At 41.8% G+C, this 71,382-nt stretch overlaps 3 protein-coding genes across 6 annotated transcripts; 2 read left to right on the top strand and 1 right to left on the bottom strand.

The window, feature by feature from the left end:
• Positions 1-11,041: 11,041 nt before the first annotated feature.
• Positions 11,042-34,002, top strand: LOC311214146 (hepatocyte nuclear factor 4-beta-like; the record flags this gene model as incomplete). 3 transcript variants are annotated; one of them, XM_084294607.1, is made up of 10 exons in its annotated part: positions 11,042-11,156; positions 17,290-17,449; positions 19,348-19,442; positions 26,775-26,881; positions 27,977-28,132; positions 28,694-28,781; positions 29,429-29,581; positions 31,745-31,981; positions 32,612-32,725; positions 33,866-34,002. In XM_084294607.1, the coding sequence occupies 10 exons, from the start codon at positions 11,042-11,044 to the stop codon at positions 34,000-34,002; spliced, it is 1,362 nt and encodes a 453-aa protein (XP_084150733.1). The 3 variants fall into 3 exon arrangements, with proteins under 3 accessions (XP_084150733.1, XP_084150732.1, XP_084150731.1); XM_084294606.1 differs by having other exon boundaries at positions 17,278-17,449; XM_084294605.1 differs by having other exon boundaries at positions 17,245-17,449.
• A 2,738-nt stretch (positions 34,003-36,740) lies between these two features.
• Positions 36,741-56,513, bottom strand: ZDHHC7 (zDHHC palmitoyltransferase 7). 2 transcript variants are annotated; one of them, XM_084294647.1, is made up of 8 exons: positions 56,390-56,513; positions 50,815-50,900; positions 48,659-48,981; positions 45,710-45,834; positions 40,976-41,072; positions 40,421-40,502; positions 40,017-40,147; positions 36,741-38,966 (listed from the first exon to the last, which is right to left on the bottom strand). In XM_084294647.1, the coding sequence occupies exons 3-8, from the start codon at positions 48,962-48,964 to the stop codon at positions 38,790-38,792; spliced, it is 918 nt and encodes a 305-aa protein (XP_084150773.1). In that variant the 5' UTR covers positions 48,965-48,981; positions 50,815-50,900; positions 56,390-56,513; the 3' UTR covers positions 36,741-38,789. The 2 variants fall into 2 exon arrangements, with proteins under 2 accessions (XP_084150773.1, XP_084150772.1); XM_084294646.1 differs by having other exon boundaries at positions 56,370-56,508.
• Positions 56,514-61,397: 4,884 nt separating this feature from the next.
• On the top strand, positions 61,398-70,400 carry LOC311214091 (uncharacterized protein). The gene is made up of 12 exons (XM_084294507.1): positions 61,398-61,625; positions 62,970-63,104; positions 63,672-63,796; positions 64,101-64,169; positions 65,058-65,171; positions 65,452-65,567; positions 66,107-66,162; positions 67,605-67,657; positions 68,282-68,409; positions 68,603-68,759; positions 69,854-69,932; positions 70,165-70,400. The coding sequence occupies exons 1-12, from the start codon at positions 61,422-61,424 to the stop codon at positions 70,210-70,212; spliced, it is 1,284 nt and encodes a 427-aa protein (XP_084150633.1). The 5' UTR covers positions 61,398-61,421; the 3' UTR covers positions 70,213-70,400.
• Positions 70,401-71,382: the final 982 nt, after the last annotated feature.

The following is a 71,382-nucleotide window of genomic DNA, read 5'->3' as shown; positions in this document are numbered from 1 at the left end:
AAAACAAACAAACAGGAAAAGGTCAGAAGTCAGGTTCTTCCACAAGACAGTGGAAAAATAGCTGTGGTACTAGGAGCCTGAGTGCATTATTTGGCATTGCACTTTAGCTGTGCCCCCACAGATCATTGTGTTAACACGAATCCTGCCTCTCCTTCCCCCTGCGTGCAGGCTCCTGAAGGAAATTATTATTAGAGATGCTGAAGACTTTCCATTTATCTTTCATTACTTTTTCCTCTGTTAATTTTTCCTTTCCTCTTTCAAAACTTTGTGATGTGAGGAGGCAGGATCAAAACAGGTTAGACAGAAAACATCAGACGTGGCCAGGTTGTCACTGGGTTTGGCAGACCAGCACCTGCAGGGGAAGCCACAGACTTCCCTGTCACTTTTGCTCCGGGCCATGACACAAGGTAAGAGGCAAAGCAAGGGTGGGAAAGACAACTTTTACATCCCATGTGTGTACTTATACATATTCTAGACACTTTCTCCTTTCTTTCTGTAAATATGTTGTAAATGTCACTTTTTTTCTTTGAATGCATTTCTAATTTACAGCAGGTAATCCAGTGACACTGAGCCTGAGAGTGTGATGGGACTTTTACCCCTTTCACTGTTGCATAAACACAACTGCCAACCTCTAAGGGATAACTGCCCTGACTGTCAAGGTAAGCAAATGCAGAGCTTTCTAGGAACTGTTCATTAAAGTGAACAAATGCATGAGCACACCTAGTAGGGGAGAAGGAAAAAAAAAACAGACAAATTGCTTTTTTTGTTTCCTGGTCTTCACAGATTAGCAGCACAGATTGCAGGATTGACAGAATCATTTTCTGAAATGCTGATGGTGTTCAGAATTTGAAGTTTGGTGTGAAATACAGTTCCTCCCCTTCTCCCCCCCCCCCCCCCCCCCCCACCTTACTCTTAGGAAAAGGCAGATGATCATGATACAGTTCAGGCTGAAAATGACTTCAGCATCCGGAGGTTGAAAATGGTCATTTTTGAGTCAGAGAACTGGCAGAAGGATGCTGTGGGGTGTTCCATATTTGGCTCAACCTAAACCATCATGGTCATAGTCATCATAATAAAAAGAAATCCCTTTCCTAGTACAGCCATGAAGAATGGAGATGGGCTTCCTCTTTTGCACTTTCCCCAAACTATAGCTATTGGACACATTGGGTGAAAACTTCTATTAAAATTGATAGCTATGCTCCCATTGTTGTCTGCACTGTGAGATAACGGTCACCAGCTTCTTTTGACAAGTGGGTACTGCTCCAAATTAGGAAGGACTTTTCTTGTTAGAGATGGAAGTAGATGATGGAAAAACTTGCCCCAGGTCCATGAGATAATTTTAATAAAATGAAGACTTTTGTGCAACTTGCCTCCTAACAAGCACATCTGTTTAGACTAGATTTAGGTTAGATCCGAGTGCTTTTTGAATCCATGCAGTCTTACAGGGCTAAGTGGATCAGATTATGACATGCAAAAACCTACCAATTTCCATATTTTTCCCTTATGAAATACGTGGTTCAGCATGACCCACAGTTACATAAACTGATTGATGGCATAAAATGCTTGTAAGGTCTGTCCCTGATGTGACGTTTGCTATGCATTTGGGTTCAGAGGATTTGTTAAAAACTCTGCTATGAGCTTATTTTGACCCTCTCTTTTGATGGTTAATTCCAGTTTCTAAATAATTTGTTTGATGTCACATACTCTTTAAGATATGAAATTGGTCTAATTAAAGACATGTGCAAAATATAGCCTGTATGACAGATATAAGGAAAACATACTTCTCTGTGTGAGTGGTAAAGCCCACAGCCACAAACACCTCTCCAGTTTGGTAGCCTCAAAAATGCATCCACAAATATTATTCATCTCTGCGGTCTGCAAAGAGTTATCAGGGGTTATAACTTCCTGAAAATACATGAAAAACTAGGAGTTTTGTATATGGATGTATTTGTCACTCAGTAAAGAGTCACTTTCTTTTACTATTCCCACTAGTCTAAGAGAACAGCAATTATGAATAAAGTAGTCTGGAAGAGACTGAAATATTCAAAAATGAATATTATGGGGAAAATATAGCTTGATGTTTACAATAATTTCTCCAATTTAAACTCAAAAAGCATCTTTCCAACACGTCACTGTGTTTACTTACCACATTTTTTTTTGGTGTGAGAATCTTTAAGAAAGAAAATATGTCTGAATTTGTCCCAAATAGTTTTAAAATAGCTTCTCAGTTTGGATGAGGAAGGCAGAACATATCTGCCTGTAGGTGAATGCAATAATCCTGAAACTTCAAGTTGAGCAAGATGTATCTTGTACACAGTAATTTTTATGAACAACCACTTCTTGGTTTACGGGTATTGTTGAATCACTACGTTATATCATATTTCTTCATAGTCAATAAAGCATTTTTTTTTTTTTTAAAGCTATGCCTATTAGAAATAAGAAAACATCCTCGTGGGATGTAGGACTGATGGTTTAGTAGAGCTCATAGGTGCACTGGACTATGCTAAAGACTATAAGGTTAGAAATATGCACCCCAACCAATGCCAGTATTTCTTTCCAGCATTCACAGAGTTTGGAACACTGTTACTCAGAGCTTTGGATCGTGAAGGAACCACAGGATAAACTACTGAATGACACTGCTGGATTAAATATTTGCTGATGATACTTTTTCCTATCTTTCAATGTCTAGCTGAGACGAATGGTTTATAACGACTACTTCTGGACGTACTTCTGTAGAGGGAGAGAGGTACTGATTCCTAAGGACTGTGTTTCCTCGTTTCCTGTTTTAAAAGCAGATAAAACGGGGGATGCTCCCATTGTCCAGTTCCCTAGGTTAAGCTTTTTTTTTTTCTTTCCATTTTTCTTATTGGCTTCTCTTTAATGTTATCCATTAAGACTCTCAGATATTGACCCCCAAGCTGCATTAATTTTGGTACAATAACCAGTTAAAATAATCCATAATTACTGGCAGAGCCCAATCAAATTAGGTCTTGTAATGTCCCAGAGAAAGGGACAATCCCAGTGGGAAAGGCTCACTGTTAGAAGGATGAGAGAAAAAAATATAGAGAGAAGGGAAACTAGAGAAACAATCACAAAAAATGATATTGCTAAGTGTTTTCTTAGGAAACAACATTGAAACAAGTGATTTGGAGGAATTCCGTATTTGTTCTGATCTATTAATTTGTCTGCACAATGGCAAAGCTAGGAAGTATAGGGGTCAAGAAGAGAAACCAAAACCACTCTCCAAAAATGCTGCATGATTTTCCAGGTAAGAAACTTGCTTTCAACTCCCCTATTTACTGGAACACAGACAATGATTGACTGGATCTCAATCAAAGGTCAGTTCATATTCTTAACAATTCTCTGGAACCAAGCCAAAAATCTTTTGATCTTTATCACATGTAATGAAAATACAATGTGAAGATGCAGAGTGAGGGTGGAATCAACAGCTTACAACCAGAAAACGTGGATTTGAGAGAAATTGGAGTACTCATGGTGTAAAGCTGAATCAGATTTCACCACAGAAATCTTAAAATACATTAAAAAACAAAACAAACAAACAAACAAACAAAAAACAGCAAGAAGGTTAGATACCTTTAAAACCAGAAGTAGAAATTTATACAGTACAATCAAAAATCTAAGAACTGCCAGACTAATTCTTAGCAATGTGAAAGATCTAATTTTAAGTTATATGAGCATGATTTCAGTAGATTACCTTTAAAAAAGTGCTTTATATGACAGCAAGGGGCTTATAAAATAATAAAGGCATCCCCTAAAATAGAAAGAACAACAGTGACATAAAACATTCATCGTGCTTTCAGTGTGAAGTGAGAATTTGCACTCCTAACCTCCCACATCGGATCTGGGTCTTGAATAGTGTTTCTGTTTTCTCTTCAGCTAAGCTAATGACAGATCTGAAGAAGTGTCAACACTGCAACCAAAAAAGCTTGAAGCAGCAGGAATGTCGTTCACAGGGGAGATGGGAGTCATAGCAAATACACTTTTCAAGGTTGGTTACTCCTGACTAATGGCATGTCGTTTTCAGTAAGAAAAGCCAAAATCTTGCCCACAGGCAGCGGTGCTCTCCAGATGAGTCGCATGCCTACTCTGAGCAGCATCAGGTGAGGTAATGTTGCTCCCATCTCCTTGGCTCCTCTTCTGCTGCCAGCTCTTGTTCAGGCTCAGGTATTTGCTTTAGTCAGACTTTATTGTCTTCATAGAAAGCAGGTGGAAACAAATCATCTCCCTGTCAAACAGGGGACTTTGTGACGAGTCATATCCAAACAGGACATACTGTAAATTCATTAAAATGTTACATGGTGAGTGAGCTAGAGTTTCACAAACATTTTAATATCATTCAAAAACTGATGGTATCAGATACAATCTATTCTGAAACCCTTATAATTTCAGACATAACATGCTGTACCCCAATACTTATGGGGTTTGCTACATGGGACATAACTTTCCACTTATAGAAAGCAACTTACCATCAGCCTCAAATGTTAATCAGAAGCTGTACCATGGTTGACAGTTCCAAACAGTAATAACTGTTTTTTTTCCATCCTTTTAGTACATTTCATTTGGTTCACTACCAAATATTTAAACTTCACTCCCTTCTTCTGTGACTTTTAAACTTCAATAAACTTTCATTTCAATTTGAAATGAACAGTCATTTTGAAATCAACAAACATTCTTTGCCCCAAAAGGTATTTAACAAAGAAGCTTGTTCCCTTTCCTTTATAATTGATTTCAAGTGTTGACCAATTGACCTTTTTCAAGTAAAGAGAAGAAACAAGAAGTTCTCTGTAATATTTCCAAAGAATTCCCTCAATAGAAGCATTTTTCAATGAGAGGAAAAAGTTGCAGTTTGAAAAATATTGGAAGTGTTTCCTTTTTCTGAGAAATTATTGCTGCTTCTGGAGAAAAAATAAATGCAAACTGGTGTATGCAGGCATCAGGTGTTTGCTATGAAGCATTTGCCAAAAAGGGACAAGTCTGCAAAGGGCATCAAACTAAAGAAGACCCCATGTAGACCAGGAAATGAGATTTTATTCAGGTGTCCAAAACAGGGGACACAGTTGTATGAATGGCCTGTGGCTACATGAAGATATCTACAAATCCAGTTATTATTCCCAGTGGGAGCTCCTATTTCTCGACAGATGTGAAATTCAGGCTGTTTCATATTTAGAAACCTAAATGAGCACTTAGCGCTTCTGAAGACCTGGCCTTGGCCAAACGCACCATTTCCAAGAACAAAAATCACATGAACTCAGACAGAACAAACCTTCAGGTTAACCCTTGGTCACTGCAAGAATGTAAAACACTTCAGATTTATTCCCCAAATCCAGTACAGGTTTCAGCTGTGTTGAACAGTCAATACATCACTGAAATAAAAAAAATAATTGAGAGTTTCACAAGTTCACTGACCTGAAGCCATTGGTCAGTATGGGTTCTGTGATTTATGTTTGATGATTTGTAAGGACAAGAATCCATCATTCATGCCTGGTGGAAAAAGCACCCAGACCCCAGAAAGGTCTTTGCATTTTTTGTTGTTTGATCGTTAAATTATCCTAAGGGAATTGTTTCAGCATACGTATTGAAGCTTGCTTAACTTTCTCTTTTCCCTAAAGGGTTACTATAGAAGATTGAATTTAATTAATCTAAAAGCAAAATAAGTAATTGCTAAATGAATGTGTTTGGCAGCAGCAAGCCAAAATAAGTTCATTTGAAGAGAAAGGGAGGTGAAAGTTCAGATCCTTACATCTAGATTTTCTGCTCCTGGTCGTGTGCTAAGGAGATGTGGTACCTATGGAAAAATTACTGCCAGAGATTGGCTCATGTAACCAGCATTCCAGGGAGCCTGGCTCAAGTCCTTGAGCTTCTGTGTTGGCTATGCTGCTCCTGTGTAAACTAGTGATGGCATCTGAGACCTGTAGGCTCTCCCCCCCAACACACACACACACCAGAGAAGCGTCTGTCCTTTCCAAACACCTGGAAGTATGAACATGGGAAGGTGCTGGAGGGCTGGGATACTGGTTTGTGGTAGCAGCTGCACAAGGCTCACTTCAGCACATACAAGTTGCTGGTGATACAGATTATATTCTCAAAATATCCCAAACTGTGCATTTTTATCTTCACTGCTTGCTAGAGCAGAGAAGTACCCATCCTGGGTCACCTCCAGCCACAGGAGCAGAGCAACCAGTTATCCGATGTCATCACATCATCTATCCTGTCCAGATCCATCATGTGGGCTTCAGGAAGGCTGGATGGTTAAAGCCATTCCAGCTTCAGATGCTGTCAAGGCACTGTGGAGAAAAAGCGTATGTCCTTACTCAGGTTTTTTTCACTGCTGCAGGATGTGACTCATTGGCTGACCATTGTCCAGCTCCAGAAATTTGGTCTGTCTCTAAACAGCCCCAGATTTGGTGGGCTTAAACTCTGAAGGATCCCGAGGTCTTTGAAACACAGCAAATGAAGCATGGATTTCCAGCAGGGGAATCAATGGAGCTCTAATGCAAAACCATCACCAAGCCAAACCAAAGATTCATTGATGACTTTGGCTAACTTTTTTTTTTTGAGGGGGAATGGGTTGTTAGTTGGCTGGTTGCCATTAGTTTCAATGAGACTTATATTAGTTGGGTGTGGAATAGCTTTTTTGGGGGCTGTAGTATTCAGAGACTATCTTGAAAAGTGATTGACCTGCCCATCATGCTGTGCAAAACCCAACATCCCCAAATGAAGGGTGAAAGTAAACCATGGGGAAACTCTGCAGCACTCCCCTCTCCAAATGTCATCAAGAACAAGACAAAACCCACCTCAGTAATTGTCAACTGTAAACCCTGTGAGCCTCCCCCATAGATAATTCAACTTTGCAACCTTCAGTTTAGGCTGTGGTGACACAGACATTCCTAATGGGCATCTGCTGTCCTGGTTTTTAAACATGCAATGAGTTTACAGCACAGTAAATGAATTGGTCTGATGCTGTTTGGAAAAACAAAGATGCTAGCCAAGAAGTGTATTAAACTGTTTTTAACTTTGCAAACAATTTAGGCAATACAACTGAAAGAACAGTCAGCCCTTCACCATGCAGTAAGGTCACAGTACCAAATGTTTGATCATAAGAAATACCTGATAACATGAAGAGATTCTGCTGCTAGTGCAATGCAGTCTTATACACCAAAAGAATTTGCTTTAAAGAAAAGAGGAAACTGATCTAGCAGACATCTGGTCTGGGTAAATTTGTCATGTCTGCAGTTGTAATTATACACTAATTATATGATTTCACACTGCTTACAATCCCAGCAGCATGCTGTTTCTAATTATACATTACCCATAAAAAGAAAGGCCTTACTGACTTCTGCCATTCGATTGTTTTTATCCAATTCTATGGGCTACTGATGCTTCCGATATCTGAGAACCACCTGAGCACTGTTGAGCATATACTCACAAAGACTTGCAAATTCAGGAAATAATATAATTATTGCCACTTTTCATGTGAAGAAAGTCTATAAATTAGTGATAGGGCTTTTCACTGTACTTCTAGGAATGAAGGAAGAATACTCTTATACTTCCATGCCAAAAGAATCAGTTAGGGTCTGAAGTCTGCCTCACCATTTTGCATAGCAAGTGTCTGTCCTCAGTTTTAGTGTCTTTGACACCTCCCCCCATATGCAGCAGTTTCACTTTCCCTGAAAAAAAAAAGCATCTACAAATCACCATGAAACTGCCATAGCTTACAGACTTCTCCCACCACTTACCTTGCCAAAGAAGTGTTGCTTCTGACAGCATGTGCTTGGTGTTTTGTATTCTTACTTAATTAAGAAGAGAGTTCTTATCTATTCTGCACTTCATCTTGTCTAATAACAACTCCCAAAGGCATCTGATTTTATTTCTAGGAATAAGCTTGTTGTTTTATAGGGACCATGTGCTTGTCAGAGCTTGCCCTTTGTCCTTGCCACAACACATAAGAAACCACATAGATTAATTCCCAGAGCACTACCTTTGAACATACGTATGACTTTTATTAAACAGAACTCCGCATTTCTTTTCCTCCATTTTCTCTACACTCTCTAGCTATCTCCAGTCTCAGAGTTAAAAAAAGGGAAAAAAAGACAAATCATCATTATCTCCATATAGAGATAAAACACCAACAATATGTTTTGGAAAAAAAATGCAGATATTACAACACACAATTCGTTGTAGTAAATTTACCTAAGCAGGTATCAGTTCTAAAGCCCTGAGGGACAGCCCTTATGTAGAAACCCTTCCCCACCTCATAAAGCAACTTGCTAGGACCCATGTGTGGGACATAGGGGCCCTACCTGGGAAACATTTGCTGCTCAAACACCCTCCCTCCCCAACACTTCCCTCCTATTTCCCACCAGCCCCTTTCCTGGGCATATTTATATGTCTAACACTAGCTTGAGATCAGCTGGAGAGAGATCCCTCCCTAGCTCCCCAACTGGTCTGCTCTTAATTAAAGGTTAAAACATTTTAAGTAAAGGAAGAAATCAGAGGTTTGCTGGGACAGGTGTCTGCTTTGTTGTGATAATGAATGGTGCTGAGTAGATGTGAGGACACCTCAAAGTGAGCTAGATTTCTCCCAAGGTTAATAAAACTCCATCCCATCCTTGAATACATCATAGTGAAGGTGTATCTGTGACTGAGAAATGGATGCAAGAAAACAAAGAGAGGAAAAAGAAGAAACTGTTCAGCCCTCAGCAAAGTTTCAGTAATCTTCAGGGCTGATTTTGTGCTAGCAAAGTTTGGAACAGGGTGCTGACTTCTTTTTGAAATGGATAGAATTGCTGCGTTGTATCACTCCAACACCACCTGCAATCAATCCTGAAAGTCAATCCTGATATCAATATGTATGTGATGTTGAAAGTTGAGTCCTGAACTGTAAAATTTACTCAACAACCTTTTCTTGTTCCCAATACTCTTTCCTCGTTCCCAGAAGAAGTGTTCAAGCATGTCCTCACTGCCCAGATTTTTTTTTGAAAAAGAGCCTTAACCCTCACTTTGTACTGAGAAATTGAGAACAGCAGGAGCCCCAGCATCTTTTATCTGGGCCACAACTGGCTGAAAGCATGGTGACTACATAGATGGCTGTTTCAGTGGTGATTAACCCATACAAAACCCACTCAAAATGGAGAAATCTAAGTCTCTTTACCTGGCTGTGATAGTATCAGAGTGCTGAGAATCAGGCAGGATCGTGTCCATAGCTCAGTTCAAAAAAATGTGCCAGATTAATAGGCATAATCAAGGCTGACATTGAGTAAGAGGCAAGAACGACTAATCAGATGCTAACTTAGCTGATGCTGGCATTACTGAAAGCCTGGGGGCATAGTCCAAGGATAAAAACATAATGTCTTATCTAACCAAGGAGTCATTTGTGCACCACTAGTTACAACATGTACTTAAAAAAGGAAAGAAGGAAAAAAATATCTATGGCACATGAAATTATTTTATGCCCCAGAAATGATAAGAAATTAAAGGTAAGTGTTCCTTTACCCAATCTTTATAGGGGAAAAGCCCATCTAAAGTTAACCCATTGCAAAGCCTACTGTAAGTCCCCAGGATATGGACAGATCCTGACAGCTTGCATGTAAAATGGGGACTGCATAGATGAAATAAAAATGAGTATATCTAAGATATTTCAAAACTCAGTTTTGGCACATTTCTTGCTGTTTGGAGTTTGCTAGGATACATGGGCTGCCCTGCTCTTTGGTTCAGTGAAAGTTCAGGCCGTCTGGCAACCCCCTTCTTTTGGCCAAAGCTCTTTTTTTCTGGCAACACATTTCCCTGTTTCTCAAGACTTCTTTTCTCCAGATTCAACAGGATGTTGAACTGGATCTCACAGAACAGCTTATGGAAAGGAAAGGCTCTCTGACACACAACAACGTCACTGGAGGGTGAACTTTAATGTCAGGGAAGGCATCTGGAGGACAAAACCAGGAGTAAACCAACCACTTCCAGGTGTAATGCTTTGGGGAAATTCATGGCTGTGTCTTACTTCCAGTCTTTTGCAGTACAACTCATGAGTCCTAACAGTGAAAGAACTGTGCAAAATTCAGTAAATTAAAAAAAACACACACGGTCCTTGGGGAAAACCTGGAATTGTACTTCCATAATACAGGCCTTTCCCAGAAAAGCCAGGCATGGGTCATCATGAAATGCAACACCACACATCTGTGAAGGAGTCTGCCTGGTTCCTTCCAGCCTTTCCCATTTCCATCATTTGCCATTACTTGAAACCTTCTGCCCTAGCAACTTGAAACCACAGCCAAGCTCTTGCTGGGTGGGAGCTCTGGGAAACTGGGGCTGCCTAGAGGGAGGAGGAGGAAGGCACAAGTAATGCATCATGTCCTGAAGGCCCAGTGGGAGAAGTTACCTCACCTCTGCTCGTGGGGAAGGGTGAAAGCATGAAACTGGCTGTAATGAAACCTCATTTTTCCCTTCCATTTGTTCCAAGAGGCAAAACTAGTGCCTCTTGGCAGTGCCTCAGGCTCTAAACACTGACCTGTCTTCATGGTCTTTAGCCAGCGGTGACACTGACTCATTGTCTTCACCAGCTTCAAGTGACATCACTTGATCTTCTTCCCAAGGGCTGGTAGCCAAGCAAGGTGACACCTTTGTGGCACGGGCATGATTTGACGTGACCACTGCTTCACCCTGGAAGAGTGAAGCAGTGCATGTGTGAACGCCTCTCTGCAGCCCTTTTCAAAATGTTTGTGCAGGAACAGCCATAAACCAGGCTGTATTGACCCAAAGATGCAATCCAAGTTGTTTGAGTCTAGGCCTTATCTACATCATATTATCAGGACCGAGAGCACAGATGCACCCCGGGAAGGGAGGGGACTGAGCGCGAGAGAAGGAAAGGCTTCGTCCCTTCTCTCCTGGCACAGGGAGGGGACTGCGGGCAGAGCTGGGTAATGATTTGTCAGTGCAAAGGCTGGGGTGTCTCTTTGCGGAGGAAAAACTTGGCCGTGATTGACAGCAGGGCTGTTTTTGCCGCTTCCCTTGCAGTTGACAAGTAATAATGAAGCTTTGTCAGTCCATCATGGACATGGATATGCCAGATTACGTCGACTCCTTGGACTCCTCTTATACCATGCTAGAATTTGAAAACCTTCGGGTGCTTCCGAACAACACTGGTGAGATTTCTGTTTGCTTCCTCTTGAATAACCTCTATTACCTTTGTTAAAAAGCTGTACACCTAGGAAAGACAGGTAGGAAGTGTGGGGCAAAGGGTGGAAGGGGTAATATTTAAGCAGCTGATCTGCCAACCTCTGTTACATCTGCAGTTAGATTTGGGCTGAAATGGGTCCCCTTCACTTCCTGGTCCTTTTTAGGTTATTCCTTTCCTTGGTGTGCGGAGCATCATGTCCTGAAGAGCCAACAAGGTATTGCAAATGTTGGCGGAGCTCTCGATGGCACACCACGCATTTGTCTCCCTGTATGAGTTATGTGAGGAGCTATTATTAATATTTCTGTCTTAAAATTTATATTTTTTTCCCCTATATAACTTAGGTTCATATTTAATCCTTGGAAAAAAACGCCTCCTGCATTGTTACTCACACAATGCACCGTGTGTCTAATGTAAGTTCTTCCTAGGTACATAGATAGAGAAGTGATATACAAGTGATCACTTGCCTTTTTATTATTATTATTATTATTATTCCTTGCTACCAAGATTGTTCATAAGCCCTTAGGCCATATAAAGAACTTGGCTAGGAGTCATGAAGTTTTATATAGAAAGACTTCCGCTTGTTCACAGAAATAAAGCATGTTGTGTGATATTCGGAATTTGAATAGTCAAAGGTATTCTAACTTAAAGCAAACACTTTTATGGGACATTAACTGTTCACTGCCTGAAATATAAAGGACACTTTAGCCATATAACATAGAACCAATCATATAACTGAACGAAATCCCAATGTTAGCAATGCCTCTGAAGAGTTTTGGAAACATTTCATTTAATTTGTTAAGAAGCTTAGTGAAATTGAGATGGGATTTTCAGTTTCACATTTTCTGATTAGATGTCTCATCAAAACAAATCGGAGTTTCAGAAGGGCTATAGCCTGTAACATAAAATGTTTAGACTTATTATTGTTGGATATGGACTATGTCAGGAGACAAGTAAAGTTATAAAAGGCCTGAGGAAATTAAAATTTAAAGTTGACTTCAGGAAAAGCTCTCTCTGCCCTTAAATAAAGGATTTTTTTTATTATTTTTTTTTTCTCCAGATCCAGATAGACTTGATCTTATTTCTTATTTTTGAAGAAAGTTTTCCATCCACCACTCTACTCCAGAAATGTTATTTAACACAAATATTTCACTCACTGCTGAAAAACTAGATACTTTTTACTTTTTACAGATTTTCTCCAAATTCAATACAATTTTTCAAATTCAGTACCAAAACCTGTTTGGAGCTCTTTATGTATTTTTTTTTTTCATTCAGTGGGACTGACAGGTTGAGTTTTTCTGAAGTTTATCTAGATCAGTCTTGGGTTATTTGTCTAACTGTTAATGAGTAACTGGTTCTCTCAGGAACTAGCTGTTTTGAAATTAGCTTGTTTGTCTTGGGTAAGTGTCCTACAGTTTGTAAAAATAACTTTAAAAAAGACCTCAAATGTCCATGCATTGAAATACATTTCTAACCAGCCAAGTCATCTCCTGTAGGTAACCCTAAATAGCAGTTCACAGAAACTCTGTAGTTTCAGAAATATTTTTAAATTGTTTGAAAACAATTTTAGTTATATTTTTAAAAAATATATTGGTTTGTTTTAACCCATATCTTTCCTCTGAAAGATATCTTTATTTGTGAGAGATTATTCTATATTTCCCTGTTTAAATCTAGTGGTAGTTTTGCTGTGTACGTAAAAACGAACAGGATGTATTTTAATAGTATTGAAACTGTTTCTTACATGCTAAGCAATGTTAAAGTGAACATATTTTCAAATAAGGAAATACTTCATTAAAAACAACTCTTTCCTTCTTTGGAACATTATTTCATCAAAATTTTGAGGTTGATTAATGATGTGGAACAATTCTGGTGCTAAATTTTCTGCTTCAGGAAGCTGCTATAGTTTTGAGATTTGCCTAGGTATATATTTTGTATTTTCCACCTCTAATGTACTCATAATTTGCCAAACATTTTGAGCCTAACTAATTCAAAATGAAGAATAGAGTCTTTTGTGAGAGCAGAGGGGGAGTTTAAAAAGCTGTTTTATATAGAAAGAAGGCAAAAGGAAATGAATGAAAATCAATGCTAATCTTTTTTTTTTTTTTTTTTCTTTTATAAAATATGTGTTGTAACTGCAGAAATTTTCCCATTTTGTACAAAGTTGTTTCCTTTACCTTGGCTGGCATTACAAGCTGTATTCTCACTTGGTTTTTATGTGCTGTTAATACACATTTCCTTGCGCTCTTGTCAGAGTTGTCATCTTGCTTAAAATATGAAGCAATATTAAAATATTGCACTAATTCTTTAGTCAAGTGTCAGCGAACACTTTCTCCCATGGTTGTGCACGTTTTCCTTTCTCAGCACTCAAGCACCATGCTAATCCCTGAGAATTTGGCACAAAGTTGGCAAAAAAAACATTCCCAACTCCACTGCAACCTGGCTCAGCTCAAACTGTGAAAAAAAAAAAAAAAGTCAAAGGTATTTTGCCCATTGGAGTGTGCAAATTATGTGCATCCAAGACATGAGCCAAGACTCGCTTGGATTTCTGTGTGCATATAAGCAAAATCTGGAAAGTACAGCAAGGTAATTCTCCTTCACAATGTGCATTCAGAAGAGATAGGCATTTCCTTGAAGAGCTTAATAGCCAGTAACGTAACTGAAAGGAAAAGCAGCAAAGAGCTCTGAGGAGTCAGGTATCATGCAGAGCTCCAACTCTGAATTAAAGCCATATATCATTCCCCAGCAGCATGAGACCATCCTCACTGTTATTTCTTATCATTCTGAACCTTGGCATCATCATTTCAACCCTGGTTTGGTAATGACCTACATACTGAGGCAGTATGTAACAAAAAATTTTATATATTCTGTTTGCAAGCTTGGTTGCCCCCGAAGGTGATGAAGCCACTGGGATACTCTCATCATGTCTAGAATGATAGGTAGAATCACAGAATGGTTTAGGTTGGAAAGGACCCTTAAGATCATCAAGTCTAACCATCCAGGCAGGCTGTGGTTCCTGCACTGCACATTGTTTATATGTAGCTCACAAAAGACATGTACTTGAAACCCCAAGTTTTAATGCCAGCAAACATCAGGGAAATTCCAAGTGAGGAGTCTGGCCACAACCACAGGTCTTTATCTCAGCTCAGGATTCAAACCATGTTGAGATGAGCATCTGCTGGGGGAACATCATCAGTTGCGCCTCTCCAGCAGAAATTTCAGAGATACTGTGTTGGCGTGGATTAGTTGTTGTTCTGTAATGCCACGGTGATGAACAGCTGTAACTGATATGTCTCTGAGCATCTCTCTCCTGGGTGGCAAGGACAGTCATGAGCTTGTTTCAGTTGTGAGCCAGCTGTACTCTGACCAGATTCATCTGAATATCTCAGTGTGATGCTGAGCTCCAGGCAGCAACCCCTCTAGAGAGGCACAATGTGTTAAATAACATTGAGCAGGTTATTGGCTTGTGTCAGGCAGGGCTGAAATAAATGGTCTGCAGTTTTCAGCTGATTTCACAGGTACACAACAGTGCCAGCAGGGGTCTTGGCTTTCCTCTGCCTTTCTTAGTAGTGATCAGTCCAGGAAAAAGCCAGACATTCCCCAAATACTGGGTAGGTTTGAAAGCCCCACCAAAAATCAACTGATGCATACAATCTTGTTTGTGCCTTTTCTTCAGAGCTAATTCTCATTTGGAACTCATCATTAGCTGGTGACAGGATTTTGTAATTAACATTAATCATCATAAATAACATGTGCATGCTGGCTTAAGGCTTTCCTTTATCTTTAAAAATTTTTATTCTTGTCCAATTCAGCTGAACAGCACATGTGGCTACCTAACACAGACTGAACTATTACTATGGGCCTGTTTGTTATTTCATGGGTAAAAGTGAGGGCAAAATCTGGTTTGATAACTTCCATGGGCCCTCATGTGCTCAGAGCCGATGGTCTTGCCTCCTGTAATACTTGGTTTAAAGCTAGAGTATGAATGTCTTACTTGCATTAACAAATAGTTCCTCTCATGTCTTACGTAAGGGGGAAAAAAACAAAACAAAACAAAAAAACTCTTCTCTGCTGAGTAAATGCTTTCCAGCATCAGGGAACATTTTGCAATCTGGACCCAGCTGAAGAATGAAGAGTCCATTGGAGACCCAAATTGTGTGACCTTGGCTTGATTCTGAAGTCAGAAGAGAAAGCATGGGTGGAGCAAGGATACAATTGGCTTTCTTATCATCATTTTTGTTGTGCAATTTTTTAATGGAATCCAGCACATTCAGTGCATTTGTTTGTGTTCGTATGTTCCTTCAAAAAAATAGATGGAGCAACAGATGCAAAAATGTTTAGCAGCACAGTTACCCTTGAAGGAGTATCCTAGTACAGTCTATTTAATAAAAAGTTATCAAATCGACATAAAAATTAAAATCAATAAAAAAAATCAATTTGAATTGCCAATAAGCATCTCTGACACAGACTATTTTTGCAAAGGACCCAAGTGCCACTTACCTACTGACAAAAGTCAGAGCTGGAGCATCTTACAAGGATTTTGGGAGCAGGTGAATCACAACTTCTGTCATTACAACCTAAGAATTATTTCGGTACCGTCATTTTTTATTCTCATGATGCTCCCATCGCACTACAACCTACTTACTTACTCATCCCTATGTTAGAAGGTGAAATATAGATGAGAAGTGTCTTTTTGAGGGAGCAAAAGGAGACTTGACCTTCACATTTGTCAAGTCTTAGCTAAAAATATCTCCATCTTAGCCATAGCTGACAAACTTTCCAGTTTTTAAAAAGCTAAAGCTTTATTGGCTTTCTTTTTTTTTTGGCTTTTGATTACAATTTTCATTGCATAGCAAATATTTTCCCTATAAATTGTTTGATGTGTGTTCACATACAAAAATAACGTTCTCTCTGTGTGTATATAGAAGTGTTGTGTGAGGATGACCCAAAGCTATTTTTATGCATTATGCAGTAGAAAACCTTCTTGAGACTACCCAGATTAGGTGCCAGTTCCTCCCGTTTGAGCAATTTTCTCATTTTCTCATTGCTCAATACAACACCAGCTGAGCTGTTCCCATTTCTACCCAGCTCTCCTGTGAGACGGGACATGTCTCATCCTTTGCCTAGGTCACTGTAGCACAAGATTGGCCCCTCCGGAGTGAAGAACATGCTCCCAGAGGAGCGATAAATTCATAAATCATCCTGCAGCGAATGCCCAGGTCAGGACAGACTCCACAAACATTCCTTCTCTCAGCAAGATGTAAACACTGTCATCTGTGCCTTCTCATGTGTCCTTTTTTTTTTTTTTTTCCCCAAGCTGTGCCTCAAATTAGGAGGATTAAGAGAGCAGCAAGGCTGGTGGTTAAGGCCAAGGGAGAAGTTTAAAGGGGAGTTTTCAGCGGTGTATACACGTGGCCCAGGCAGAGCTATTCCTGCCCCAAATGAGTTGCTGCAAACAGGGGACATGACAGTGGGCATTCATGCGACCTAATTTTAGGTGCCTAATTTAGAAGGCAGATCTTCCTGCACCCCTCTGTAACCAGGGAAAAGCAATGGCACCCTTCAGAGGGCAAATCAGAGAAGGAACCAAACTCAGGAGAACCCAAGTGCCCCTTGTAGGAGCTGCTGTCTCTCTTGAGGTGGTCTCAAGAGGAGGTTTCAAGGTGTTTTTCATCTCTGTCACTTGTGTGTATGAAGTCGTTCATCCTTTCTGTCTCTTCTCTGCTTTCTATTTATTCAAGTTAATGATTTTTTTTTTCCACTGTATTTTATGATACTCTGCACTTGTCAAGAAAAAAGTAGTAGTAATCGTTCAGTTCTTGTGAGTGAGCTGGGTTAGGTGCATTAAAATCTCTCTGTTCACAGAGGTGAAGGAAAACACTAGTGTAAGAAGCAAAGCCAAGGGAGCTGTGCTCAGTTGAGGCAGAGAACAGCAGGGCTGTGATCTGGAGGCTTTACCAGCAGCACAACATGTGCACATATGTGGGGAGGGCAGGCTCAGTGCATGATCTGCTTGAAAAAAACAACCTGCTATCACCTCCTTCTGGTCTCCACCACAGAGACGTCTAATGGGCCCTGTTCTCTGCCCGCAGAGACCATCCCAGCCGAATCAGCAAACACCAACGTGCTCGCCAATGGCATTGGCTCCCTCTGCTCCATCTGCGGGGACCGGGCGACCGGCAAACACTACGGGGCGTCCAGCTGCGATGGCTGCAAAGGCTTCTTCAGGAGGAGCGTCCGCAAGAACCACGTCTATTCCTGCAGGTACCTGCCCCTTCTGTGATAAATAACTGCAATTTATTGACACCGTAAAGAAATTGGGGTGAAGATCAGGTTGTACAATGGGGCTCCTGTCTCAGAAGCTGAATCACCATGGCATGAATGCAAACAGTAATACTGCAGCTTAGCCTTTGGCCAGAAGACAGGGAGCTAAGCCCGGTCACATTGTGAATGCTGACACCTTTTGTGACTCTGTACAATATATTTTGTGAGCTCACATTCACTGCTTTTCTCGTGCTATGAATCAGCGGAAACATAGTCCTGAGGTTTAACTGGTGTGTGTAAAACCCAGATACAGCTTCCAGGTGTGGAGTGACACCGCAACCTCGTCACAGCCCAGCAAGGGAAAGACATCCTGGCAAAGGACCAAAACTTGGGAGATTTCTTCTCAAAATGGTCTTGATTTTCCTAGTGATGCTCAACAAGAAAGCAAGAAATATCTTAGAACGTGTCACTCCCAGAGCCGCTACCTCCCCCACAGCTTCTCCATTTTTTATTTCAAACACATTAAACTATGTACACCGACATATCACTGATTAATTTACAATCATTCTGAGAATGTAGCAGGGACCAGAGACGATACACAGCCACTTTGGCACACAGGTATACATTTGAGTGACTTCTTTTTTTATATGGAGGACATGATAAATTATAATTTTTTAAATCTAAAATTTTATCTTGGTTGACCTTAGAAAAATGATGTTTATTTTAACAGAGGATAAGGGAAAAAAAAAATCCACCCTCAACCTTTTCATCTCTAATTAAAACCTGGAAGTTTTCTTTCTGTTCCAGAGTTCTTCCTCCCAGGCATTCCAAATTTTTGCAATGCGAGTCACCCTCCTTGTTCTAAATGCTCCTGGGGTACTTATCACTCTTGGACACACCAGCCACAAAAGACACCCAGTCTGATATCAGTGTCCACCTGCACAGTGCCCATCCCAGGCTCTGTGGGATCCCAGCAGGAGGAGGCAACAGCTACTACCTATTTCTTTGAAATTTTGGCTCTTATTCTCCTGGGAGCAGAGTTGTTGTCCCTCCCCAGGAATTGATGAATCACTGCGATATTTGGCAGTTTCGGGAGGATATGCAGGGTCGAAGCCAAGCGAACGGTAAATGCTTGCCTGTCTGTAAATCCTTATTTGGTGAGCTGCGCTCTATTTAGCGCAGCTCAGAGCTCTGTTGTTTATCGCAGACATGAATTCCTTGGAAAGTCTTCGGGCCTTTCTACCTTTGGCTTTTTACCAGCCTGGGGAAGTGCCTCAGCTTTTACAGCCTACCAATGGTCCCAGAGCAACCTGCATTGTCTCCTCTCTGCCTAGGAGATTCCTCTTTTATCCTTTCACCCGCTGTCATGAGAGCTGCCCAATCTACATGGGCCAGCCCTTGAACAGCAAGTAGGTTCCTAAATTTCCTGTTGAAATTAATAGGAATTGGGAAGCCGCTTGCTTCAAAATTAGGCTATAGACATAAAAGGGCTTGTGGGCCATAGTGCAGTTATTCTACACAAAGTAAGACTGTTAACAAGAGGGACTGACCAGCCTCAACAGAAAACACCCCAAAATCATCTGAAAGTAGGAGATGGCGTCCCTGCACCACCAGGCTCCAGCACAACTTGAGTCACAGTCACGCTTTCACAGCCAAGATCCTCACAGTCCTCGCGGGGTGGGTGGTCTGAGATCGCTGCTCTCCCAGATGGAGGTGGGGAGGATGAGGAAGTGGGCCAAGCCAACGCTGATTCAATTCATTCTTTGCAAACCCTTTGGCTCTGCCCTGGGATTGAGCATTGTATAGCCTAGTGAGGACTGGGACGGTATTTGGGGCTGCTCGGGGGGAGCACGGTACAAGCCAGCCTGATTGCTCCATCTTTTCTCATCTCTTCCCAGGTTCAGCCGACAGTGTGTGATAGACAAAGACAAGAGGAACCAGTGCAGGTACTGCAGGCTGAAGAAGTGCTTCAGAGCTGGGATGAAGAAGGAAGGTAGGTGCAAAGAGGCCATTCAAAACTGCCTGCTGCTGTTTCTGGCCCTACGCCCACTGCGGAGGATAGCAGCAGCAGCCCTGGCCCACAGTGGTGCTTGTGTGTCTTAGTGAGAGATATCTTCGTGTTGCAGCTGAAAACCCCATTTCCCATCTCTTCAGATTGGAATTTCAGCTACGGCTCTGTGCCAATATTCACACATCCTGGGAGGCTTCAGGATATTTTAATTCTGGGAAAGGGATTGTCTTCTTCAGGGAATACTTCAGGGCACCTAAAAACAGATTCTGGCTCTGAACTCCCTGTAGGAGGCATTTCTCAACTAGATGAATCTAGAGATCTAGCTTGATGCAACCACTAGAATGAGGTTTAGCCCAAACATGATGCTTTGCAGCTCCAGAGCTGCTCCTCCATGGCACAGGGCACGCAGGCAGCACTCCTGGAGGCAGCTGACTCCTGTGTCCACCTGAGATGGGACCTGAGCCAGAGTCAACCCCTTCGGTAGCTCTGTCCTCATGGTGTCTATGGCATGACTACAGGGCCAAGTAGTGCCGGTACAGATGGTCCAGCCCAGTATTGTCTGGTGCCTTTTGGTGAAATTCACACTGGCTGTAGTAAGAGTTAGGTGGAGTGTTGTTGAACATCTGGGTATACCAGTGACCATCAGGAAATGTCTTTCCAATGCACTAAAGGAAATACTAGATGTTATAGTGCCTAATGCTTCAGTGAGGGGAAAAACCTTTCAGTTAACCTATTCCTTAGCTCTCTGCAGCCAACTTTCCTGGAAAAGTTTGGGACATGTCATAGCACTTCTTATTTCTGGTCATATGGTGTTTGCACAGAGGGAGAGAATGGGTGATACTATTTTATTTACTCCAAGCTTCATGGGCAGAGACTCACCTACAATGGCAGATGGGATATCCCCCCACCAACATGCAGGTAGTTGGGTGATGATTACAATTCACTCTTCACTTGGGCAGTTTTCCAGCCCATCAACAGTGTAAGAATTAGGGAGCTAGGAAGAAACTAGGCAGTAAAAATCCATACCACCTAGTTAAATAACCCTCGCCTAAGGGGTGAAATCACAATTCCACTGAAATCAGGGAGAAATTTGTCACTTATTTCTGGTAATTCAGAAGATTTCATGAATGATGAAAAGAATCTCTTTCCAAACCTCTGAACATATGTTTTTCCGGAGAACAGGGTGTCTTGCAGTTTGGCATAGGTCACAAATGTAGCAAAAATGTCTGTTGGTTTAATTTAGGAGAAATGGAGTAAATTCAATATCAGGGAAAAAACATAACCGTCATAGTAAAATTAACAAACCAAAGCCGATCTGTTCAGTTCCAGGTGGAGACAAAACCAATTGCCAATGCGGTAAGCTTGGAAAAGCTGAAATCTGGTTATCAGCTCCTTTCTTTCAGCTGAAGCATGATTTTTATTGGTTTTATGGTAAAAGTTATAAAACCTTGGCTCGTTCCTTCATTATTGATTGCAGCTTGATGGAAGATGACTCATTTCAAGTTCCACATAGCCACATTCTTTGCAACGTTTTTATGAGTGCATGGTCAGGTTGTGTGCTCGCAAACTGCTCATGTGTTTGGTACAGAAGATTTTAAGGCACCTTGAGCAACTGCTTTGCAGAAATTAGCTTAGCTGACCGGATCTGTATCCAAAACATGTGTGCAGAACTGTGAAAAAAAAATATTTCTTGCACAATTGTGTGCACAAAAAGAACACAGTTATTTGCTTTAGGGTGGTTCTAGATTAATATTAAACAGTATTGCAAAGCATTGGGGGAAAAAAGAGAAGCCACGTCTTAGGATAGAGCAGAATAAGGATGATACAAATGTTTGTACATAATCTTTTTTCAGTGCTATTCACCGATTTATGTCAAAGTTGTGACATCCACACTCAGGTTGTTATGTCAGGTTGTCCCAGCACTGGCACACAGCACCTTGAAACTTTTTCTCTGTCGCATCATTTTTCAACCAGCCCGTGTAATAGCAATCACACTTTCCAGGGTGTGGTAACAACAGTGTTTATTCACTGTAGAGGGGAAGAAGCTGGAAATGATCATTTTCCTGGCCTATGCGTGACAATACACCTGGGGTGGGGCCAGTGGGGTTGTGTCACCCTCACCCCTTCCCACCACCAGCACCCTGCTGACCCACTGTTCAATGGTTTTATGTGCAATGTTGGAAAACTTGCTGCTCCCCAGATGTTCTCATCCTGGAAAAAATAACTGATAAGATGGAGATCTGGATTCAGAGATTTTTATTTTTTATTTTTTCCCAATTTTCCTGTGTTGTAAGACATGATGTGACACATTTGGATCTTTCTTTCTCTTTGTTCCCCTGCTGGAAACTTCTCTTCTGGATATGAGAAGGAGAGGGACTATATTAACCAGCCTGGCAGAATGGAAATTTCTGCCTAAAGAAAAAGCTGTGTGATGCAAAAACATGAACTAGCTTTAGACTGGCTGTCTGTAGGGGCAATTGTGTAGGTGCACGGCTAAGGGTATCACTGTGGGCCGGTACTGGCAGCATGGTATTTCCAGGCTGTATGTTCAGCATAAGTTTGGGGCAGCTGGGCAGAGTTCACTGAGAAAAGCATCAGTAGAGTTCTTTAGATTGTCTTGGTTGTATGCTCTGGATTTGATTCTGCTTTTGGAAAGGACCAGGAATGTCCCACATGAACCCTATGCCTCCAGAGAGAAATCTTGGAGAAGGAATGTCCAAAGCATCCAGCTACTGCTTGGGCCAGAAGGGATCCAGGTCCCATCGGAGCCAGCAGGAACAAAAAGGGCCAAAATTTGAGACTTGTGGAAAATCCCGTCTCCAGATTTCCTAGAAATTATGTTATTCAGAAACACTCCTATCGCAATTACATTTTTGATATCAATAATTCAGTTTAATAAATAACCAATCATTAAAATTGAAACAAATGAGGAGGAAAAGACTTATGACTATGACTACGGTTAAGGGTTTCTGCAGGAGATTCATTCCCTTCGTCTCATTTTGTGATTAGGGCTGGGACAGTTCCACAGGATGGTCCATGTGTAACAATGGCATCGCTGTTTTTGTTTGTTTGTTTGTTTGTTTTTCTTTTTTTTTTTTTTCTTCTTTTTTTCTTTTTTCCTTTTCTGCCTGTTCTCTCTACTTTTCTCTCTTTGCACAGGAGAGAGTTTGATTTCTGTTGATTTGCACAATGATACTGGACAGGTTTCTGGTCACTACAGTGTCAGTGAATGAGGAGTGCATCTGATATCTAACCACTCCTCAAAAAAAAAAAAAAAATACAGTAAGAGACTATTTTTAACATCTTATTGAGATCATGTTTAACCTTGAATAAATTAGCAGGGTGTGAGTTTTCCAATGATCCAGGCTACCAGCTCACATGGAGCTGGACACCTAATAACCTTGAAACCTTTTGAAATGTCCAACACTGTACTGTCAGGACTCAGTTTACTGGTGAAGAAAGACAGGTTAATATTTAAGCTCTCAGCCCTTTAAAGTAATTTATGAATGTACATGAAATCCTTTAGATTTATGCAGAAGTCAAAAGAATTATTGTATCACTGCCACATCACAGTAGGAGGACTCGAGGCTATTATTCATTTATTCTTGTTAAATTGGATAGGTTTATAGAATGGTTTTATTAGTGTTTCACTGGGCCTCTATCTTGTTTCATCCCTTTTGTTTGCGAATCTCTTCTGTCAGCTTGCAGCAGTGTGGGACCACAGTTTATTGCAAAGGGAGATGGACGAGTTGAAGGATCTTCCCCACTTTGCGATAGTCATAAATCAGCCCACTGCACGTGAAAGGATTAAATGTGCATGTACCATTGGGTTTTATGTGCAAATAAAATGTACCACACCGACAAAATCAAAGATAGCCTAGGGAAAGAAAATACACTTGTGCATATAAATTAACTCAGCAGCAAGAAGGAGTAAATCTGTCAGTGGAGATGGAAGCACTGTGAGTGCCAGCACCACACTGGGGCACTGCACCTTCCTCCTCCTGCTCTCCATTTGTGCACACACACATCCACATCTCATTTAATACACTTCCAATCCCATCAACATTGAATGAGGATTTTTTTTTAGTGGATTAATAATAGAAATGGTACCTCCCATGTAGGCAGGTGGCAAAGGAGGGTTTTAACCTCAGCAGTTACCATGGAAAGTTACTGGTTTGGTGCTGTTCCCATCAAATCAATGCCTCTGTTCGTATTTATTGGATTCCCCGGAGGTTCCTTGTCACATGCTCTGCACCGATGTGCCAAGGTAACAAGGACAAAATGTTTGGGAAACGCGGGCTTGTTGCAATCCCACAAACACACTGCTGTTTGCTCAAGAGCTGCAGCGAGCTCCACGGCCCACCCGCTGTCACCCTTGATGCGCTCATGGCAAAAGGGCCTGGACTTGATCTGAATATTAAAATGTCAGATGGAGGAGATGTTTGTTTTCCCGTTTGCTTCCCACAGCCGAGATGTGTCAAATTCCCTGGAGGGAGATGTGGGCATCGTCCTGCCTTCCCTACAAATTCCCTGGGGGAAAAGTCTGGGCTGGGGACATGCTGTCTCTGGCCAGCAGTATCACAAAGACATTTTTCTGCTGATGTCCCCTTGCATGGGGCTGCAGTGGCCCTTCCCATCCCTGGCACCCATCTGCATGGCTCTGGGCTCCTTGCAGGGCCTCCGAGCTATTTTGGGTTGGGGCCCAGAGCCACACACACCGCAGACATCACTGCCCCTCCGCTGGGAGCCTGACCGTGACCCTCGGATGTGCTGGCTTTGGAAACCAGGGCACTGGGCAAAGGATGGGAAGAGAGAAAAAAGATGAGGGAGCAAAGCTTCTTCTGGAAACAGTGGGAGACAGCACTGGGATTTTAGTCCTTCCTGCATGTTTGCTTAAAGTTATTCACTGAACAGCCACGATCACATCTGAGCCTGAGCGCCCTCAGCACCAGTGATGCCTCACCACGGGTGACCTACCCCTTCCTTTTTACAAGCACAATAAATATAGCAATATAATTACCCCACAGCAACAGATTAATTTTTGTGGCAGGTAAAATATTAACTCCCTCTTGTATCTAATTCCACAGCACCTTGGGTACTTTCAGTGATAACACCCAAATCACCTTGAGAAAGTCGGCCGGTGCCATCCACTTACACTTGAAGATTGGGCTTATCAGGGCATGAGGGAAGCACTCAAATACATGCCATAAAAGCACCCAGGAGAAAAACAGGCTGCAGGCTCTTAAAGGAGTCTGCCATCAGGGCCCAGGGCTGGTTTGGGGGACCCATGTAATGTGCGTTGCTTGATTAGAAAGGCAGAATTGGTAACTTTTCTTGGAATTACATAAAAGAGCCCATTTGCCCCAGAGAGCATCTGCTACTAAGCCAGCTGTGAAAGGCTGGGCCTTTCCAAGGATGAAAGTGAAAGGGACTTTCCAAGGATGGCAGCGATGCCATATGTGCGGGCGGGCCGGCTTCTGGTCAAGGCTGGATGCTTTCTGGTGGACAGAGAAAAGCAGTGAAGGATTAATCTGTGCTGAAGATTAATCATAGGTAACGTGTGTATTTCCTATAACCACCCTCAGACTTGGGGGGAGCCTTGCCCGAATGCCTTCTTCCACCACCCCCATGCACAGGGTAACACATGCTGATATCTCAGGTCAGTTAGTGGAGTCTCCTACCTTAACCTACATTTTTTTTTTGTTTGTTTAAATCAATATTTCATTGCCTCCAGAAAGTATCTTTAGACTGAAAAGGCTCCATTGCTACACAATTGTGCATCGCACCTCTTCCAAATCGATGTACCGATCATTCAGGCTTTCATGGAGGGGGTGAAAAACCCAAAAGTGGCTTTGGTTTTTGATCCCTGCAGCCCCGTGCCCAGCACGCTCTGTTCAGCTGCCAGAAGGCCCTGGCTGCCAGCAAGGCTGTGTCCCAAATCCTGGAAAACAAACACCACACTTCTGCCAATAATGGGAAATATTGATCTCGTCGCTGTTGCCTGTTTTCTGCCCTTTCACTTTGTTGGCCTCTCATCAGAGGCCAGTTGGGAAAAGAGATAAGAGGTTTGACCTGAGCTGGCAAAAGAAGCCCATAAAACCAGCCACTTTCCCACCCTGTGTGAGAAATGGTGCCCACGTCTCCTTTGGGAACTCCGAGAAATGAAGGGTTCTCGCTCTGCAGCAAGGCCCAGCATTGAGACAAATTCTTGAAAAAAGAGTGGGCAAACGGGACAGATTTTGCTGAATCTGAAAACAAATAAACAAAACAAAATCTTTGCTGGAAAAATCTGCAGCGATGTTGAGACAAATGTTGCACTGGTTAGTTTCCGAGGAGTTAAAGCCCTGTAAGGAGTGCTGTGACAGCTCAGCCTGAGTCATTCCCCCAGGAAAAAAAAAAAAAAAAAGCAGCCTGGAACTGCTGGAGGAAGAAGGAGGGCTGTGCTCTATTAGCACCACATGCTCAATCTTCCTGCTCCCTCTGCCCTGATGGCAGTTGCCTTTTGGAGCTGTACGTGGCTGAGATGGAGGAGCTGTCAGGAAAACACCAAGCCCAGGTCCTGGCTCCATTCTCCAGCCCCTGGGGGCTTGTTTGCTGCTGGATGGAGGCAATAGGGCTCAGGAGAGAAACTAACACTGAAGCCACGGCTGCTTTAAGTCTAAACTCTGCATTTTCCCTTGCTGCTGCTTTACTCGGTGGCTGCAGCCGAGGTGAAGCAGTTGCATGGTGCAAAAAGAAGCTGCTGACGTGCAGTGCATCCCTGATATCCCCCATGTAGGGCTGAGAGCAAGACTCTGGATGTAGCTTGTGTTTCTGGGAAAGGGTGGTTTAAAGGGTAGAACAATCCTAAACCCCAAATCAGCCTATTTTCTAATTCAGCATGGCACAGCCCTACCTTTCTGTTTGCAAAACCCTGGGGCTGATCTTTGCTCTGCAGGGTCACTGTAAAGTGTCCAAAACCTCGCTGCATCACTGTCAGTAAGGCACAGGCTGCTTGGGGAGCTCAGGAACAAGGGATGGTGCTAAGGGGGGATCAGTGGACTGAAACTTCCTTTCTTTTAAGCTGCTTTAACGACGTGACTCCATGTGAGCAGCGGCAACGTCCCCTAAGGACCCCCACCTGTGAAGCCTCAGGGATGGGGGACATGCAGGCTGTGAGGCGGGATCAGAGAACAGCTTTTCCAATGCCGTGAGACGAGATGAAGCTTGGGAGCAGATATCCCAAAGCCCCAGCTTGCCCTGAGCCCCATGAACCCTGCGGTCAGTCGTGTGCGGTCTCCCAGCTAACAGCGGTGTTGTGCGCTCTCGTTTCAGCTGTGCAGAACGAGCGGGACAGGATCAGCATCCGCCGGAGCAGCTACGAGGACAACGGCTCACTGTCCATCAACGTGCTCACCCAGGCCGAGGCCATGGCACAGCAGGTATGAAACGTGGGTGCAGCCCCTTAGATAAGTATATGGCCTTCAGCTACTCCTCCCGGGTTAGGGACTCGCTGAACCCACCAGGTTTTCCTCCTTTGGCTCTCTCAGAGCCAGACGGAAGAAAATGCTTTAAAGATACCCAAAAGCAAGCAGTAAAAATCCTCAGTGCTTTCTCAAGACAGCATATCCTGCAAGAAGCAGGTGGAGCCTTTGGGGTGTGAGATGCAGAACTGAAATTCCAAGGGCTGAGGGGTGCTGTAGAGCCCAGGTCCCCCCTGCCCCCCACCTAAATTATTACCACCCCCCTTAAAACTCCCCATATCCTGTGCAGAAGTTTAACCCGCCTCACGTGCCCTGGTCTGAACACAACATTCCCATCATGGTCCGTTATATCTTTCATTTTTTTATTTTTTATTTTTTTTTTCCAGGACAACAATTTTAGGGGAGAAAAACAAAGCTAATAAAACCGCTGGGCTTAAACTAACACCGATAGCTTTCTTATTTCACGTTCCACAATGAATCTCACCCTGCGTGTCCTTTAAATTCCTATGCAAATAGCCTTTCTCCACAGAGACATATGGTCCAGATGTTGCATATTACATGCAACAATGCGTCCGCTTCCTTTGCAAAAATTATTATATTTTAACCCTGTCCCCTCCTTGCAGCTCTTTAGAGAGCAAAATGGGCATTTTGTGTCCCAGACAGCCACCTGGGGGGGGAAAGCTGGATGCATTTCATGCATTTTGCTGGCTTGCAGTGAAGCTCAGCCCCATTTTTGCTGGCTGCTGTGGGAACATGAAGCAAATTTTGTCCTGAGGCTGCCAGGGGGAAGGAAGCGGAGGAGGGCGGGTGTCTGCTGGGACCGAGCACCACCTCGTGGAGGCTTCGCCCTGGGCTGGGGAATAAGTGATTAGCCCCAGCTGCAAGCCTTTGGTCAAAGGCCTGATGAGATTTTTGTCCAGGAATGTTCAGCACGTTACCCGTGGATGGCTGCTGTTGAGGAAGGATGTGGTTAAGAGCATGGGAATGGATGCTCGGTTGGGAAAATCACACTGATCTTGGTCCCAGTGCTAAGCGGGGTCGCTTCTCTTTCAGTACGCATCGCTGAGCCCGGTGCACAGCGCAGACATTGCCATGAAGAAGGTTGCGACAATCAACGACGTGTGCGAGTCCATGAAACAGCAGCTCCTGGTGCTAGTGGAGTGGGCAAAATACATCCCGGCGTTTTGTGAGCTGCCGCTGGACGACCAGGTGAGGTGCAAATGCCTTGCCCCCGCACATCTACTGCCTCCCACACACATTCTCAGCCCTACCTTCCAACAGGGACATTAATATAGAGATCACCCTGCAGAGAGCAATAAAATTGCAAGAGAATAATAATAATAATGGACAAGGGAGTGATTAACAATGAACCCAATAGCCAAAATGCCCCAGAATAAGGAGCTGATCACTCCAGGATGCACAAGGACCCAAGCAAAAAGGTGTTCCTTTTATTGAAACCTGGTGGATGGATATAAAAACCATTTATTTCAGAATAACTCCAATAAACCAAAGCCTTATTTGCCCTTTCAGATGAAAACTTTTATTTGTTGTGAACATAGCACTTCTGAAAAGTGAAAATATCCTAGTAAATTATAGCACTTCTGGACAGTGAAGATTTCCTAATAATTTCTAGCTCTTAATAGTACTTAATCTGTAGATCTGACAGATCTAAACAAACACTGAATTTGGCTGAATCTAACCAGCAACAGCTCACCATTCTGCTCTGCTTTGAAAACTTAATGCCATTTCTGTCTTCTGTGCCACCTCCAGGTTGCCTTGCTCAGAGCCCACGCAGGGGAACACCTGCTCCTGGGGGTAGCCAAGCGATCCATACCGTACACTGATTTTCTATTACTAGGTAAAGTAGTGAAAGCATTCCTGCTTTTATAATTTGCACACATGAAATTGTGGCAGAGAGAACCCCAATATTAAGTGGGATCTCAAACTGTTTTGCCTTTTTTTTTTTTTTTTTTAACTAATTGCCAGATCCAGGCAGTGAGATATTTGGGTATTGGTGCTGAAAAATTTAGCACACAGGCCTATTAAAAATGATAGTGTGAATAAGTAGCCTTTTCATGTAACTCTCTGCCACCAAAAATACAGATGGGATTATTCTTGGGAAAAGGAGAATACTGCCCTTGACAGCAACGTGTTAACGCAAGAGTGGGAGGGAGAATATTGTTTAAAAAAATGCACCAAAAATAAAGATACAACACCATTTCCAAACAGATGCTAGGTATAACAGAGGGTAAATCAGAGCAGAAGATGGAGCAGGCTTTATGTATGGTGTGACTGCACCAACATGTGCAAAATAGATAATTAAGGACCAAAGAATCACATCCATGGCTTGCTTCTCCATCAATCTGAGCATGAAGCTGCATACTGGAAATCTGCTGTGCGTGGGCAGTGGGACTACCTGGCAATAGGGGTCTGGATGGCTTCTGGGTGAGGCCGTGTCTGCAAAGCTGGAGCAAGTGTCCACATCTGGATTTCTCATCTCCCCAGGGAATGACTTCATCATCCCCATGCACTGCCCGGAGCTGGAAATTGCTCGTGTGGCCACCAGGATCTTGGACGAGCTGGTGAAGCCCTTGCGGGACATCCAGATTGATGACAATGAGTACGCTTGCCTTAAAGCCATAATCTTCTTTGACCCAGGTGAGCTTCATCCTGCTTGCTGGGGCAAGCTTGGGGCTCGAGAAAGGGTTGGTGTGTTACAAAAGGCTATGGGAAATGGGGCAACAGGTGGGGAAATGCAGCTCTTCCTCCTGCTTTTGCAATTCTAAATGTAATGTCTAACTTCAGAGTCACATCAAGGTTAGTGAGCTGTTCAGCAGAGTAAAGAAAAATTTCTGGACTGCTTTCTTGCCTCATGGGTGAAGCAGGAGCTCTACAGAGCTTCACCCCATGGGTATGAGCGTGATGGGTGCCACAGACACAGTGCAGGGAGTTACTGTTGCACCCGTCAGTGTGGAGCATATCTGGGCAGGGAAACATCTTTCAGGACATCTCTGGAAAACGCTGATGTTGATTCTGAGCTACTTTCCTTTCTCCCTCAGAGTGTCCTGAAAAGCACACTTGCAAAGAAAGTGATATTAGGAGGCAGCAGAAGTAGTGGGGAAAGCAGCCAGAGATGCAGGCTGTGAAGCCCAGCGAGGCTGAGGACACTAACCAGGAAAACCCCTTGGCAGCAGCTCTCTGTATTTCACTCTGTCTCTGCTGTGATGAGCAATATTTAGCAGTGCAGCGAGGACATGTTGGAAATGGCCTCTTCGCGAACACTTTGCTATTTGGGAAGTAGTAACACCAGCCAGACCGATGTGCAAGTCTCAGCAGACCTTAGAGGAGTTTTTCTGCTACTGCAGGGTGGCTTCAGGAAAGCCCATCAGTCTGAAATGAAAGAGATGCCTACTGAGGATATATGTGCTTATACTGAATTATGCATAAGCTAAGTGAATCAATTGAGCAGCAGCTTGAAGCATCCATGAGTTCAGAAAGGAGTTTTAAAAACCACAGGCAGCTGGACTGTTTGGGGTATTGAGTACGCAGAAATATCAAGGATGTTTGTTAATGGAGCTTGCTGGCAGCCAGTCCTGGCTGAGGGCAGCTCAGGGTGGAGAGGAGAGCAGGGAAACACACAGAGGAAAATAAAAGTTTGTTTTGAACCTTTGCTACATTCTTGTTCCTCAAACATGGGGGTTTTCATTCCAGCTCAGGTACGATGCCCTTGGTACTGCATTTGAACCACTTTATTGTGTATTGCCTTGTAGCTTGGAGAAGAGATGGGAAACAATACCAAGTTGAGAACAACGCCCTTTTGTCGTTGGCATCTATTAGCATGGAAAATTAGCATATCATCTCCCATTAATCATTTTTTTTTGCTGCGTTCTCTGATTTAAAATCGAGATACAGGAGTTTTACAAACATCATGAACTTTGGCTTGCCAAAGAGCCTGCCGCAAACCTGTGTAAGGATGGTGTAATCAAAAGCAGTCTGACAAATTACCTTCTCAGCTGATTGGTATCTCAATGAAGCTTTAGATCATTGCAACAATGAGCTGTGATTTCATCTGAAAGGAAAAAGTGCAAAGTTCCACAGAAGTGAAATTCATTCATGCTAACAAGTAGGCTTGTCCATGGAGTTACACATTGACATACAATAACGTGATAACTACTCTATTTAATCTCTTGGCATGATGATCCCTAAAATGTATTGCTTGGCAGTTCTTTGTAGACTGAAGGAAACAGTCCAGCGAGCCAGAAATCTCAATTTTAGATAGCAGGAAAAGCAGGAGTGGAGAGCTGTAAATCCTGACACTTCAGCCTACCCTTGAAAATTTACTTGATTAAGCAAAACTGGACCAGTAGTGCATGGAAAATGGATCGACCGCAGGTCAAAGACAGGAAATCCAGACAAGAATCTGATGCTAGAGCTCATGTGTTTACAACAGATAAACTCTAAACCTGCGTGTATTTAGCGGCAGTAGTTGGGACTCAAAACTTTCAGGCGAAAATCCCAGGCTGTGTACTTAGAAGGACAAACACAGTTCAGCTTTTAAATCCTTCCTCTTCGCTTACGGCTGTAGCCAGATATATCCATCTGAATCAAGCTCTTACTATTTCCCCTCAAATGTCTTACTCCATCTAAGATATGAAGTAGTGACAACCTGATGTAAATCTATCAGATAAACTTGTACACTCAGAGAGAGCCAGTGGAGTCACTTGGGTCTCAGCCTTTTTCCTCCACAGAGCCTGACTGCCAGAGTAACACTTTTTGGCTGCAAAGGCCATCAATTAATTTATTTCTTCCTCCCCTCCCCAGACTGCAAAGGCCTGAGTGAGCCCGGGAAGGTGAAGAACATGCGATTCCAGGTCCAAGTCAACCTGGAAGACTACATCAACGACCGCCAGTATGACTCCCGGGGCCGGTTCAGTGACATCCTCCTCCTGCTGCCCCCGCTGCAGAGCATCACCTGGCAGATGATAGAGCAGGTCCAGTTCGTGAAGCTTTTTGGCGTGGCGAGGATTGACAGCTTGCTGCAGGAGATGCTGCTGGGAGGTACGAACCCTGCTGAGGAAGGATGGCAGAGCTGTTCTATTTCAAAGCCATTATGGGGCTTCTTGCCAGGGTTTTTGTCCTCTGGCAGATGTATGGTAGGGAGAACCTGGTCCTGGGAGGAGGGGAAGTGAAGGCTCAGTTTGAATTTTAGCTCAAACATGGGGTCTTCTCACTCGAGTCCAATCCCTGAGCTGTTCTTTCCCAGTCTATCTCTGAAAATCTGATCTTTGGACAATTTAGAAGCGGGTACATCCTGTGTGCTTCACGCCACTGGGAGCTTGACTTTTTGTCAACCTACGAAACTGATGCAGTTTGCAGGGAGATAACACATCTTTGCTAGCACTATGCAAAAGTCATAACTTTATGGGAAACCCTGATATGAGCGGTAATTGCAAAGCACACACAGAGATGAACAGCACGGTTGGTTATTAGCTGAAACCCCAGCCATCCGGGAGGGCTGTCTCTGGACAGTGAAAGGGCTGAGAGCAGGAAGGAAGCAAAGAGGAGCCAAGATATTAACCCCCACCCACAGAGGTCTCCCACATTCCCTGAAAAAAGATGCTTGTGCCAGAGCATCTGGCTTCTCGGTGACTATGCAAAGAACAACGTCCTTATCCAATTCCTCTGCAGGATCCACCATCGACCTCCAATACCAGTCCGGACCTCCCAACCTCAACCTGGAACAGCTGCCAGGACACGTCCTCCCAAGCAACATGAGCTCTGTGATTCACACCGTCCCAGACCGTATGTGTCCATTTTTGTGCTACTAGTGTCAGGTTATTGAAGGGACTGGATAGGAGAATTGGTTAAGAAAATCAAGTTTAAGTTTATTTTTTAATTTTTATTTTTTTTTTTATTTATATATTTAAGCATTACACTTAGATCTGAGTTCACATCTCCCCCCTTGCTGACTTCCTTTAGCATGAAGTCTGGAAACACGCTCCACAGAGAAGCTGAGATTTTCAGTTAATAGCATGAGCCAAAGGGATTTTGAGATGCTACTAAACATCCCAAGAATGAATGAATGAATGAATGAATGAATGAATAAATAAATAAATAAATAAATAAATAAAATCAAGAGTGGTGACGGTGAGTGTCTATTAATGTAGACAGCACTGGGGAATACCACAATGGTGCACAGACAGTTAGTGGCAAGAGTTTCCTTAAGTAAAGCATCCTGGTTGCTGTCAGCCAGAACACCATCCAATCTGAACAACTGACCATCTTCAACCACTCCAGACACTGCTGCCAGGCAATTGCTATTTGTTAAGGTATTTATCCACTGTCGTAGCAAACAGATTATGCTATTTAGAAAAAAAAAAAAAAAGAAAAGAAAAAAAAAAAAAGCAGAGCATGATTTGCAATTTCACAATTACTGCCGCCTCGTAATCACAATGCCTTACACAGCTTCCTCTTGCAAGTTTTGCTCATACACCTCTAATAGTGTGTTTTCCTGTTTCTTGACCATATTAATGTAGGTATCTTGTTTTAGGTTTCTGTCTCTTTTTTCTTTTAAAGCCACCTTGCAGCAAGGGAAATTAAGAGAGATGCTGATGTAGACACTGAGTTCTGTAAATGAAGTCTAGTTGCCAGCAGGTTGAGCTTTCTTCTGATTAAGAGAGTAAGGAATAAAAAGCAACTGGGCACAAGCATTTCCCAAGGGCAAAATACTGGGAAGAGCTGGTGTGTACCTATCAGCCCCTCCTAGGCCTCATTACAACCCAGGAAGGAAGAACATGCCTGAACTGGGGCTGGATTCCCCCCACCACCACTCCAAAGCTCCTGCTCCTTGGTTCGTAGGATGGTTTGCTGATTTTATTTGGACACTGCTCTATTGACCAGCAGCAAAGGCCATTCTAATTCTGTTTCTTTTCTCTCCCACAGCATCTCCTGAACCATCCCTTCCATCTCCTTCTACAAGCACAGGCAGTGAAGACTATAAACTAGGCCCTAGCGCAGGCCCCAGCGCTGTAGCGCAGCTCTTGCCTCAGACAGTTATACCCAAGCAGGAGATTTTATAGGGAGAGTGGAAGGAGAAGCTGGGAGCAATGTGGAAACCGTGCTGAAAGTGAATCGGGCCCTTTCTTTTTGCAGAGGCAAAGCACGGCAATCCCCTGCCTGTCACCGGACCTGTCGGTCACACACTTTCCTGTCCGTGAGTAAAGCACCAGACACCAGACTGCAGCAGGAGCCTCGCCATGGGTCATCCCGCCGCCGTCACCCTCATTTGTCACCCCCAGTTCACAAGGGATTGCGGTTAATGCTCTTTTCAGTAAGACCAAGACTGTAAGCTCTTTGGAGCAGGGCTTTTGACTGCACATATTGTCATCTAACTCAGTGTGATCACCACCCTTTTGAAGCCTTTTGCGCCTTTTTGAAGCCTTTTGCTATTTTATGGAAACAAACACCTTACACAGCTCCTGTTAATTGTTAATGAACACATTCTGTCTTGAATTGGCAGTATAGAAAGGTCTATCCCCATTAAAAAATTAATTACATTCCCATTTCTCTTGCTGCAAGTTAAGCTTTAGGATGACTACCTTCATAATCCTTACAGGCTTTCTTATGTCACACAGCTGTAATACTTCTTCCACGTAGACCAGCCAACTTTAATGCTGGTTGTTATGTTGTTGTATTCCATGATTTCCAATGTGTATGGAGTCCATTTGTTGCATCTAACACTGCTGCAAGATGGCAGCAAGACCTCTGCATTGGTCTATGGCTGCCTGGTCTGGAAAAACCCATAACTGGCAGCAAGCTCAAGAAGCTGTTGACTTACCAAATCATTTCTTTGCCTTTCCTGCAACCATATTTGGAAGAAGCAACAGTCCTGGCGAAAATGCAAAAAAGAAAAAGCTTTTCCCGCTACATAGGTGTGATTTTGCTGCAGTTTTTCTAAATCTTTGTAATGTCTGTAACCTAAACGTTATAGCTCTGAATTTGTCAGATAAGGAGGAGGCAGGTCTTTTGTGATCCATGTATTTAATAATGTTTGTATTTAAAACATACGGTCTTTCTGAATTTAGTGTACATCTCAGTCAGCAGTGACCAGTTATTAACGATGCTACAGCTACTGAAAATAATCTCTATAAAATCTCTAAAGTTCCTCAGGCGCTCTCACTATGGTACAGCATTTATTCACATGAATTAACCGTCATTAGAAAGCCAACTGCTGGATTTCTACATTTGTGCAAAAGTCCAATGACCTCCATTGGGCAGCTCTCAAGGCATTAAGGATGGTCTCACACTGAATCTAGGACACAACGGAGAATTCTTTGTTCTGTCACGTTGCACGTATCTGCCACCCCACAAGCACCATCCCTGCTCACCACAAAGATGAAATGACGGTGCCCAGCCATAGCTTATTTCACTGACGCTTGTGAAGCACTTTGAGATCCTCAGACAGAGGACACTATGACAATGCAATCTGACTGAGTGAAAGAGGAGCTGGGAAGAGCATCCAAACCCACATCAAAAGGGGAACACTTTGTACTCAGGTCATTTCAGTGGCTGGGGAAGATATTTTAAAGTTGCCATTCTACAGTGTAAAGAGTTGAAAACCATTGAGGACTGGGTTGAATTTCACCTAACATCACAATGTTTTATTTTTCTACTGTCTATGATGAATTTGATCTGATATAAATGCTGATAACTTTGATTTGAAACAGCTATACCAGGAAAACAAGTCCCACTGCAAGCATTCCTGCTGCATCTGTACTTGTGTAACACTGCTTCCAGTTCCTCCATCATGTAGATTACTTTTCTAGAAATTAAATGTACATTTATACTCATCAATGGTAAGAAAATAAATCTAGTGGAAATAAATTCCATATGGTCCACAGTTCTCAGAAAGAAAGCTTGATTTTTTTTTTTTAATTCAAAACAAAGTTTTCAAGTTCCTGTGTTGATTTCTCCATCGCAAATATCCTAGGGATTTTCACCTGTTTCATAAAAAAAGAGGATAATATGTGGTTGCAAAGCCCTGATTTTACTTGATATTTTATAACTCACTCACAACAGGCCTACATTTAGGGCCAGAATTGATTCATAGCAAAAATCTCTTCCTGGCTTTCCTGTCAAATCCCACTCTAAATTAAATCAATGTTCTTGGAAGTCAGTACTTCATTAGTTTCTGCTTTATTGGACTAATAATTTTTTGTAATGAAAAGTTCAAAACCATAATTTAAAAATATTTTAGTAGTGGGGTAAGATGCCAACTGTTTGTCAGAAAACATGCACCATGCATCTCAGGTAATGAAGTCTAACCTATTGCTCTGTAAGTGATGCATTTCCTTGCCAGCTGTAACATTGGGCTCTGTTTGTATCTCAAACCATAGAACTAGGGGAAAAAGTCAGCATTTGGGTAGAGAAACCAGAGCCCAAACCTGTTTTACATAAATACCTGGAAGTATGAAAGCTGTTTGTCCTGTAAAGTGCCTTCAAACAGAAAGCATTCACTGCATGTTTATCACACTTCCCTTAGACAAGCAGGTACTAGTAAGATAAGGAGTTACTCCAGAGGATGCAGCTAAGTAGTTAACATAGCTTAAAATCCTTACTAAGCAGAGTAGCATCCTTAATTTGTAAATAGTATCTACTGTTAGTCTGTAGATTACAAGCCAAAGAACATGAGACCATAACCTGCAGGTGCTGACATGTAAATATATGTGAATATGGATGTATATGTGCAAAAACGCAACATATACAGAACATAAGTTAATCGACTAAGTCTTCATTACTTTATTTTTTTTTACATTAAAAAATTACAACGTAACAAGTGTTTGAAAAGCCAAGTAAACCTGATTTCACACACGCACACACTTGCTAAGTCACAGAGTTCATTCACTTGAAGTGATATTTTCTGATTTTCATCAGGATATTTTATTAAACAATATACACATTAAGAGCCTCATGACAAAGCCAGACACATTTTTTTTTCCCAGTCTTTAAGATGTGCAACTGAATATGCAAAGATTCTCGTGGAAGTTCCAACATTCCCCTGACTTAGATGAGAGATACTTTTGTTCATTCGGCTGCAATTCCATTGGACGTGTCCACCTCCAAATTCTCCAGCCTTACACACACCATCCCCCCCAGGCAAAGTGAACCTACTACGTAGTATTGCACGGTTCTGTTTGCAGGGTCATCGATAATAAATGGACCCCTTAGTAAGTTCACCCACCTAATGGTGTAAAACCTGATGAAGCAGGGACCAAGATGCCACAAACAGTTACAAAGAAATGGAGAAGCAGGTAAGTGAAAAAAAGAAGGTATAACTTCTGTAGTAAGTAAACTTACTAAATGCAAGGTTCTTCAGCACATTGAACTGCTTGAGGTGGGACAGATCATCAGTGCAACTCGCAAAGCAAAAGCAAGAACAGGACAATTTTAAGGCAAGTCCCAGAACAGGGAGCTATTTACTTTCTAGGCACGATTTCAAGCTATGCATCAAGGCTCCTGTTTTATCCTTTATATTGTCAGTAATTTATAGAACAAATTAACAATACAAAAAAATAGTCTAAATGTAATTTTTCAAGAATCCACTGTTAGTTGAATTTCATTACTTGCAGTTTGCATTTAATTACTTGCAGATTTACAAACATTTAAACATTTCTTAGCACTACTGTTGTTTGTCAGGCCCACATAAAGCAGTTCTAGATCTTTTCTTGAAAGTAGTTTTGGTTGGAAAATGATGAAATTAAAAATAATTCATTTTATTGCAGATTCTTCTATGTTTGAGAAAGAGGCAAGTTCTGTCAGTACTAGAGGAACTTTCCTTGTTCTTCCAATCTCTTTGTTCATGGGATCACTGAGTCAATAGCTTTCCATCTATGAAAAGCCCCTGCAGTGAAAAAAAAAAAAAAAGGCAGAACAAGATCTTATAGACAAGTGTTTTCAGTTGATTAACTCTAATCTCCAGTAATTTCATTTTAATATTTCATTTTAATCCCACATAGGGGGATATAGCCACTGGTCCCACTTAGCCCTGCTCAGAGGACAAGATACAATCCTCAAACACGTACACTTAAGTTCCTCTAGAATCAATGCATTAAGAATTGGAGATGCATATCTGAAGGCAGAACTTGGCCTGCAGTTGTTAGTTAAAAGTGTTGTTTACCGAGGATTTAGAACTTACCTAAATGCCACATGAGATTAAAACTGCCAAACACAGGACATGCTTTTGTGAGCCTGGGAAGACATTTGGCAGGGGTGTAATAGTGCCTCTGACGTGTTATGCTGTCGTGTGCACAAGTCCCTTGAATCACTTGCATATGAGGAATGTGTGTCTGAAGTGGGACACAAGTACAGCTCTGTTTATTAGGACAAGCTGAAATAGAAATCAAAACTGAACAAACCACTATTCCCTGAAAACTGGATTTAGAAGGCTAGGTCTCATTTGAGATCAACTTTCACCATAATGCTCCTCCTTGATTGACAACTGCACCTAAGTACATAATTTTTTATAAAAACACACCAGTAATTACCCAAACATTTGTCAAATAAGAAGGGTTTAACAAAAATGCATAATTAATCTCATAAAATAAATTACAGTAGCATGACAACATTTGGCTTCTTTAGTGTGACCACGTGCTTTTCCTTTGTTATCTTGCTGTTAAGACCATTACAGATCCAGTTTGTGTCTCTGAAAGTTAATGAGATGTCTGTGACGATAAACGTATAAAACTCTGCTTGCTACAAGCAAATGTCTGATATCAGTTTCACCTGGTCACAGATTATATGTAGACAGCCTTTTCTGGCCCCAAATAAATATTATATAGTATTCTTGCAAGTTCCAGCATAACTAGACTCAAACAGAAAACTCAGGTCCTCCTTTCTTTGTTCTCAGTAGAATTCGCCTGATTCGAAATCCTGCAAAAGGATTGATCCACAGGAGTGAAGGCTGACCCCCAAAAACAGATTTCATTCCTTCCCAGCGTAGTCTCCGCTCCCATGTTGGCTTTTCACTCTTCAGTCTTTCAATCTCCTGTATGTAAACAGACACACAGTGAAACACTGAAGTCAAAAGTTTAATGACATCTAATAGGAATTATCAAAATTGATGACAATTTCACATTTTAATTTATGACTATGAGCCGACTAGTTTCTTACTGTTATTTATTCAGTAAGGAAGAAATAAGAATGGGGCTGATTTAACCTTGAGGGTACGAGGCAGACGACTTAGAACATACAGTGTATACAGGACAGCTTGGTCTACCCCTACCTGTTCCCCCAGCCTCCCAAACTGAAAGACAAAATGAGCAGAAAATCTGATATGGAAACCAGAACATCTGCACACAAGACATGTACACTAAAAGTTGTTTACTCATTTAATGAAACCATGTAATAAGGCTTCCAAGACAACTTTGTACTCTAATTACTGAAGCTAGGCTTACTTTCCCAAATGCATTATTTTAATTATTATTATTTTTTTTAATCTTTCCCCTAATGAAGGCTGGATATTTACCAATTGTTTTTCACTTCTGTAACACACAAAGCTCTTCTGTACAGAGTACACTTTTAAACAGCCCCAGATGAGAAAATTCTGAACAGCCACAATATTCAAATTTCTTACGTTTCCAGTCAATTATCTCACGCAAAACATCCTCTCAAGGCTTAACACTGCAGATCTCAGGGCAAGGGAGCCAAATGTCCTAACTATGGTTATATTCTAATAAAATATATCAAAGTAGGAAAGGGTGAAGAGTTGAAACAAGATAGCTAGTTTAGGCAAACAGCTGAAGAAAACAGTCATTTCTCATGACATTTTAGGAGTTTGTGATTATTGAGAAGTGGAAGTCCAAACTGAAGTTGTGCAACACGTGTAACTGAAAACCTAACTACAGAATTTGTCAGAAGAGCAAACAATACGAGAATGTCTGTTACAAAGCAAATACCGAAGACGTCTCACCATTTTACAACTGTAGAAAATAAAATCTATATTTCAAATTATTTTTCCCTACAAAATAAGAATTTTCCCTCATGTAAATAAATCTCTATATAATCATATTTTCTTTATAGAAGTAGAGGTCTTTACCGTTTCATCATTGCATATTGAGTGGATTTGGGTGCCAAACATGACTGCAGTGAAAGTGAGAAACAGAAAACCCTCAAGGCACAAGAAGATCATCAGGATCACAGTTACAGGTGGGGAGAAGTCACTGCATTCTGTGAAAACAACATATGTACTTATAAAAAAAATAGATCTATAGATTACGTTCATGCTAAGACATCTCTTCAACAAACAGGAATAAAAGCTAGCTATTTGACACTTGAAGCAACATGTCACAATTTTAAGAAACTTAAAAGGTATCAAAATGTTTTTAGAACCTCACTTGAAGTACCATAATACATCATATGTGGGACTGAAATAAGTGGAAAATGATGACTTTTACTTAGTATCTGCTAGATTAAGATAGTGAAAATTAAGTAATTGCTTACCAGTCCACTGCCCTCGGACACAGGAGAAAAACTGAAACCCACACAGTATGAGTGCATGAGCTGAAATTAGGGCTATATACATCTGGAAATGAGAGAGAGAGAGATTAATTTTTTACTGCTGCCAGGAAACAAACTGGACATTCTTTTCAGCCAGCCTTCACCACTGCACAACGAACATACTTCCCCACTTCAATTTTTTAACCCAATCATTTTACAATGATGTAAAAGTAATTTTTAATTAAGTCTGAATCTAAAAACACAGGCAATGATCAAAGTGTATAAAAATCAGCTCCCTAAATCACACTATAAATTCACTGATTTTTACTATACAACTGCAAAATCATGACGACTTAAAACAGTACTTTACAAAACATACTAAAATGAATATGGGTAGAAATATCTTCCCACCTGGAGGATATCTTGGGTAGAAGGAGAAAAGCAAACAACATAACGCAGTTGTGCCCTTAAGCCATTGCTCTCTAATAAGCATAGTCAAAATAGTTATAAACAAGGCAGGTTCAAACCGAGATCATGCTGCTGTTGACTTTCACTTACCGTAAACAGAACAAAAAATCTCTGATTTTTCTCCCCCACACAATTATTCACCCATGGGCAGTGGTGATCCATCTTTCGAATACATCGTTTGCAAATACTAAGGGGAAAGAAAAGAGACATTTGTTGAGAAACGATTTAGATTTTGAAATAGAAATCCAGTTGCCAAAAGACAACAAGCTGAATTATATTTTCCTGACAAACTGAAAACAGTGATTCCATTACCAGTTTCTTTAAAGTAATGCAAATAAAATATTTGGTCACTTTTACCTGTTTTAAAACTGACCATATAGGTTAAGACTGACCATATAGGTTGTCTCTTCACTTGAGATAAATAGTATATGTGCTCTTACTTTAGAGAATCATTGCAGACAAACACACAACCGAGTGAATCCAGTACTTTGTTTTAGACACTTGTGGCACTGAATGAACAAACCCTCAGTATATTCTAGATTCAAGATTATATATATATTTTTAAGACGAAATCATTATTTCCAGTCTATAGGGTTACAAGCTGTAAGAGTAGTTTCTGAATCTGGAAAATGATTTTACACAAAAATTGTTGCTCAAGGTATCAACTGGCCATACAACTCCAAACACATACAACCAAAATCGCAAACAAACAATGGCTTACCATGTCTCCCTTCACTTCTTCAACATAAAACAAGAATTGAAACTATACACAGCACACATTCTTTGCCTACTTATTAATGGATACTTAAACACTAATGTTCTTTGTTAGATCTGTAACTAATTGCTTAGTTTCTGCTCAGTTCTGAGTCATGGCTAATTCCAGAAAAAGTCAAATATTTCAATAACTCCATTTTACATCTGCTAGGCCATAAGGCACTGGAGGGCTCATTTCTCTTACATTCAGGCCTGTCTATGACCAAATGTGAACAGTTATGCAAGAAAAACAGAACAGCTGCAATGTGTTGAACTTCTTCTTTGTATCATCAATAGCTTAAATAACGCTAATATTTCATTTGCCTAGCTTTGTACTTCAGATAGGCACAGACTCAAAGCATTTCATATTTCCCTGCAAGGCATCCAAAACTGTTACGCATTTTCATTTCAGGAAACAGAGCCAAATAAGCCTCACAAATCCAGACACTGTTATTCAAAACCCTTTGTTTTTATTGTTTATTTATGTATAATATCTATGAGTGCTGCACCAACAAGCCACAAAGCAAGGCTAGATGATCGTCACTAGAGTGAGGAAAGGTGGAAAAAAATAAATCAGTGTTCTCACACATAAAATCATCTTTAAGTCATTGCATGTGCATGACTACAAAGTAATTCAGCAAGAAGCAGAACGTGCTCCTGTGCAGGTAATAGCAGGGAAACCCAAATCTCACACTGCTCTTCCAAAGCTCCCTTCACTCTGGGCTATCATGACCCAGTCCCTGTGTTCCTGCTGCCTCTTGGTTTATCGACACTGAAGACGGTAACTCCACTGATGCAATTTGCTTTTCAAATGATGCCAGTCACACATGGAAAACCAACACCACAAGCAAACACCGCAACCATTCTCTAGTGTGGAAGAAGCAGGTATCATTCAAGAGGAGGCATTCAGAAGGCTCTCCAGAAGATTCTCCTTTCACAGTATGAGCCTGTAAGTCAGCCTCTCATTACCACCCGCGAGGGTGGGGAAGGTGAGCTAACGCCAGCAGAGCCATGCAAGCCTTCTGATGTAACACAGAAGATAAACTGTCACCCTACAGAGACTATTAAGGTAAAGTACTGAATAAAATCATACCCGGATTCAAATCAAGCCAAATATGAAGGATGCGAAGTGGGCCGGACTCACTTTTGCTCATTCAGTATTTCTCACAAGCCTACTCAGCTCTTCCAAGACATCAGATGTCTGGAACCCTGCCTTCATTTCTCATTTAACACCACGATTCAGCCAACGCTTCCAGCCAACAAACAAACTGGCAGTGATGCTGCAGACGTTGGGCAGCTTGTTTCCTACCCCAGTATCCTGCTCCTTCCCTTCTCCCAGCACAGATTCTCCGTGCAGCAGAGAATTTGGGGAATTCGCTCCCTTAGCTGCAAGCTGGGTCATTTCACTGAGCAGCTGCATGAACACTCACGCCTATTCAGGAGGAAGGAGCAGTATGGCAGTGAGAAAACGCAGCTGTGGATAAAGGAAGGTCTCCACCAGCTCGGTGCTGCTGCTGAACGCATTCAGGCAACTGCAAGTGCAACTATACTTGAATGCAGAAGATACCTCTCAGAAAGACACAGCAAGTGGCTGCAGAGGACCTGGTTTGGGTGACAGAAATTCACAGAAAAACTCATGCAAACATCTCAGTGACCTGATTCTGAACAGCTCCCCGTACACACACACAGGCTAGAGATAATGACAGCTGTGCTCCTTCGGTGAAACTGATAAAACATTCACATTGGCTAAGCCTCCTCCTTATGCTGAAAATATTAACTACGCAGCGCAATCTTAGTTTCAAGTATTTCATGGAGGCTACTTAGCTGTAAAGAAAGGTTTCTTTCTTGTTTTCCCATCACTAATGTGCATTATGAAACTATTTTTCTTCCTCAAAAGAACTTCTGCAGCATTGCACAACAGTTTTGATAACAACAGCATAAGAGCCTCTTCTGTTAATAATTTACTACTCAAAACCTGCGCTGTGGCTTTGAGTGTAACTATTTCCCAACAGGAACCAACTTCAATTTCCATTTTCAACTCTCTTCTAACAGCAAATTGCCACTTTGACTATTTGGGACTAGACCGTCTTTTTAATATCCTTGGAATGGGTTTGTAAGCCAATAAAAAGCTGGCAGTGTAATCAAGCAAACCTTTTTTGCTATCTGGGACACTTCTGCAGTGCTAAATATACAGCAAAGAAGCAGATTCCGGTAAGTGATTTCCAGCTAGTTTGTCCTTGCATCACGTATCCAACCTTCAAGAAACTACACGAAAAATCCTTTGTTTTACTTTAGAGGAGTTAACTGACATTACTAGCAGCATGCTACGGGTAACAAATAAGTAGAGTTAACCCAGATATCCAGCTCCTGAGGAAAACGCGACAGGCTTACAAAGGATCACATGTGCACTTCCAGGCACAAGCCTTCCCAAGGAAATGTTGCTTGAATTCTTGCTATCTATAATGTATAAGAAGTCCTTCCTTAGCGTTTTATTCTTTTTCCATGAAGAAATACTAATGTTTAAATCAACGTTGCCTTCTCTGGGATCACAGGCAACACCCAACAAAATAGCACCTGAGAATGACAGACCAGATGTAGCCCAGGGATTCTGCAGCACTCTCCTGAAGCCTCTGTAGCTGTTAGCTGCACATCCACCACACAAGCAGAGCCTTGCAGCTGTACAGGCTCTAGGCTCTCCAGTCCTCCAGCTTCTTTATTCCTATGCAGCATTCAACACAAAATGTCTTCATTTAGGGTTATTTGCAAATTAGCCAATTCTATAGGGAACAAAGATGTGGGAAACACTTCACAAAGATACCTGCAAAGTCCCTGTGGAAGCCGGCCTACATCTACACTGAGCAAATCAACAAGATCCAACCTACACGCAGCAGAGCCTCTATCTCTTTACTGCATCCCGTGAACACAACGCTCAGACATCTGAGCAGATTGCACAAAGCTATTCTTCATCCCCAGAGGGTGATGGCTTATTTTCTGCCACAAGAAAGCAGCTGCCCTGCTCCTGCCCCCGAGCCTGCCCAGCGAGCAGTACAGCTGTGCTCACACAATGCTCTGCTGGAACTAATCAAAGCAGCTCACTGCACACGAAGCCAGGCCTGGTATCTGTATCCATGCCGCAGCTAACCTGAAACACAGATAAATTAACTGAAGAGCATTTTCTACTTGGCTATATATGAAACTTCTCCCTTCACACTCCAGACACACAAACCCACTCACATCTGAGATAAGGACAAGATTTCAGTGCCAAGGCAGAATATTTATAGTGGAAATGGATGCTCAGCCGTAACTTTCACACAGATAAGTGACATACACTGAGACTTTTAATTTAGAAACCACACATTTCCAGAATATTTGAGAGCCCTGACAAGACTTCTGTTCTTTTGACGGCTACTAACTCAGAAACTTAAATTGAATACACGACACAATTCAATACACATCACCCTTCACAACTAGGAAGGGCCACTAGAATATTTACATATTTATGTAAGCCTTAATTATGCAGGCATATCTATTTTCAACTCTCACACAATAAATATTACAAATGCATATCCACAGCGCCTGAAAACTCAAAAGATTGAGAATTAATTAACAATGGATGTATTTACTATCTCTTGCACAGCACACTAAGTTCAAATTATCATCACTTCTGTCCTAATGAAAATGAAATCTTCAACAAGCAGATGCACATTTAACTGATTTTTCATGCAACTTTTGGAAAATAACCAAGCAATTTGCAGATAGTTTCAAATGAAGCAGTAAAAAGACAAGAAGAATACAAACTAAAGTGATAGTTAAAACACGTCTGTATCTTTTTTAATTTAGGATTGCAGGAGTCTTCTTTAATCAGCTTCTATCTGAAAATTCCTTGACATTCTTTCCTTTGCCCTATATTATCACAAGTGTGCCATGATAATTAGAATGATGTACAAGAAATATGCACAGATCAATACTGGATATTGAAATAAATTTGTGGGAAAAAAAAAATCATGCAAAACAGAAACATTATTCCTAGATTCAATATGAGTAATTGCTTAAAAAACAATTATGGCATACCTGCAATGGTGCGCACGTTCAGGTTTGATACTACAGCACTTTGGACATTTGTAGATCACTTCCCCTGGTTTTAGTTGCAAATTATCCATGTATTCTTTAGTGGCATTTCCTTTGGGTACAGCCCCCTGAAATCATTTCAATTAAAAGAGAAAGAGCTGCTTAAATGGTATGAGAGCGTTTAAAAATACATTTTACAGACTTCAGACCAGTAATCTCCAGATAACTGCTGAAATAAGTTAATTTACTTTAAGTTAGTCTGCCATAAGCCAGAATCACTTCCAAATGATTAAGATACCTCTTGCTTGACCTCAAGTTCAGTTTCATTTCAGTGAGTCTCACCTGTGGCCAAGTATTAGCATAATTCTGATGGAATCTGTAGTCACTTAAATGGAATGAAGATGAAGACATCTTTACATGCAGACAGAGGCATGACAGGTACACTATTTGCTTATAAGTTACTCCAAGCGAGCACTACTCAGCACTATGATTTCTCATGTTAATTGTGACTTTCCATTATTAGGCCAAGCCATCCACAGGTTAGCTCAGCCAGAACTACTTAAAAGATTTCACTTAAACTCTCCAATTCCATGATTTTTCCTCCTGTCCCATGTACACAAGTTTTCTAGAATCACAAATCACCGTTATTTTCCCCCTTTACACTCAAACTTTTGACCTGCACACTGTCTTGTACCACCATCAGCTTCTTCAGCCTGCCCCTAGCATTTCCTTCTGCCTTTTGCTACTGTGAAAGTTTGTGTATATGCACAGCAAACACGCTGAAGGAACTGATCCAGAAGAAAAATAACCCAACAGGAAAAGAATTTGTTTTTTAGGTTACTAATTCTACAAATTTTAATGACAGAGCTGCATTAGCAGCTGCTCTGACACAGAGAATGATGATGAGCAGCCAGGGAGAGGCAGGAATTGCTTCTTCCAGTAACAAAATTAGTCTATAGCCCCAAGATATCAGAATATAATTTTGCATTATTTTCTCCCTACTAATGCAAAGTACCGTTGTCACTTTGCTTATTTATGGAGTTAAACGCTTATCTGTGACAGGAAGTGATTTTGAAATAAAGCACAATGTGAAATGAAAGTGCTACGGCTTCTCTGCATCAACTCCTCCAGGCCACCGCTTACTTCACACAGGGATAACTTCTTCCAGGTTGGCTTAAATCAACTGCAAATAATTGTCTCTTGATAGAAAAAAAAAGCCCACTGGCAACATCATCACTTATGTACAAACCTTAAGTTTTTGGGACAGGATTAACAAAACAGCAGGCACTTCACATTCAACTGTAAAATAACTTTAGACTTGGGCAGATTCTTCACTTGTTTTTGTAGCCCATGGCCTGGAGTAACAACCTCGCATTTATCCTACTTGAGAGGCAGTGCAAGACCTGCCCCAGATGGACTCTGCACCACAACAGCACTCTTTGGCTAAATGGTGCTTCAAAAAAGCTGTCTTTGAAGGGGTACAAAAGAGAGAGCTTCCAAACACCATGGTGTGTTGCTTTTGTGTTTTGTTTTTCAGTATGAATGTTCACATTTAAGTTAGTTCACCATGTCTACAGTAAAGTAGTTTCCTATCTCAAAGACAGAGAAAATTTCTAAATGCATAAACTTATCTTCTGGATAAATTCAGCCTTATAAAACATCTCTCAAATTCACCTATTCACTTGTCAATAAGGACTGCATCCTCAGGTCACACCTTTAGCATTTTGATGATAAAATACACTCTATTTCCATAATATCTTTTCTGCTCTGACTGTTGTTAATTCTTTTCAATTACAAATATATATTTATGAGAGTATGTTATAATTCACATGTTTTTACAGGTGGTTTATTCCTCTTTCCTTCAATCTTAGTATCTATCATGTAGTCATGTCTTCCATTCTGGGAGACAGAAGGAGAGGAGTGAAGAAAAAAAAAGGTGGTGAATCATCTCAGTTTCAATCATGTTTTATCCATAAAGAACAACGTGAGTCTAGAAAGACATACAGTATAACAGTACATATTTTTAAGTAACCTAACCTTAAACTATTAAGTTTCTTAGCTGTCACTATCCGCAAAAGTCATAACATTTTCATCACTGGGTGTGGACTCAGAAATAAATCAACTCTCTAGTAAATCATTAGCTGTAACACCCTGCTGTTTATTTGGACCACTCCCTAATTTTTATATACTCTTACTGTCTCAAAATCACAGAGAAAATTTTTTCTTTCCCTCAATCCTCTCTCCACAGATTTCTTTCCTAAAAGAGTGATAGATTTTTGTACAACATAAACAATTTAACTTCTTGAATTCCTGAATTTAGAAGTCCTAAGAAATGAATGCTTCTAAGACCGCTCAGATCTATTCTTACAACCGCATGCTTGTTAAACTTAAATCTTGCTTCCCAATGACTCCACATATCTAAATGAGATAACACAAGTGACGTAGTACAGTACTTGTGACTTTATGTGGGTATGTGACAGAGAATTTTCAGCATGTTTATGTCTAAAAGTTCCTCCACTTGTCATAAAAGGAAGACATTTCAAATGATCAACAGGATGTAACTACAGCTTTTTATGAAGTTTTGAAAATAAATCTGGGGGAAAAAAGGAGAAGTGAGGATAAAAAAAAAAAAAGCCTAAAGCTTTATCAGCGCCCTTATCAGTGTCTTCAGAAAACTGGGTTAATATTTAACAAATGAAATATATTTCTTGTGAGCCTACCTCTCCCTTATAATTCATTTTACGCTGACTGCTCCTCAAGTCAAAGCTTATTTGTAGTTTCATTGACAGAACAATATGCAAAGCACAGATATGGTCCCTCCAACTCGAGGAGTTTGCATCTAACGCTACTTTCCCTGGCAGGAATGCACAGATACCACATTTTCAAATCTGTCTGCAGCCGATGAGCTATATGAAAGAGTACTCCAACACCAAGGAGTGATCGCATACTTACTGGATCTGTTAGCATAGTTCTCAGATGCGATGACAAAGCTAGCACTGCCAAGCAGTTAAAGAGAACACCGTTGATCACAGAGTACCAAAAGTCTTTGGAAGGCAGCAGCATGACAAAAGTCACTACGAAGTCTGCATAGACAACCAGAAGCCATGTCATTATAGCACAGACCATACCACAGCCATCTCGGATGAACCAAACCCTCTCTGCCATGTCGGCCTCTGAGGAAGAGGAATCGTAGCTGTCATTTTCGGCAAGAAGCGGGTGGTGCTCAACATCACGGAATCTGTGCCCTGATGACTGCATGGTTTTCCGGACTTGCCCTGTGGGAAGCAAATATACCATTACTACGTGTGAGGAAACCAGGACTAGGGGCGCTCTCCTTTCCTATTTTTGTAAGACAGCTTCAAAATAATTAATGGGATTTTTTTTTTGATCAAAAACTGAACAATTCTGTGACAACATAAGAATAAAATATTTCTGTCATCAGAAGAAAAAAAAAAAACGTTATCAGAAGAGACTCATTTACAAAGTTTCAACAAAGTTTCTGTAAGCTATTCGCTGAGTGTTATAATCCCATAACTATATTTTTTCTTATGCTACTTCAATGCCCGAATCATTTTATTTCCACTTTGCTATGCCTGTAAACCATTCTCCTTATAGTAAAAATACAACCTCTTTCTTTTATCTCGGACTACTCCAAATGGCAAACTCTTCCCAAAATTACAGTTTATGTCTCTCAGAAAACAGCAAACTATGGCACCAGCCTGTTGAGATTTTGTACTGCTTCTGCAACCCAGGGAAAAGCAGAAGGAAAAAGCAGAATGGAAACAAAGCTGTTCCAGTACACTGTTAATGGAAAACAGAGCAAGTTAGAAAGCAAGTAAGTTTGTTGACAGAAGTGCTATTGTATTTAAAGAAGAAAAAAAAAAAAAAAAGACAAGACAGTTACAAAAATACATCGGATAACTGACAAAACGATTTTACATCAAACCAGACTTAAGGGAAACAAATGGCAGTGGCTAAATTAGCGTGGCAGCAGATTATATGAATCAGATTTTCAAATAACATATTAATTAATTTAATTTCATGAAAACGCTTTTAGGGCTTTGTTGTTGTTCCAATGTGGAACAAAAATATGACTTGAAACCTTAAGAGCCTTCAGGAAAACAGAATTATTTTCCAGACGTCTCTAACAAGCAAAGACACAGAATAGTAGAACTGAAGTGCTACCAACAAACTGGAGACAAAGCTTAAACGTTATGCATCAAGATTAGACTGCTATCTTAGAAGTATGCTGTGCTCTAAAAATTATATTGATTCATGCTATTAAAGGCCATATCAGAGGGAAACTTGAAAGCATTATATTGATTGATGACAGCCACACAAAAGTCTCAGGTCTTTCCCCATAATAACAGTAGCTTATATTGAGACTTGAAGTTATATCCCAAGACCTTGAATACAGGATCACTTTGTTAGTCTAAACTGGTCAAAGTGACCATCCCCAGGACTCACATTTGACACAGATTGCAGATGAAGCTATGTGGTTTTAGACCCTTTAAAAAAAAAACTCTGTCTCATCTATGGGAATCAAGTCAGATAAACATATTCTGCCTAGCAAATCTTTCTGATCCTTCAGGTTTAATGGCTAGAATTAGGCTGGAAAAAGGCTGGAAAAATCTTAAAGACTAGAAATGACAGCAAATATATGCAGATTGCAGCGTAGAGATTCAAACACAACGTTTAAAATTGTTATTCCTCCAAGACCTCTTGCTGTATAGATGCTTTGAAGCGTTTTAGAGGAATCAATGAACCAAAAAAAAAAAAAAAAAGCTCCTAATCTGAAGCCTCATACACAACACAAATTTGGAATTCCATCCACCTAGGGTGAGGTATCTCAGCAGAAGAAATATACAATTTTTCAATCAAGGCAAGTTTTCAGTTGCTCAAACCAACAAGTTACCATAAATAGGGACATCGAGACTCTGAAAAGACATAAATCAATAGTTCTGTATGTCATGACGTGAATTTTTGATTAATTCTGCAAACAACTACTGCAGCATGCAAATGGAATGACACTAAATTACTGTGTTCATTTTAACTGCATAAAAGGCAAACAAAGCTTTTAACACAACAGGAAAAAAAAAACTGCATACCTCACAAATGTTTTGTATGTTATTCTGACATCATGTCCTTCCTTCGGGCTATACTAGGCTATTCACATAGTCGTATTTGATGTAATCTGAAAAGACATCATCAAAAAACTCATTAGTAAAGGACTCTTGCTTCATCAGGAAAATGTCAAGCACAAATAACGCATGGTGATAGGAGCACTTTGAAATATGCTGCATATAATTACAGCAAACAAGCTTCTGACCACAGGAAGAAACTTTTACACTGCTTAAGCTATCATAAATAACGTTCTGAAAATGTCTAAAGAGTGTTTCAAGTAACACTGAACAAGATCTATCCCATTCATACTTCGTTTAAGATGAGTTGGGTATCCAGATTTTAACATTACAAATTAATGTACCCAAGAAGTTTTTCCTGTTTGCTGTTCCCCTATGGTTAAGAGTTAAAGGATACCGAAAAATCCCAAACTTTGAGTGACTTCATTGCTTACAGCAAGCTTTTTTTTTCTTGTAACAAGCATGAATAGCACTATTTTTGTAATTTCAACATAAACTATGAAAGTTTGTTTTAAACAATTATTAGACCTAGCTATGACCATTTTAAAATAAAGAAGCTACTCCTTCCAGAATCTGTATATAAAAGAAAATGGCCCACAATTATGCCAATGGAAATATGCACTTAGAAAGTTCTCCTTGCTGGAATTCCACCAAAGAGGCAAATAATTACCATGAGACCTATGCTACACAGGGCAGTATACGGACTGAAATGCTGGCAGGAGCTGTTCTAACCATGCTGATTTCACAATACGAACATTTCACAAACTTGAATCACATTCCTTCCTTTTTACAAGGATGCAATACTCAAGCCCAACACACAGCCCGTGTGAAGTGGCAGCATTTTTTAAGCAGTCTAAAGGTTTACTTTCTTCATCATGAAAGAAGAAGAGAAGCATTTTATTTAGAGAGCCAGGTACTTCAAAGCTTGAAAAATTCAGCGGTTAAAGTTTGGAAATCACCAGTGGCATTTGAAGCAGGACTGCAGAATAAAACCCCAAGCTAGCTGTATAGTTGGGGCTCTGAGTTTCTGACTGGCAGAGTTAGCAAGCACATGAATGCTCACAAAGTGTTGCTGTTCCCAAAAACTAAGTTGGGATCCCTGCAAACAAACACCTGTCTTGCAATTAAATCTCCCATATGCAATCAAGGAAGATTTTCTTCCTTTGTTTTATATAATACAAGGGTGAGATGACCAGCTTGTAGAAGGAATTTCAAATTTGTGCCTAACCATGGATGAGGAAGTACCTAGGTTTGTTTCCTCAGTTGTTTTACTTTAAAGTAATTAAAATAAGCTATGTGAAGCTTCACTCTTACATGGAAGGTTCATTTAAATTAAGGCATTTTAAGAGTAATGTAAGGATTCTGGCATTTAACAGCTAAAGCAAATATGAAGCCACTTTAAACGGAAAGCTTCTGAAAATAGTTGGCTATTTCAAATGCAACACTACTGATGGAATTTTTCAGTGTACGTGTTCAGTTTTTTCCACTTCAATGGAAGTTACACCAAGACAGAAATCGCCTGGAAATTAGAAGACTCATGTCTTATTTAAATAAACTTGTATAATCTATAGAAGCCTAAAAGGTAAGGAAGTGCTTTTTATGCACGTATAACTAAGCGAAGCTCCTGACTGCTTTCTGTTTTGCTTTATAAATAACCTTTTATATTTTTGTTAAACAAGTTTTCACAATGTTGTGAAACCCACAGTCATTAAGCTGTCATTGACGTGGCATTTTGTGGAAGCAGAGCAGAAACTCACAAAAAGAAGACACGCTGAGTGTATATCACATTCATTTGCAGCATCACCCACCCGCTCTCCGAGCTGAGGATGACAAGCAATAGATGACACGCTAAGCCTCTGCAGGTGAAATATTGAAGTCAGAGTAATCATTTGAAATTACGAGCAGCGAACTCATTGACAAGACAGGGACGTGATTTGTTTGGTCAGTTCCCTAATCATCTGTCCAGATCTGTGCAAAGTGTCAGGGATCCTTGTAGCATCCCCACGACTGGTTTACATGGAAATGCCATCAAGGTCCAGCCTGTGCAAGAACAGGTTTATTCTCATGTGATCCCTCCCTCCACATCCACTTTCCCTGCTCCTGCACGTTGTTCTCCTCCCTAGCTGCCTCCACCATTACCCCCCACCTCCGTCCCCCTTCAAGGGGAAGGGGATCAATGTCTGAAAAGCACATACACTTCACAAAGAGCTTTGTACCCCCACTGAGATGCTCACAGCTTTCCCGTAGACTGCTAATTTATCTGCTGCCTGTCCTAACCAAAATTTACATTGCATCTTTGTTACACATTTGAAGTCCAAATCTCCAGGCATAGCGTGATACTTTAAACCCTAATACTCCAAGCAGCAGTTTTTAATTTGACCTTTTACAAGTCGTTAGCTGGCACTGGAAGATAACACTGAATTATTCAATGTTTCATGCAAAATGTCATCTATTTGCACAGGTGATTATATTAAATCTAATCTGATACAGCTCCCCTCTTAAGTGTTATTTGAAATTCTCAGGTTAAGTATGTCTTATCTGACCTGCTCTCATTGTTAATGAAACACAGGCCCAACAGCAGAGAGATCATTGCAATAACAGTAAGAAGTGACAAGCGGACTGCTTAGAAAGCACGTGGAAACATATAAAAATAAATAAATTTGATGTTACATTACAAACTCGAGATCACTGGAAAGATGGTCTTGTAAAGTGACTGGGCCTAACGTGCTTGCAGTTCCAGAAAAAACACACTTTTTTTTAAACAGATATATAGATAATAATTGACGTACAGGTTTAAAATCTAGTCATTAAAACCCAAATCTTGTTGGGTCACTTTTTCTTTCTAGTTACACAAGGCAGTTCTTACAATTCCTCATACTTCAGTTTCAATGAAGCAACGAGAATGCTTTTATTTCAACTTTGCTGACTAAGTACAGATAAGTGAGAAGTCGTAGGGATGCTGTCTGATACCACACACTAGGGCAATAACCGTGCAGCGTTCACATATGACTGATTTAAATCCTACACAGCAAACACAGCACTGGTAGCAAATCACGATTACAGAAATGTAGTCTCATTAAAATAAAATAGCTTAAACATTAACTTTGATAAAAACTGCAAAATTTAAAAGTAAACCATGTGGGCAAACCTATTACTGTATCTGAAACCATCAGCAATTTGGACCACTCACTGCTGACCGATAAATAAATATCCATCGGCCAGCATCTAGACATAATCACGCCTGATTTGGGTAACTTACTTTTCATTACAGATACATACAACCCCAACTGCAAAGCCACTTAATAAGTAAACTGTGGCTCATTTCAAGCCCTGCTCAGTGACTTATCTGGCAAACAACCTCCCGGCAAACAAATAAAACTACTCCAATAACTACATTGACCATTAACTGTACTGAAAAGCCTTTAGGTCAGCCCCAGCAACAGCCTAGCTCTGCAGCAGGAAGCTCTGCAGCAGGGAACTCTGTCTGCTTGGTACTACGACTTCAAGGTTAAGCTTTCTCAGCAACCATGAAATGTGCAAGAACTGCTTTGAGCAGCTGGCACTCAGCAGGACCAGTCCAGCAACTACAATCCAAAAAAATCCATCAACTACAACCCCGATTCTGTCCCGTGGCCTCGGTGACATGGCTCATCACCTCTCTAAAAACCTTCTTGCTTTTGCTCTAACATATTTTGTACTGTATTTATCTAGGGAATTCCTCGTTTATACCTTTTAGCCCTTCCTTTTACTGAACTCCACCTGCTCTGCTGCAGGCACACTGACAATTTGCAGTGGAAACACATCACCAACATGATGCTGTCTACATGCACACATCCACGGATGAATTCAAGAGATGATCTTCAGTAAATTACATATTTAACATGCAAGTTTAAAACTATTGTAATGGTTCTCCTTATGCCAGTCTCTACAGCAAGTCGAAAGCCACAGAAAACACTGGAAGAGTTTCTTTTCAGCTCTGAAAAGGGGATGTGCTACATGACTTCAGAGAAAAGGAATACAGTAACTCAGCATTATGTATGGATGTCTTACAGGCAAGCTGCTCATCTAATTGCTCATGTCTTTATGCTGCTAGCATCTTTATAAGCATCCACAAAAAAACAGGAACTGGCACCCTGGGTAAAACAAAAATGAAAAATACAAAATGAAAGAAAAAACTCTGCAGGCCTTCAGAACACACATCTATAAAATGTATTAAAGCGTTTTGCTTGTCAGCAACAAACCTGATAAATCTGCAGTACCGATTCACTTTCCCATATTCAGCAAAATACCAAAAAGCTTCTAAGATGCTAGGTATCTTTTTTTCCACTCCATAAATATGGAAATCAGGGGGAACCTATTTCATGAGACTTCAGAGCCCACAAAAGATGCACACGATCCGATACACGACGAGCTCACTGGGTTTCAACAGCAAGGAGAAAACACTTCTGGATTAGCGAACAACCTTTACTTGAGAAAGGACACAAGCACGATATGTGGGAGCTACGGCTGGGCTTTACATCTTACCTCTTCTGGAACAGGACCACAGGCTCAAATTCAGATTAGACTCCAGAAAGCTTAAACAAATATCACATCGCTATGTAGCAACTGGAAGTTTTACTCCTTTGCCAATGACAACTGCCTCATGTTCTGTAGAGTTGTTTGGTTTTTTTGTGTGTTTTTTTTTTTTTTTAACTGTGGTTTTTACACTGATAAATTTATTCCCTATCCTCACATTCACTTGAGGATGAGCCTGAGTATCTCATTCAGTGAGTGCACTGCAGTATCCGGGTGGCAGTACCAGGCACTGCCACTTATCGTATCCATATCCACATACAATTTCTCCTTCAAGGTTACAGAAAGTAACGTCACAGATCAAAGCTAAAATATTTGCGCTGGCGATTTTCAACATCGATTAAGAGAGTGCTAAACCCTTTGTTTTCAACGGTTCCTTACAGCAATTAAAAATAAACTCTCACATTTCCTTTCCATTCTTCGTCTTCAGCCTTCCTACTGCTGCAGTATGCTACCAATTCGCTTCCCTATGCTTTCAGAAAAGGCATATTCAGGGAATTTATCAGAAAAGTACGGTACAAAATGTATTAAGTTAGGGCAAAAGCAAGAGAAGTTTAAAGACAGATAAGAAGCGTTATCTTTTTTTTTTGGACACCACGAGCTTTCAGTCATTAAAATCTTCCCTAAAAGCCTCAAGTTATCATTTCATTTACTAAATAATCATCAGAGCTCTGCTTTATCAGCACATTTTCGAAGCAGGAGAGCGTCAGCTCCCAAAGACCTCCTCTAACCCCGTTATGGTGAGCAGCCATCGTGCCCCCAACCCCATCACACCCCCAGCGAGGCTCTCAGCCACATCCCCGTGCCCACGACCCAGCGGTGCGAGCCCCGCACGGCGCCCCCGGTGCCTCCCAGGCCCCCCCTCAGGGCCCGGCTCCCCCCTCGCAGCGCTGCGGGGCTCGACCCCCTCCTCCCCACAGGGCTCGACCCTTCTCCTTTCCAGCACTGACCTTCCCGGCTCCTCACTGACCTTCCCGGCTCCTCCTTCAGCGGCCTCCTGGGGCGGAGCCCCGCCGCTGCTGCAGGGCCGGGCCGGGCAGGGCCGGGGCCGCCGCCGTGCCCGGGGCCGGGGCCGGGCGCTCGGCGGAGCCGACGACTCCCGGAAGCGTCCGGGGCGGCGCCAGCGGGAGGCGGAAGCCCGGAGCCCCCCCTCCCGGCCTCAGCTGCGCATGCGTTGGTTAGCAATTGGGTGCGTGCGCATGCGCGAGACGCCGGCGGGGCGGATTTGATGCCCGTGTGGGCGGGGCTTCGCCTCAGTGTGTGGGGAGGAGGGGCTCTGAGAGTGGGGCATTATTAGGCGCTTTGCTCTGCGTGGGTCCAGACTCTTGGCGTGTTCAATAAAATCATCATATTGGGTTAAAAGTGTGTTTACAGCTTCTAAAGTGATATCTCTGTGTGGCATTACAGTCCCACAGTATCACATCTACCTGTCCCACAGCACCACATCTACCTGCCCCTGTGATAACTGGCTGCAGATCCCTGGGGTTTTACCTCAGGATGGCCACCAAGGGTTATTTTCGTGATGTCCCATGCTCGATGTCGAGTGTTTCTTTGTGACTCTTATTTAGTTCATGAAGTCTTGTTTCTTCGTGGCTCTGTAGCTCAAGTAGTCTCAGGAGAAGGATATGAGGCACCTATGGTAGCAGCTTGGTGTTTTACCCTGCAAATGTTCAATAAAATCATCATTTTGGGTTAAAAGTGTGTTCACAACTTCTAAAGTGATACTTCTGTGTGGAGTTACAGTCCCGCAACACCACATCTACCTGCCCCTGTGATAACTGGCTGCAGATCCCAGGGGTTTTACCTCAGGATGGCCACCAAGGGTTATTTTTGTGATGTCCCACGTTTGATGTCGCAGTGGTATTGCTTCATGGCTCCAGTTCAGGGAATCTTGTTTCTTTGTGGCTCTTCAGTTCAAGGAATTTCAGGAGAAGGATTTGAGGCACCTAAGTTAGCAGCTTGGCGTTTTACCCTGCAAATGTTCAATAAAATCATCGCTTTGGGTTAAAAGTGTGTTCACAGCTTCTAAAGTGATACCTCCGTGTGGCGTTATAGTCCCGCAGCACCACATCTACCTGCCCCTTTGAAAACTGGCTGCAGATCCCAGGGGTTTTACCTCAGGATGGCCACCAAGGGCTTTCTTTCGTGATGTCCCACACTCAGTGTTACTTCGTGGCTCCTCTTTAGTTCAGGGAGTCTTGTTTCTTCGTGGCTTTTTAGTTCAGGGAGTCTCAGGAGAAGGATTTCAGGCAGCTTTTTCAGTTCCCGTTTACTAAATTTTGTGAACTGATTTGGTTTAGGCTCAACATCTGTAGTTAAATTAGGTGAAATGTTTCATGTGGAAATACTAGCACATGACTATCATTCAGTATTTTCCACAGCGTATTAGGAAAAGTAGATACCCAGTAGCCTTGAAAATGAGATGCAAAATAGCAATCTTGGCAGTGTGTGAGCTGAAGATGCATTTTAAAACACAGTAAAAAAAATGCTGAAGGATGACATTATCACAGCTTGGGTACACTTTTCCATACTCATTTTTTTCTTCTCGTAGCATGAACACCATCTAGTGGGACATCGGCAGCAAGTGCATAACGAGTTCTGCATGCTGATAAGTGCAATAAAATACAGCTGCCTACATGTCTGTGTTTTTTTTTTTTTTTTTTTTTTTCCTTTTTTCTTTTCTTTTTCTTCTGTTTCTGTCCTGGACCATTGGATTTCAGGAGAACTTGCTTTTGTGTGTAGTCTTCTATTTCCCAACAGCTGGGCTTTAGCTGGAAGAAATTACCCTATTGCCAAACTCTGCTATTGAAATGACAGTATGCAAACATGTATGCACATAAAATCATAGGAGTTGACCTTTTCCTAAAACTTCCTTCTCTCTCCATATTCTCCCTTAATATAACTAACATGTCATTTACCCATACAAAAATGAAGCAAACCACATTGTCTTGGGTATATACTTATGATGATACAGTGCTTAATGAGCTTACCCCTCAAGAAAACTGAAGCATACTACCTTGCTTGTGCTTCTATGTTAGGGTGGCTGATACACAGGCTGATACACAACAGTCACCCAGAATATACAAAAAAAAAATTGAGTTCTCTGTTTTTTTTTTTTGTTTGTTTGTTTTGTTTTTGTTTTTGTTTTTTGTTTTTTTTTTTGGACTTAGCAGTTTTGATGAGACAGGACTCTGCGTGTTGTTGTGCCCAAAAGGTTGGATACTTGCTCCAGCAGCTCCTGCATGTGCTTTACCAGGAAGAACTTCTACATCAGTGCAAATGTTGCAATCCATTTCAGTGGAACTGATGTTTAATAAGTTGTCACTGCAGTGTCCCATCTTGTCACTCACTGCTTTTGTCCACTGGATGGTGCCTCACTTCTGCATCTGTAGGGCATCTTAAAATGTGTTAGTCATACTGGCCGTGCTGCATTGGCAGTGTACACTTCTCCAGATGCAAATTGAAGGAGAAAAGGTGTAAAGACGAAGTAGTTGTTTGACAATTAAAAAAAATAATAAAATTATACAATGTCATGTCACATAAAGTTAGGCTGAAACTAGGGCATTCTCTCCCAGATCTGAGCCTTCTCAAAGTTCAGTCACATCTGGATCTTGTACTATACACGTTACACTAGCCATTATTTGTGGATGTAGTTCTGAAAACCAGCTTTCATTTGAAGCTGTCTAAGGATTAGAGACCAGGAAGGATTTTTTTTTTAAGTTAGTTTTGATTTCTGCTCAAACACTGCTAGAGAGATTGGATAGCTTCACACAGCAAATACAGTCTGTGCTCACTACAGGGCAAAGATCTTGAGAACCAGTTTGGACCTCAGAGCTTCCTTGAGGGACTCAGTCTGATATTGCAAAATTTTTAACCTCAATTTCTGAGGGTGCTGAGGCATTTTGATAGAATATAACTGTGCTGTACCAATTTCTTTTGCCAGTCAGATGGTTTTAAAAGGTGCAGTGTTCACTATGTTCACTACACAATGGGAGTTTTCACGGTCAATATGGCAGATGCTTAAGGGCAAGTCAGCAAATTTATGCTAACCAGAAATTCTTAAATTCATCTTGCTTTGTTCTCTGTATTTTTAGCACTGTGCAGTTTTCTCATTTCCTCCTGAACTCAAAAACAAACAAATCAGTCAAATATTTTCCTCCCTGCATTTTTGCTAAGTGTGCAGAGCAGAGCTTAGGCAGGCTCGTTTTAATATGCACTGTGTTGTTTTTGCCATGCGAAAAGCATTACCAGACATGTCAGGACTAAGGTTCTTCTGCAAGTCCTGCTGTTTTGGAACCCACTTCCACAGCAAACAATGCTGCCAAGATAAATTGTTTGCCAGAGATAACTTCAAGTCCTCAAACAAATTACCTAAGAAATGTTGAAACATAACGCTGTACGAAGCAAATTGTTTCCATGCTTCCTGTCCTCGTAGGAAGGAACGGGGCTTATCTCTGTTACAGATTCCACAGAGACAGCCACAATACCTTAACCAACGTGTTGTTTAAATTGTGGGACTTTTTGAATACTTCACATATCGGAGGAACATATGAAATATGCATGCCCCGTTGTTCCTGCCCTTAGAAATGCAAATACTGAAATTCAAATGATTTGTATAAGGACTCCAACGGTTTGGCAAAGAGCAGTAAAGCTGCTCACAGATTGCATTAGAAAAAAATAAAGCATTTACAGGAATATGTCGTTTGCCATAGGCCCTTACAGCTCAAGCCGACTAGCGCTGTTGAAGGTTTAATTATGCATGTTTGCAAGGTGCCAAACATTTGTCATTTGTGTGGATGCTTCCCCATTAAACAGTACTTTGTGTCAATGTTTTATTTACATTTTAACTAAAAATAAAAGCTGTTTTTCATAATCCGTTCCCTTGCAGCCTTTCTCTGTTCTGAACCATAATGCGCTCTGTTGCAGGTGCAGAGTGATAACATTGTGACACATCTATTTTGTGACGGTTTTCCATCCCTCTGTGGCACAATCTGAAGCAAGAATATATATATATATATATATTTATCTCTGGCTCTCTGCCTATTGTATGTGGTTAACTTTAATACTTGCTCCTTGAATATTAACTGAAGCAATGGCGATATACTGAAATAAATTTCTGAACCTTGTTGTCTGTGGTACCTTCTGCTTTTTAGATCCTGCCCTTCTACTCTTGATGCCCGATGATAGCAATAAAGCAATAATTTGCTATTGTGCCCAGTCTCAGAAAAAGGAAACTGCGTAAAAGCAAGGAAGCTTTTTAAGAAAAATGAAACATTAAGCCACTAAAGACTTTTGAAGGATAGATAGAAACATGAAGATAGGGGCAGAGGAAATGCACGTCAGTCCTCTAAAAGACGTTATAATCCCAATGAGAAAGATGTAGGACTGTCAGAGGCCAGACACTCAGAAAATGAAAGTGTGGAAGCAGAGAGCGCCGCCAAAGCAAGAGCATCGGCACTTCAACCTTTCCTGTGAGACTGGATTTAATCTGGAGCAGGGAAATGAGATGAGGAATAAAGGGACCTATTGTGCAGCCTGCTAAAAGCCCTCAAAAACACCGCTTCCAGAAATGGCACCTGTGACGGAGGCTGCCAGGCTGCCCGCTGCCAGTCTTGCTGCTGGCTTGTCCAAAGAGCGCTGCCAAGCCCTTTCCATGCCCATCGCCTGGAGCTGGCAATGAACACCCACAGAAGCCGAAAGCCGAGCGAAACCGGGCCAAAAACCCTAAACCAGCCACTGATATCCCGAGGGACATCAGGGAACGGCCTCAACCTCCACCCGCAGGGCCGAGCCGCCCAAAGCGCCCTCAGCGCCGGCTCCGAGGCGGGGTTTGGCGGCGGCCGGAGCCGGCGCTGCCCCTGCGGGCGAGGCCCTGCTGCGGCTCCCAGCCCGGCTCCGAGCAGCCCGGGCCGGCTCCAAGACCTTTATCCCGGCTCTGAGGCCCCTATCCCGGCTCCGGGACTCCCTGGCCCGGCTCGGGATCCCCCCAGGCCGGCCCCGCGATGCCGGCGCTGCTGGCGCTGCTGGCGGCCGCGCTGCTGGCGCTTCTCGGGGCGCTGAGGGCGGCCGGTCCCGGAGCTCGGGTCCCGCTGAAGCGCTGGGCTCTGGCCGGGCTCCTGCTCTTCCACGGAGCCTGGCGGCACAGGGTGGTCGCCGGAGGGACCGAGGAGCCCCGCAGGCCGCGCCTGATCTGGCCCGACCCCCATGTGAGTGTCCTGCAGCGTCCCTGGCACTCCTTTCACCAGCACCCCCTTCCCTGGCACCCCTTTCCTTGGCACCCCTTTCCCTGACACCCCTTTCCCTGGCACCCTTTTCCCTGGCACCCCTTTCCTTGGCACTCCTTTCCTTGGCACCCCCTTCCCTGGCACCCCTTTCCTTGGCACTCCTTTCCTTGGCACCCCCTTTTCTTTGCACCCCATCTCCCCAGCACCCCTGTCCCGCTGCAACCCCATCCCCAGCACCACCATCCCCTCTGTCCCCATGCCCACAGGACTCCCATTCCCCCTGGATGCAGACCCCCAGGACCTCCATGTGCAGGACCCACACCTCTCTGCATCCCCTGCACCCCAGCACCTCCAGGACCTGCATTCCCAGGAGCCCCCAGCCCCTGCATCCTGATGTTGGGCATCCCTCACCGCCTGACCCACATCCTTCTTCTCTGCTCAACACATCCCTGGGCGGGCACCTTGACTGTCCCTTGCTGTTTTTTTCCAGAAAGGAAACCGTCCAGAAGGAAGTTTTTTCCAGATCACTTTTTGACCTGGAGCAGCAGTTACAAAACAGGTCAAAAATGATCTGGAAAAACTTCCCAGAAATGATCCATGTGGCATCCAGTAGGCTCACTCTGTGAGCCTGTATCCATCTTACGATGGATAGATTTTTGGAAGCAGAACTTTATCCATGCCCAAACATGCATACAGAAATCTTAATTTCCACGTTCCATCTTGGGAAAGTTAACTTTGTGTTCCGCACATACATGTGAAAGTACACATCTGAATTTGAAGTTGTGGACTTCTGTCCCTAGCCCAAGTGTTCATCATGGCAGTGGAGTGCTAGGTTTTCAATGGCTTGCTCTCTTTTTCTTTCTTTTCATTGTCAGTTCTGTGTTTCCTGTAAATATAAGTTGTCCTGTATTCAATTTGGAGCTAGATGGGGAAGCAGCATATTTGGGGCTAAATTCCTTTTACACAGATAGTCTTTTTTAGGACACATTTTGTAAGGATTTTGGTTGAAGGAACATCCCATTGCAAAATAGTCATCTTGCTTCTTGGAAATAGTTCTCCTTGTCTGTGGCTATCGTGATAATTACAGTCCCTCTCTAAAGTGCTTCTCACCTGCTCTCTCTCTGCTTTCTGAGTTGGTCGTGATGAGGAAATGGCTAAAGAAGAACGGGATAAAGCTTTTGGGTCAACGAACGGTGTGGTATTAAATACAGAAAGTGAAAGTAAAACTGAGCTCCCCAAAAGAAACATGGAAAACAAAGAATTACTCGTCTTCTCCCCCTCCCTTCCTGCCTCCAGCTGGAGCTGAAATCTGTTTCCTTTTCCTAGGCATTCGATTCAGTTTACTTCACGGGCTTTGTGGAGACCAACAAGACCTTTGTGATTGCTCGCCTTGCCAAACGCCCTCACGGGATCTGTGAGATGTGGCTCTTCCTGAGGGTGGATGGGATAGGAGAGTTTGAAGTAAGTGGTGGAGTGGGCTGACATTCAAGAGCAGTGCTTAACTCGCATCTTGAACCTGCGTTAGGAGCCCAGTCAAAAATTAATGTGCTCTGCATCTTCGCTACATTAACGTCCTAGCAGTAAAACATTGGTGCTGTGACTAAAGGCACTGATGTTACAAGTGATGCTTGGTCTTGTCTTCCTTCTTAAAGCCTGTCTCTGGAGTTCTCTTCCAGTGATAACAGCAGCACTCAGTGGCAGAAAAACAGGCCCTGCGCTCTGAATCTGCTTGGCTGTAAGTTTGGCAGAGTCACTAGCATAAGGAGCTGGGCTTTTACAGTCACCTGGTCACCTCCCTTCACACAAGTAATTCAATTGTATCATTTGAAGCAATAACACGCTATCTGATAACTCTGGTGTTTTAGATGGAATTTTCCTTTTCCAATATGTGGCTACCAGAAAGCAGGCAGAACTGAAAAGCCAATTCAATCATATGTTCCTCTTGCAGAGGACTATCAGTGAGGAACTGACCAGTGTTGCATCCCCAGATAAGACTTACACAAATGTTTTCCTGAAATGTCTTTTTAGCACCCACAACATCCAAACATGATGGTGAGTGACGAATCTGAAGAGATTTGGAGTGGAGGAGGGCTCACTATTGAGTACTTAGAGCTCCAAGCACGCTGGAAAATAAGCTTCGATGGATTACTTAGGTACTACAGCACTTTATCGTTTCATACACAGAAGACCAAGGCTTTTGGATCACTACCTGAAAATTTAATTAACCAACTTGAACCAAATGCTACTTGGTAACAATAGCACACGATGCTTGCTAAGTAATGAAAATACAGCTGGTAATATCTACAACCAGTGCTGGGTTGTAATAGAGGATTACTCTTCTACCTTAGCACACAATAACGCCATTCTTCTGCAGTGTCTCCTGTTGGTTCCATTATCAAATGTGTAAGGAACATTTTGCTGTTTGTTTAGGGATGTTACAAGTGCTTTGTCTTACAGAAAAGGTCCCTTCCGACAGCAGTGGAGTGAAGAAGAAGGAGAACTTGTACCAGTTAAATTCTCTCTTCAGTAAGAGCATTTCACTTTGATTTGGGATGTATAGGAGGTTTGTGGTTAGAGGTTTGGTTCTTCAGGAAATGAAACCAAACTGACTGCAAAGTGGTAACCTCACTATTTGTTATTTAGGAAGTTATCACACCAAAGACTTCAATGTCTGGTGTATTTTTATTTGGAGAAACTGCTTTAAAAGGATTTTGGAGCTTCTACAGAGTGCTATAATCTCAAAATACATTGCTGCTGGCATTGTTTCCTGCATTTTTCCTATTAATAGTAGAAATAAAGCCTGAACAATTAACAGTCGTGGAATGATTCTAGCATATATTTCCATAGGAGCTCTGCTCACACAACTAGGAAACAGACTAAGAGCTCCAAACCACGTTCTTTTTTCAGAAATATTTATTTGTGGTTTTGTTTTTCTTTTCCACATAGTTACTGTTTTCAAAGGGGCATGTGCACAAAGTAAACCCTTGCCTCTGCTTTCTTGTTCTGCCATCACTTCCCAGCAATGCAAATTCTACCTGGTTTATGGACTCTAGTTGCCTGATTAAAAATGATTTGCTGTCGAAGTAGCACAGCATTTCTGGCAGAGTGCTGCATTTGTACCTCTGAACAGACCACATGAGACAAAGCAGCATCCTTATCCTTTTGCTTGAAGCTCTGCCCCTCCAGCTTCCCTTCCTTGTTAATCTGTGGACCCTTGCTGTGCTTTTCTACAGGCCGTCATTTCCATTCTCTGTTTCCTTTGAAAAGTAATAACATGACAAAAAAGACAAAAATCAGAAATTTCCTAACACCATAACATTCAGTGGTCACCGTGGTCAGAGTAGCAAGTGCCCAACTTGGCCTTGTGCGACCTGCAAGCTAATGATGCCTTTTGGTTTTCCCTTCTCTTCCTAGCTGGGAGAACTTCACAGAAGTCTTCAACTTCAGTGTCGACAGTCACCCCAGCACATTTGCCCGTGCTTTTGCCCAGGAACCATGGACCATCGAGTTCTTCCAAAGGGTCAAAAAGTGAGAGGCAAGAGTAAGGTCTTCTGGGGTTAATAGTAATTATTCTACAGACCTCTTGAAGGTCTGGCCTGTGTTGTTACACGTAACAAGCATTTTGTACTATAACTGGGAAATGTGAAAGTGTTTGCTAATGTGTAGAATCTGGTGTAGCTGTGAGCTAGATGCTCTTGAAATCTCTCCTTTGTTTTGGGATGTTAATCCATCAGATCAGCACTGTGGCCTCCTTACCAGCAGCTTTATTGATTTTGCCTGTGTCGATTCACTCTTTTCTTTCTTCTAGACAAAGGGAACAACATTTCCGACATGAGCAGTGGGGCCAGTCTGTTGGAGAAATTGAAATAGAAAATCATGAGAAAACTGAACTTTCCCTCAAAGGCATTCGGAGCCACTCTTATGGTAACAGCAGCAGAAACAATTCCCTTGCTCAGCAGCCTTTACTGCTGTTACTGCTAGGACAGTCAGGCTAAAGATTGTCTTTAGAAATAGCCGGTTTCACAAAGGGCCATAAGTAAAGACATTTCACAGGAAAGTCCATTTTTCTGGCTAAATGTCATTTGTCAGCTGGGTCAGATGAACATAGAGATTTGCGATGGAGGGAATTTGGTCCATTCAAGCCTCCTGAGCTTCTGCAAAGGCACTGACATGCTTTGAGATAGTAAAATATTTTTGGTGACATTTTCCTAGTTTTGTTCAATATATAAACCTGTTGTCAGTCTGACTTGGCATGTTACTCTGCTCCCCTTTCAATTCTAGTGACATTGTATTAATGGAAAAAGAGGAACAATTCCATTGCCGTTTTGGGAGCGCGTGTATGCTTAAACATGCTATCAGCTAGTGGAGGACTTCTTTATCCAAAGTTAATGTTAATTCAGTTATATTGCTTCATGTTTTCCAGCAATGGCAAACTTTAGGGTGGGTGACTTTGTTCATTGCAGGTGTCCGGAACTGGTCTGAGATTTACCGTTACGTTATGATTTTGGCACGTTTTGAGGTAGGTATTAACATGCCGATATGCTATTTAACCATGGCATTGGAGGTGTCTCTGAATGTATCAGTCATATTTGAGTATCTGGACATAATGCTTTGGGATCAACCACGGTGTGCGATCAGTAGTGCTAACCGGTGCTGTCATTAGCATGTATCAATGCTTCAAGCACCTCTCAAAAGCAGAGCCATGTGTGTAAAAACTGAGATTTTGCTACATGGTTTGAACCAACAATTGTTTTGGCAATTTGAAACTCTTTGTTTTGGCTTTAAAAATAAATAAATAAATAAAAATAAATAGGCAGCTTTACAGGACAGATTCTCTCCTGCTGCAGATACCCAGGGCTCAGTGGAGGTGATGCATTGCTGAGCCTGACATATTTGTAGGCATCTTAAGCCTTTATGACAACAGTCAGCAAATATTTCTGCCTGTGCTCAGCTCTAATTCCCTGCTTTGCCGTTGTGGCTGTGCTGGAGCATTGTTGCTGGGATCACAGCCTGGGGAAATTCTGAACCCTGTCAATATAAGCTGGCATGCAACCCGAGCAGATGCTTCTGAAAAGGCATTTCCTTCACCAGTGCAGGCGTAAAGAAGTCTAAACTCACTGTTAGAGGCAGCATTACAGGAGTTAAGACCAAAGGCAGAAGAAAAATTCTTTCCTGGGTATATGTTGGCCAAGAGAAAAACACACCTTGGAAAATCCCACATACAGTATCCCATAATCCAGTCACTGATGTGATTGACCGTATGCCTGTCTACCTTGTAATAAGACTCTGGATTTGTGCTGTGGTGTGCTTAATCAGTCATTAATCTCTCCTTTTTCTTTATAGTTATTCAGGACTTAAGATGGCTGCTGCTCTTCCCCTCTTAATTAAAAGCTAGCTGACTGTTTGTTAAAAAGGAATTAATCATGGATTGAAGTTTGGAGTATGTGTACATTTATAACATGGCAGCATAGACTTAGACTTGCCTTCAAGCAGCTCAAACAGAGCATGGAGGGATTCAGACTCAAGGACGGAATAAAAATGAATAAAACCATGAGATTCCAGCTTCTTCTTCTTTAACCTTTTCCCTGCATACTGCTCTCAGGCATAGAATAGTAAGGTTAGAAGAGATGTCTGGTCAAAGCAGGGCCAATTTTGAGAGGCTGCCCAGCGGTTTTGAACACAGCTAGCTGAGATCTCTGCACGTATTGTTTCCCTCCTTTTATGTCTGCTTTCTGTGGACTTTTAATTGCATTACTGTCCTTAATTTGTCCATAATGTGTCTGGTTTATATTCCTGGACTTTCATTTGCAGCCAGATTTTCATGGAAGATGTACTGAGAAGATTTAAAAGTATCAAGTAATAGCACCCTGCGTAATCTGAGTTGTATCCAGTGTCTTCTTGGTCAAGCCAGCATATGATCCACACAAATCGGGCTGCTTTTTCTTTATTGCTGTGTTTCAGGATGGGACTGCAGCGCATTTAACAGTTATAAATATGCCAGCTACCACGACTAAGTAAGTAACCAAGGAAGTTTACACGGATGAAAACATGCATCTCAAAGGTGACAGAAGTTGCTCTGCAAGATAACTTTATGCATTCTTGCTTTAAATCCGCATAGCCAGATTTCCATCCACACCCTTTTTTTCATGCTTTCCACTCCCTCTGCCGAGTTTTCCATTTGCAATTAGTTAGAAGGACAGCTTTTACCTCTGATTGCTTCCTTTCCACTCAATTATTGTTTGGCTGATGCAGCTGTCTGTCTTACTGTCTAGATGATTTAGAAATACAAATAGAGCACTTCCAGCTATTTTTCAGCCTAATGTTGTGCTTCTGGGGAGGGTGGGGAGCTTAAATCCCTGCATTCCTGGCCCTTCAGCTCTGTGACCAAGTGGGACCAAGTGACCAGCCTGTCTGTCCTCACTTCACAATCAGCCCTGCACTCCTCATCTCCTTTCCTGCATGCATGGCACCCCCTGCTCAGCGTTCACAAGATCCCCAAATATAACCATTTCTATGTATTCCTGCTGCTGGCCAGGGTGGAGGCCATGCTTGATGTTGAGCTCCTCTGGAAGGCCAGCATGCTGGTCCATCTGAGCTGTGGTTGCACTTTAGCTCTGCTCCATTTCTTTCCCCTTCAGCCTCACCGTAGGTTATGTTTTTTTCCCTGATGGGAAGAAGGCTGGGATTGAGTGGTCCAACGCCTCGCTGGCTGAGATGGCTGATGATGGTATTATCAGGGATGAATACAGAGTCAGTTTTACTGCTGGTAAGCTAAACACAGTTCTGAAAATATGCCTTGGCCAACGATGTTAGGCAATTTACAAAGCAGAGAGCTTTTTATTGCTCTTTACAAAAGCATAAGAAGAGAACCATAAGTAAAAATAGTAGAGCTTGTAATTTTTATAGATTAAAAAAGATTGAAGACTGGAGGCATTCTTCCTTTTTTACTTTTACTAAAGGTGGCAAATACTTTGATGTTTCTGCGAGGCTGGATAAGCAAGCTTGCCCTGTGGTGTATAATGGCCTGACTGGAAGTGGCGTTTTCCATGAGTGCATTGCAGATTTCCAGCTGAACGGGTTAACACAAGGCTGGGGCTTGGCTGAATTTTATTACAGGTAAAATAATGGTGGGCAAGAAGAGGTAGAGAATTCCCATTCTCTTCTGTTGACCCATGTGGCTACAGCTCCACACATAGCTGAAGTGTAAATGCACAGATTTTTTATTTTGTGTAAAGAAATGTTGTTCATTTAATGCTTAATAAGTTTATTACTTTGAATACATGTTATTTGAAAAAGAACAATTGCATGCACTTTGTGCATGCAAACAAACCTTAGGCATTTGTTCAGTTGTTACTTATACAGATTTATGTAGGTATTTATATAGGTCTCCATATAGGTTTATATGCCAGTGGAGGTTTTACTCTGGAGAGCACCTTTTTTAGGCACTCTTTCACATTTTAAATAGAATGAGTTCTCTACCCAAAACAGCAGGCTAACCATTTACGGAATGAAATTTGCTCACACAGCTATGTGTCAGACTAGAGAAAAACACAGATAAATGTTCAGAAAATCAATACAGGAATGCCTCTTCTAGGTGAAAGGGTTATATCGACAAAATACATGCTTTTCAGTCAGCTGCTGTTTCTCCTGACACAATTACCTCCATTTTTTACTGGAGCCTTTTCCCTGTTGAGTCTTTTCTCTCATAAAAAAGACAAGTTTGCTTGTTTACATTTAGATTGCCTTTTAAAATAAACACTGATAATTGGCTGTCAGAGCAGATGCCACGGATGACTTTCAGAAAATTGAGAGCTCAGCTCCTTCTGAAGAGCAGACACTTCTAAAGCATATGAAATAGGTCACTAAGCCCCAAAATGCACACTGAACTTGAAAAACTTGGCCTGTAGCTGCTGCCAGATACCTGTTTCACTCCCTTCATGGGCTGCTAAACTCTGCATTGTGGAGGAGAAGACCCTGCATGGAAAGCCTCAGGTACAACTCAAACAAGGCATGCTCTGTAGTTCCAGACTGTCCTGGAGATTTCTAGACCTACCCCAGGCAGGCTAAATTTGACAATTCTGACAAAATATGCCTGGTTCCTATCTCATATTTACTTCCTAATCAAAACCATGTCAGAAAATAAAAAGAGGGGGTCTGGTTCTTCCACCTTGCCACAGGATGCCAGCTCAGCATCTCTGTTCTTCTTGCAGGGATGAAGCCGCCCAGCTGATTCCGAATTTGCAGCTCGGTTCCAAAGCCAGTGGACCCAACCTTTCCTCCCAGCACCCTGTGAGCGACAGCTCTCCTCCGTGAGCTTTTTTCAGGCTTGTCCCAGTGGTATTAACAGGCAGCAGCTTTCAAGAAATGCTATTTCCTGCAAAATGCACGGTGTTGAGTATGGGACTCAAAATCACAGGAGGTCAAGGGTGTGAAAGGATTTGGAGGAAAAGAATTTGTGAGAGGATTTGGAGAAAAATGAGATACATTTTTACTTGTATCTCTTTTTACTTTTTACTCTTAGTGGTTGCTAACCGTGGTGGTCTGGAGGCAATTTAGAGGAAATTTCTGAACAGCTGACTGCAGAAAGTTTGCACAAGGAAGGATTGCTCTACGCTCTGTCTTTTGGTATTTTTCCTGAACTGCCGTCTGCTCCACACCGTGAAGACCAGGACATGGGGCTACATGGAACTCTCCCCCACATAGCAGTTCCTCTGTCCCTTCAGATTCGTTTTTGAAATAAAGCTCTATCTTTCTGAACTCTCTGGCTGTTATAGTCATTAAAACATGGGCATAAGTTGTTACAGGAAACTACACTGATTTGACAGTCTTGTCTGTAACTGCATGAGAAGTTGAAGAACTAGGAGAAAACGCATCTAAATGAGGTGTCCTCTAGGAAGAGCATTTATGTATAGGCTAATGAAATAAGTGATACAAACACATTTTCCCTTGTCTGAAGGGAAGCCAGGGTCTGGTAGTTCAATTACAATAACAAGCTGAATTTCTCATCATTCACTTGAGCTTAGATGCCGTATTCATCACAACATCCACGTTAGTCACTGGCCAAAGTAACCTACAGTCCATTCTCTACCCAGTTACATCTTGCCCTTATTTACTAAAAATTAAGTTTACTTATAATATGTCAAAACAAATAGTTACGTGGAAGATTATATATATATATAATATACATATACATTACATACATATTTTATTATCTGCTTCAGTTAACACTGAAGGAGAATTAAATAGATTTTAAGAAGACTTTCTCCTTTTCAAAAGAGTTTTTGCACTTATTACTACAGCAATGCTATAGCAGAAGAGGCATCCAGTGCTGGAATGTAAAATCATTGAGCCTATGTATACCACAGCAATGACTTGAAATTTGGGATGTGTTATTGAACAAAGGGTTGGAGGCAAATATGGCTTTTGTCATTTATTCAGCCCTCCAAGTTAGCAGTTTCTCAAGGTTGTGGTGCCATACTGGTGCAACTGGTGTCCGTGAGCTGCACCCCACACAGGTTTGGCCATGAAGCCCCTCCTTGCCCCCCGAGGCATTGGCTGTGTGTATGAAGCAGCCTGTGCCTCTTTTGGGACAGGCATTGATTCAGAGCTTTGGATCTTAGCCGGACTTCTCCGATAAATACATCTCTGGTTACAGTGGTATTAAGAAACACATTCTTGGGAGTCTTGCACAAATTTAAAGGTGTCTTAAATCTGTCTGTGAGCTGGAAGCTTCATTGCA

Source organism: Netta rufina (genome assembly GCF_964035555.1).
Source record: "Netta rufina genome assembly, chromosome: 13".
NCBI classification, from domain to species: Eukaryota; Metazoa; Chordata; class Aves; order Anseriformes; family Anatidae; genus Netta; species Netta rufina.
The sequence above is the reverse complement of the archived record's forward strand: the minus strand, read 5'-3'. Positions and strand labels throughout refer to the sequence as shown.

Coding starts and splice junctions, on each gene's coding strand:
- ZDHHC7 (XM_084294647.1), bottom strand. CDS start 48,964: ATGCAGTCATCAGGGCACAGATTCCGTGATGTTGAGCACCACCCGCTT. Junction 41,073..45,709: donor GAACGTGCGCACCATTGCAG/GTATGCCATAAT, acceptor CTTTCCCCTTAG/TATTTGCAAACGATGTATTC. Junction 38,967..40,016: donor CAATATGCAATGATGAAACG/GTAAAGACCTCT, acceptor GTTTACATACAG/GAGATTGAAAGACTGAAGAG.
- LOC311214091 (XM_084294507.1), top strand. CDS start 61,422: ATGCCGGCGCTGCTGGCGCTGCTGGCGGCCGCGCTGCTGGCGCTTCTC. Junction 65,568..66,106: donor CATTCGGAGCCACTCTTATG/GTAACAGCAGCA, acceptor TGTTCATTGCAG/GTGTCCGGAACTGGTCTGAG. Junction 69,933..70,164: donor ACCTTTCCTCCCAGCACCCT/GTGAGCGACAGC, acceptor TTTTACTCTTAG/TGGTTGCTAACCGTGGTGGT.